This window comes from Convolutriloba macropyga, chromosome 6 (assembly GCF_964194025.1).
Source record: "Convolutriloba macropyga chromosome 6, txConMacr16.3, whole genome shotgun sequence".
In the NCBI taxonomy this organism is placed as follows: domain Eukaryota; kingdom Metazoa; phylum Xenacoelomorpha; order Acoela; family Convolutidae; genus Convolutriloba; species Convolutriloba macropyga.
This window is the reverse complement of record NC_134473.1, coordinates 40365358-40437446: the sequence shown is the minus strand read 5'-3', so window position 1 is coordinate 40437446 and position 72089 is coordinate 40365358. Positions and strand designations below refer to the sequence as shown.

Below are 72089 nucleotides of genomic sequence, written 5' to 3'. Positions count from 1 at the left end.
TAACGAGGAGACCGGTGGATTTGAGTTTTTTTAGGATGTCAGGGGTCGATTCACGTCGAATATAAAAAACTGCTTTGATACGAACTTTGAACTGGGTCAATTAGTCGATTAACTCTTGGGGAGACCTTTATGAACCGTTGGCTGGGTGCATCGAAACAAAATTTTTGATTAAGTCCGGCCACGATATCACGTCTGTCTTGCCTTTGAACTTCTCGGTCCACAAGTTCTGAGCAAGTTTGTCTAGATTCGGTTGTCGGAAGTTGAAACTGAGAGCATGGATTGTGTAGACATTGTTGGGGCTGATGGGAATGACAATTTTTTCGAACTTCCGTCGTCTAATGCCTTTTGAGAAAATTGCGTGGTGCAACGAACTGGCTGCAAGTAGTAGCATCTGATGTCAGAATTTTGTCAGTGGGCCACCACAGCAACCCACAATCAAATAATCTGAAATCATTCTATCTAATAAGTTTAATCAGTTGCGTGAAGTAGCTATAAGTTTGGTGTGAAGTAGCAATAAGTAAGGCGCGCGCGATGTTTCGGTGTTCCGAAGCTTCCATTGCAGCCCTAGTAGAAAACGGAAGTTTGTTGTCTTAAATCACCTTATAAACTATTTAAATCTCGATTGAAAATTTTTTTTACACTCTTTCTTTTTTTTACAGAAGATATCTTTATTTATCATAACTTTGTGCTAAATTTGAAATTTTTTATATTGCAGAGAGTACGGTAGTATTGGACAAAATGTAAGCAAGAATGTTTGTGGCCGTTGAATTCTGCAAGTAAATATATCGACTTCACGTTTTCTTCTAGAGTTCAATCTCTTCTTTTTGTTCGGGATCTCTTCTTAAAAATCCTGAATTCGTTTGATTGTTTGAAGAAAGCTGAGATCCAGTTCTCAATCAATATGCAGCTTCCTGAGGCTTCTCACGCAGTCGTTGTCAGTGCGCATCCTGTGAGAGAGGATATCCTTGATCACGTCGATAACGAGGAGACCGGTGGATTTGAGTTTTTTTAGGATGTCAGGGGTCGATTCACGTCGAATATAAAAAACTGCTTTGATACGAACTTTGAACTGGGTCAATTAGTCGATTAACTCTTGGGGAGACCTTTATGAACCGTTGGCTGGGTGCATCGAAACAAAACTTTGATTAAGTCCGGCCACGATATCACGTCTGTCTTGCCTTTGAACTTCTCGGTCCACAAGTTCTGAGCAAGTTTGTCTAGATTCGGTTGTCGGAAGTTGAAACTGAGAGCATGGATTGTGTAGACATTGTTGGGGCTGATGGGAATGACAATTTTTTCGAACTTCCGTCGTCTAATGCTTTTCGAGAAAATTGCGTGGTGCAACGAACTGGCTGCAAGTAGTAGCATCTGATGTCAGAATTTTGTCAGTGGGCCACCACAGCAACCCACAATCAAATAATCTGAAATCATTCTATCTAATAAGTTTAATAAGTTGCGTGAAGTAGCTATAAGTTTGGGCGTGAAGTAGCAATAAGTAAGGAACGCGCAATGCTCCGGTGTATCGAAGCTTCCATTGCAGCCATAGTAGAAAACGGAAGTTTGTTGTCTCACATCACCTATAAACTATTTAAATCTCGATCGAAAATCATTTTGTACACCCTTTTTTTTTCCTACAGAAGCTAACTTTATTTAATTACGATGCTTTGATGTTTGACTACTGGCAAAACTATATAAGTATTGAAATTTATATAATAAATAGGAGTTATCTCACCGCTCCAATTTGACTGACTACCCTATAAGTGGAGGAGTTGTTTCCAAATTGACGTTTTTTTATTAAATTTTTTTATAAACCCGAATACTTAGCACAACTTTATGTGTTTCAGTTGGAATCAGTTTGTTTGATTAACTTCTCTCAAACCAAGTTTGCAGCAAATATATTTGCCCTGTTGGTCTTTCTTTTGCGACTTTTCGCTTGACCTATTTGATGACTAAAATGTGTTAAAAGTCGATATATAATTCTTTAATTACTCGAACGTTTTCGCAATAACTTGCATCGTCAGGAATTTAAGACTTGTTAAATAAATTTTTACAGATATGCATATATACAGCAACGCGTCATGATTATCTATTTACATTTTCGAATTTTTCTTTCAGAAAATTTTCAAGTTTCGTCCTTAAAAATTGTTGAAATGTTAAAAGAACATTAAAACTTTTGATATGTGTCTTTTTCTGGATGAGCTTTGAACGGGAGATTTTCGTTTTGATCCAAAATATAACATTGCTCGCATGGCAATTCAAAATTTTTTAGGCAGGACATGCATTCTGCAATTAATTTTTCAGAATAAGTTCCCTACTTTTGTACTCGTCCCTCGTAATCAGTTGTGGCTTGCGTCTACTAATGTGTAGAGCTTCTATGATCATAAGATTTTGGCTATCCTGGCACTGATCAATGATCATATTAAAGGCCGTTAGAGACCCACAGCATTCAACTACATGTTCTCCTACCGGTAAATCGGTTTTTTTATGCTAAGACAGTCTCGTGACCAAATTTCGACACGTTTGTCCAACATAGGTGGAACTGCATCCACAACAACTAAGTTCGTAGACCACATGAGTTTTCAGATTGCTATCAAAACTAGATTTCAGGGATGGTATGCAAGTACATAGTTTTCGCAATATGAATATGGTTTTCAATTCGCACGTTTTTTTCTAATTTTTGCTTTAATTGCAGGCTGGTGGTACCTCGATACTGCAGAAAAAATAGTGTTTTAACATCTTTAGCTGGCAATTTTTGTCTCCTCAGTTGTACCTTCTCGCCTTCATTTTTCAATTGAAGTTTACTTATGATTTTCTGTTAAGCATCATTGATTAACTTGGAAGTCCAACTTTCAGGGTATTGATTTTTTAGTTAAATTTTTTCATTTTCCTTCAGAGCTTTGTCAAAGTTTTGCTATGTGCTAGTGCTTCTTAAAACGCGATGAACAGTTCCTTCTACAATAATTTTTTCATGTTGGATTGGTGCACAGCTACGGAAATTCAAGACAACCCCGTATCGGTTGGTTTCTTGTACCACTGGCAATTAATTTCTTTGCAGCTGTTTACATTGACGTTCATGTTTAAAAAGCAAAATTACCATTTTCGTCAGGTCTTTCCATTTTCAATTCCAATTTCCCGTGAAGGGTGTTGACTTTTCTGAGCAAGGTGTCAGGTTCACTATAACCGTGCAAAATATGTCGTCAACATATCCTAATAAAAGTTGTCTTTCAGTTTCTGGTTAACTATCTAATTTGTTAATCCTCTGGCAATTAGATCAGTACCACACCATGTCCTTCATTTTCGAGTAAAATTTATCATCAACAATTTGTCAATTTGCGTGGAACCAATTCTCACATTTCTAGCATTCCGCTAGACTCTTTCGAAATTAATGGAGAGAAAACTTGAGAGTTTCCACTGTGGTTGTCTTCGGAGAATTCTACGTGTGTCATATCTGGAGAAAGCAACGAACGAAGAAATTATGTCAAGATCACGAATGCCCCAACTATCCACGATCATGCTCATGCTCAAACGGATAAAATGGTACGGACACATCCAGAGAATGGAGCCAGGAAGATTAGCCCGCAGTGCCTTCGATTGGGACCCGCCCGATCAATACGTCCATGCTAGACGCGCTCCTGGGGGGCAACGGAAAACGTGGATGAGTCAAATCGAAGGAGACTGTGTACGAAACAAAGTATCGTTCACCAGATTGCAGGAGAAAGCAGCAACCGGGTCAAAGAATGCCTTCAACAATTTCGTCGTACAGCACTTCACAGAATAACCAAACAAATAACTCTTCTTGTTTTGTTTGTATTTGTTGCCAACCGTGCCTTTATTTCATATTTGGAATTAAAGTGTTGAAACAGTAGTAGTAGTAGTAGTAGTAGTAGTAGTAGTAGTAGTAGTAGTAGTAGTAGTAGTAGTAGTAGTAGTAGTAGTAGTAGTAGTAGTAGTAGTAGTAGTAGTAGTAGTAGTAGTAGTAGTAGTAGTAGTAGTAGTAGTAGTAGTAGTAGTAGTAGTAGTAGTAGTAGTAGTAGTAGTAGTAGTAGTAGTAGTAGTAGTAGTAGTAGTAGTAGTAGTAGTAGTAGTAGTAGTAGTAGTAGTAGTAGTAGTAGTAGTAGTAGTAGTAGTAGTAGTAGTAGTAGTAGTAGTAGTAGTAGTAGTAGTAGTAGTAGTAGTAGTAGTAGTAGTAGTATTAGTAGTAGTAGTAGTAGTTGTAGTAGTAGTAGTAATAGTAGTAGTAGTAGTAGTAGTAGTAGTAGTAGTAGTAGTAGTAGTAGTAGTAGTAGTTGTAGTAGTAGTAGAAGTAGTAGTAGTAGTAGTAGTAGTAGTAGTAGTAGTACATTGGGAAACTGGTGGCTGACTTAGATTTTGCTGATGATGTTGCCCTCGTGGGGGTCTCAGACAGTGAGGTGCAGGAAAACCTACATCGAATCGAGGCCCTAGCGGAAGCCGCTGGTCTGAAGATTAATGTGGCCAAAACAAAGAATATCGGCGTAAAATGCGACAGCCCAAATGTTGTTGCAGTGCCTAATATCCAACAGAACGTGGAGATACTCACTGGAACACTTAAAGGCAAACTAGGACTCCTGGCAGAGACATCTAGCCAGTCACGACTAACCATCGGCACGGAGGTGCTGCTGGGAACGAAAAAGAAAGCGGGCTGGTTCGAAACACAAGATGGCCGGAAGCTCAGATTGAAAAGCTTAGCGGAGGCTAAGCCAGCGTTGGTAGCTTCACAACAACAATCTGCAGTAGCGGATTTAGAGTCGCTAGAAAATGAGAGTGGGTCAGCGGTGGCTGATCAAGAGTCTTTAAGATGTCAGAACTGTCAGCGGCAATTCAGTACAGTTACCGGACGCAAAGTGCACCAAACAAGATTCTGCAAAGCCGGTTTGTCAAAGAATGTCGTCGACAAGTCAAAGTTCGAGCAACTAGAGGCGAGCCTCACCTGTGACAAGTGTGAAAGGAAGTTCAAAACAGTCAATGGCCGAAAAGTTCACCAATCGAGATACTGTGGCAAACCTAAAGCAGCTGCCACACGCGTGTTTTCCTGCAAAGTACAAGATGTTATCGGAAACGAGTTTGAAAACATAGAAGCGTTCAAGTATCTCGGATCATATGTCAGCCTCAAGCATGGAGACCTCCAGGAAGTCAATTGCAAACTTGCAGAAGGTAGACAACGGTTTGCTAACTTCCAAAATCTCTGGAAGAGCAAGCAGCTCAGCGTGCACCTCAAGTGCAATTTGTACAAAGCACTCGTTTTATCAGCCGTGCTGTACAGCTCAGAGACTTGTACTCTTTCGAAATTAATGGAGAGAAAACTTGAGAGTTTCCACTGTGGTTGTCTTCGGAGAATTCTACGTGTGTCATATCTGGAGAAAGCAACGAACGATGAAATTATGTCAAGATCGCGAATGCCCCAACTATCCACGATGATCATGCTCAAACGGATAAAATGGTACGGTCACATCCAGAGAATGGAACCAGGAAGATTAGCCCGCAGTGCCTTCGATTGGGACCCGCCCGATCAATACGCCCATGCCAGACGCGCTCCTGGGGGGCAACGGAAAACGTGGATGAGTCAAATCGAAGGAGACTGTGTACGAAACAAAGTATCGTTCACCAGATTGCAGGAGAAAGCAGCAACCGGGTCAAAGAATGCCTTCAACAATTTCGTCGTACAGCACTTCACAGAATAACCAAACAAATAACTCTTCTTGTTTTGTTTGTATTTGTATTTGTATTTGTATTTGTTGCCAACCGTGCCTTTATTTCATATTTGGAATTAAAGTGTTGAAACAGTAGTAGTAGTAGTAGTAGTAGTAGTAGTAGTAGTAGTAGTAGTAGTAGTAGTAGTAGTAGTAGTAATAGTAGTATTAGCAGTAGTAGTAGTAGTAGTAGTAGTAGTAGTAGTAGTAGTAGTTGTAGTAGTAGTAGTAGTAGTAGTAGTAGTAGTAGTAGTAGTAGTAGTAGTAGTAGTAGTAGTAGTAGTAGTAGTAGTAGTAGTAGTAGTAGTAGTAGTAGTAGTAGTAGTAGTAGTAGTAGTAGTAGTACAGTTAGTAGTAGTCAGCGGCAGTTAGTAGTAGTAGTAGTAGTCAGCGGCAATTCAGTACAGTTACCGGACGCAAAGTGCACCAAACAAGATTCTGCAAAGCCGGTTTGTCAAAGAATGTCGTCGACAAGTCAAAGTTCGAGCAACTAGAGGCGAGCCTCACCTGTGACAAGTGTGAAAGGAAGTTCAAAACAGTCAATGGCCGAAAAGTTCACCAATCGAGATACTGTGGCAAACCTAAAGCAGCTGCCACACGCGTGTTTTCCTGCAAAGTACAAGATGTTATCGGAAACGAGTTTGAAAACATAGAAGCGTTCAAGTATCTCGGATCATATGTCAGCCTCAAGCATGGAGACCTCCAGGAAGTCAATTGCAAACTTGCAGAAGGTAGACAACGGTTTGCTAACTTCCAAAATCTCTGGAAGAGCAAGCAGCTCAGCGTGCACCTCAAGTGCAATTTGTACAAAGCACTCGTTTTATCAGCCGTGCTGTACAGCTCAGAGACTTGTACTCTTTCGAAATTAATGGAGAGAAAACTTGAGAGTTTCCACTGTGGTTGTCTTCGGAGAATTCTACGTGTGTCATATCTGGAGAAAGCAACGAACGATGAAATTATGTCAAGATCGCGAATGCCCCAACTATCCACGATGATCATGCTCAAACGGATAAAATGGTACGGTCACATCCAGAGAATGGAACCAGGAAGATTAGCCCGCAGTGCCTTCGATTGGGACCCGCCCGATCAATACGCCCATGCCAGACGCGCTCCTGGGGGGCAACGGAAAACGTGGATGAGTCAAATCGAAGGAGACTGTGTACGAAACAAAGTATCGTTCACCAGATTGCAGGAGAAAGCAGCAACCGGGTCAAAGAATGCCTTCAACAATTTCGTCGTACAGCACTTCACAGAATAACCAAACAAATAACTCTTCTTGTTTTGTTTGTATTTGTATTTGTATTTGTATTTGTTGCCAACCGTGCCTTTATTTCATATTTGGAATTAAAGTGTTGAAACAGTAGTAGTAGTAGTAGTAGTAGTAGTAGTAGTAGTAGTAGTAGTAGTAGTAGTAGTAGTAGTAGTAATAGTAGTATTAGCAGTAGTAGTAGTAGTAGTAGTAGTAGTAGTAGTAGTAGTAGTAGTTGTAGTAGTAGTAGTAGTAGTAGTAGTAGTAGTAGTAGTAGTAGTAGTAGTAGTAGTAGTAGTAGTAGTAGTAGTAGTAGTAGTAGTAGTAGTAGTAGTAGTAGTAGTAGTAGTAGTAGTAGTAGTAGTAGTAGTACAGTTAGTAGTAGTCAGCGGCAGTTAGTAGTAGTAGTAGTAGTCAGCGGCAATTCAGTACAGTTACCGGACGCAAAGTGCACCAAACAAGATTCTGCAAAGCCGGTTTGTCAAAGAATGTCGTCGACAAGTCAAAGTTCGAGCAACTAGAGGCGAGCCTCACCTGTGACAAGTGTGAAAGGAAGTTCAAAACAGTCAATGGCCGAAAAGTTCACCAATCGAGATACTGTGGCAAACCTAAAGCAGCTGCCACACGCGTGTTTTCCTGCAAAGTACAAGATGTTATCGGAAACGAGTTTGAAAACATAGAAGCGTTCAAGTATCTCGGATCATATGTCAGCCTCAAGCATGGAGACCTCCAGGAAGTCAATTGCAAACTTGCAGAAGGTAGACAACGGTTTGCTAACTTCCAAAATCTCTGGAAGAGCAAGCAGCTCAGCGTGCACCTCAAGTGCAATTTGTACAAAGCACTCGTTTTATCAGCCGTGCTGTACAGCTCAGAGACTTGTACTCTTTCGAAATTAATGGAGAGAAAACTTGAGAGTTTCCACTGTGGTTGTCTTCGGAGAATTCTACGTGTGTCATATCTGGAGAAAGCAACGAACGATGAAATTATGTCAAGATCGCGAATGCCCCAACTATCCACGATGATCATGCTCAAACGGATAAAATGGTACGGTCACATCCAGAGAATGGAACCAGGAAGATTAGCCCGCAGTGCCTTCGATTGGGACCCGCCCGATCAATACGCCCATGCCAGACGCGCTCCTGGGGGGCAACGGAAAACGTGGATGAGTCAAATCGAAGGAGACTGTGTACGAAACAAAGTATCGTTCACCAGATTGCAGGAGAAAGCAGCAACCGGGTCAAAGAATGCCTTCAACAATTTCGTCGTACAGCACTTCACAGAATAACCAAACAAATAACTCTTCTTGTTTTGTTTGTATTTGTATTTGTATTTGTATTTGTTGCCAACCGTGCCTTTATTTCATATTTGGAATTAAAGTGTTGAAACAGTAGTAGTAGTAGTAGTAGTAGTAGTAGTAGTAGTAGTAGTAGTAGTAGTAGTAGTAGTAGTAGTAGTAGTAGTAGTAGTAGTAGTAGTAGTAGTAGTAGTAGTAGTAGTAGTAGTAGTAGTAGTAGTAGTAGTAGTAGTAGTAGTAGTGGGGGACAAAATCCAACCTCACCTCCACGTGGTGTCTCCTGGGGGTAGGTCATGTGCTGCGGCTCTCCGCTCACATGGTCGAGCTAACGAGGCACTGGTCTTCTAGTTTGTGGCGCAACTAGTCGTATCTCAGCCTTCAAACACCAAAGCAATGAGTATTTGAAGAAGTGCTTGAAGCTGTCCGCAGGTTGAAGAATGGCAAGGCAAGTGGACCCGATAACATTTCCTGTGAGATGTTGAAAGCACACAAGGGTATTGTCGAGTGGCTCTGGGACATCATAGATAAGTGTTGGTCGACGGAAGTTCTGCCCGATGACTGGAAGGTAGCAGAAATTGTCCCATTATACAAGAGTAAAGGAAAGAGGTCAGAGTGTTCGAACCACCGAGGGATCTCTCTATTGCCAGTACCAGGCAAAGTGTTCGCTTCCGTTATTCTCAATCGATGCAAAGATTCAGTGGATCGCGTCTTAAGGGAAGAGCAGTGCGGCTTCAGAAAAAGCAGAGGATGCGCCGATCAACTCTTTGCCCTGCATCAAATAATAGAGAAATCAATGGCGTTTCAATTGGATATTAGCTTTTGTTTCATAGACTTTCGAGCGGCATTCGATTCTGTCGATCGTGAGCAGATGTACCAGATAATGAAACACTATGGTCTTCCGCAGAAAGTGATAAACATCATAAGAAACAGCTATGATGGATTCAAATGTCGAGTCAAAGCCGAAGGTGAGAAAGGACGCTTATTTGATGTCAGAACGGGCGTTAGGCAGGGTGATGTGTGGTCCCCAATCCTATTCGGCCTTGTCATCAACTACATTTTGGCTAACTCGGTGCATGGAGGATTAGACATTGGGAGATTGGTGGCTGACTTAGATTTTGCTGATGATGTTGCTCTCGTGGGGGTCTCAGACAGTGAGGTGCAAGAAAACCTACATCGAATCGAGGCCCTTGCGGAAGCCGCTGGTCTGAAGATTAATGTGGCCAAAACAAAGAATATGGGCGTAAAATGCGACAGCCCAAATGTTGTTGCAGTGCCTAATATCCAACAGAACGTGGAGATACTCACTGGAACACTTAAAGGCAAACTAGGACTCCTGGCAGAGACATCTAGCCAGTCACGACTAACCATCAGCACGGAGGTGCTGCTGGGAACGAAAAAGAAAGCGGGCAGGTTCGAAACACAAGATGGCCGGAAGCTAAGATTGAAAAGCTTAGCGGTGGCTAAGCCAGCGTTGGTAGCTTCACAACAACAATCTGCGGTAGCAGATTCAGAGTCGCTAGAAAATGAGAGTCGGTCATTGGTGGCTGACCAAGAGTCTTTAAGATGTCAGAATTGTCAGCGGCAATTCAGTACAGTTACCGGACGCAGAGTGCACCAAACAAGATTCTGCAAAGCCGGTTTGTCAAAGAATGTCGTCGACAAGTCAAACTTCGAGCAACTAGAGGCGAGCCTTACCTGTGACAAGTGTGAAAGAAAGTTCAAAACAGTCAATGGCCGAAAAGTTCACCAATCGAGATACTGTGGCAAACCTAAAGCAGTTGCCACACGCGTGTTTTCCTGCAAAGTACAAGATGTTCTCGGAAACGAGTTTGAAAACATAGAAGCGTTCAAGTATCTCGGATCATATGTCAGCCTCAAGCATGGAGACCTGCAGGAAGTCAATTGCAAACTTGCAGAAGGTAGACAACGGTTTGCTAACTTCCAAAATCTCTGGAGGAGCAAGCAGCTCAGCGTGCACCTCAAGTGCAATTTGTACAAAGCACTCGTTTTATCAGCCGTGCTGTACAGCTCAAAGACTTGGACTCTTTCGAAATTAATGGAGAGAAAACTTGAGAGTTTCCACTGTGGTTGTCTTCGGAGAATTCTACGTGTGTCATATCTGGAGAAAGCAACGAACGAAGAAATTATGTCAAGATCACGAATGCCCCAACTATCCACGATGATCATGCTCAAACGGATAAAATGGTACGGACACATCCAGAGAATGGAACCAGGAAGATTAGCCCGCAGTGCCTTGGATTGGGACCCGCCCGATCAATACGTCCATGCTAGACGCGCTCCTGGGGGGCAACGGAAAACGTGGATGAGTCAAATCGAAGGAGACTGTGTACGAAACAAAGTATCGTTCACCAGATTGCAGGAGAAAGCAGCAACCGGGTCAAAGAATGCCTTCAACAATTTCGTCGTACAGCACTTCACAGAATAACCAAACAAATAACTCTTCTTGTTTTGTTTGTATTTGTTGCCAACCGTGCCTTTATTTCATATTTGGAATTAAAGTGTTGAAACAGTAGTAGTAGTAGTAGTAATAGTAGTAGTAGTAGTAGTAGTAGTAGTAGTAGTAGTAGTAGTAGTAGTAGTAGTAGTAGTAGTAGTAGTAGTAGTAGTAGTAGTAGTAGTAGTAGTAGTGGTAGTAGTAGTAGTAGTAGTAGTAGTAGTAGTAGTAGTAGTAGCAGTAGTAGTAGTAGTAGTAGTAGTATTAGTAGTAGTAGTAGTAGTAGTAGTAGTAGTAGTAGTAGTAGTAGTAGTAGTAGTTGTAGTAGTAGTAGTAGTAGTAGTAGTAGTAGTAGTAGTAGTAGTAGTAGTAGTTATTGTTGTTGTAGTAGTAGTAGTAGTAGTAGTAGTAGTAGTAGTAGTAGTAGTAAAATTAGTAATAGTATTAGTAGTAGTAGTTGTTGTTGCTGTTGTTGAGACTGCTGGGTTAAGTGCTCTTAGAGCCTTTCAGCTCACTAGTCTCGATATATGCGATTCACAGGAACTGAAGACTTATACTTATGGTGTGAGGGCCGTTCTTGAAATCTGACCCACTGTTACGTAGTGATTGAACAAATTTTAGCCAATCAGAATCGAGTATTTTTTTCAATCTTTAAAATAAGAGTTAAATACCTTGTTATATACGTAGAAATCTCCGAAAAAATTCATTTAACCCAATTTTAAGTAATTATAACCACGTTATGTATCGATCAAACTGGTTTTGGGCATAATATTTTTAAGTTATCTAGACAATTGTTGGATGAATACGCAGTGATTTGACGTCAATGACATCAGACGAAGAAAACCTGTTAAATGAACAAGAAAATCTTGCCGTCGAGTTTCCACTTGTTGCATTGAACTTGATAATGCTAATGCGTTGTTGATTTGTACGTTTTGGAGCTTATATATACTATACGTTGTAGTGTATCAATATACGCGCCATGTATTTAGGGCTAAAGACTCGCCCACATGCGCCAACTTTGCATTACAACGCACTGCGAGAGACAATGCCAAGTTTTACCCCGAAGCTGGAAAAGCCGTCCTTGAAAACTTCTACATGGACGATTACCTTGACTCAGTGGAGTCTCGTGAGAAAGCAACCAATAGATCGAAGGAAATGATACATCTTCTCCATCTCGGTGGGTTCAAGCTTACAAAGTTTGTAAGCAATGTGCCAAATTTGGCTGATCGATTTGATGGTTCTCCTCAATCTACTGAGCCCGAGGTTATTTTTTCAAGCCAAGAGGATTCATCGCACGTGCTTGGGCTAAAGTGGAATCACACTAATGACACTTTAGTTGTTAGTAGGGGTACAAGCTGCGCAATCACCAACTCCCTCACGCAACGCTTGGTCCTAAGTCTTGTCTCGAAAGTCCTTGACCCCATTGTTCTTGTCCCACCGTTTGTTGTCGGTGCTCGACTGCTCTGCAAGGACGTCTGGCTTATCACAACACAACAATGGAATGACGATTTTCCACAGGACATGGTTCAAAGGTTTTTGGTTTGGAGTGCAGACCTACCAAAGCTTGAAAACATTAAAAGTCCCCGAAGTTACTTTAGTGGACCCTTTGATAATATAGAGTTGTATATGTTCGGTGACAGTTCCCAGCATATTTTTAGTGCAGTCGCATTCTTGCGAGCTGGAATAAAAACTCCAACGGGCGAAGAAAAAACAGAGCTTGCGTTTGTTTTGGGGAAAACGCGCGTGGCACCAATGAAAATAATGACTGTCCCAAAACTTGAATTACAAGCAGCTCTACCTGACGCTTGACTGAAAAAGGAAATTTCACAAGCTCTTAGTGTAACCTTTGACCAAGTATTCACGTGGACTGACAGCACGACCATTCTCCAATGGATTAACTCTTATGAAAAGCAACCAATCTTTGTTGCAAACCGTGTTTTTGAAATTCTGGAGAATATCAGCGTTGACCAATGGAACCACGACGCAACTAAAAATAATTCAGCTGGCGCTGGCACCCGTGGAATATCCGCTGAAGCTTTGCAACTAAGCAGTTGGGTCAAAGGTCCACATTTCTTAACTATTTCGCGTTTCCCGTTCGTACCAAACGAAGACGTCATTAATAACATCAAGCTTGGCGTCAACCAAGCAGTCACTATAGAAGACACTTTTTCTCTGGCTATATCTGTCAAAAAACAGAGAACTTCCGTTCCTTCAATATTTCCGTTTATAAGTTTAGTTCTTATCCAAAGTACTTGAGCATTGCCGCATACGTTTTCCGGCTTTTGTCGAAATATGTCGGCTACCGTAACCTCGATGGTAGCATTACCGAACCTACTGAGCTTGACGAAGCCGAGCGTCATCTACACTACTTGTTGCAAAGGGTCTTTTGAAACCAAAAGAAAAGACCTTTTGACAATAAATCTGTTAAACGGAGTAGCCAAATTGCTCCACATTCACCGTTTATTAGTCCAAATAGTCTAATCCGTTCCTCGGGCCGTATCAAGCGGTTAATAGAAGTTGGGTTTAACGTAAAAGACCCAATCATCTCAGATGCACGTCATCCGTTTGTAAAACTGTTCCTTGAACACACGCACGTAAATTATTATTATCAAAGCGTTGAATACCTAAGATCAATTTAGCAGGAAAATTATACGGTACTGAAATTAAAATTATCCTTGCATTCTATCAAAGCACACTGCCTGAGATACCGAGAATCCCACACTGTAACTATGCAACCAATCATGTCTGACTTACATGAGGAGAGACTTGCTTACCAGTCTAGACTACTCTGGGCCTTTCTATGTTACTGTCCGCCGTACTACTGAGAAAAGGTGGGGCTTCCTATTCATCTGTCTCACTACTCGCGCTGTCCATGTCAAGATAGTTACAACCATAGACACCAGTTCTTGTGTTATTGGAGTTGAGCGGTTTGTGTCACGTAGGGGTACACCTGCCATGATTTGGTCCGACAATGGCACTAACTTTATTGGAGCGCAAAAAGAACTCCGAGGAGTATTGAAAATTGGAACGTTTTCAACATTGAAGCTGAGCTCGCGCACAGAGGTATAAAGTGGAGGTTCAATCAATCCAGCGCTCCAGATCAATGTGTTATCTCGGAGATGTTGGTACGCAGCTTCAAGCGCGGGTTGTATACTATTCTTCGAACGCGTCTTCGAATTACAAGCAAATCTACCTGACGCTTGTCTGAAAAAGGAAATTTCACAAGCTCTTACTGTAACCTTTGAACAAGTATTCACATGGACTGACAGCACGACCATTCTCCAATGGATTAACTCTTATGAAAAGCAACCAATCTTTGTTACAAACCGTGTTTTTGAAATTCTGGAGAATATCAGCGTTGACCAATGAAACCACGACGCAACTAAAGATAATTCAGCTGGCGCTGGCACCCGTGGAATATCCGCTGAAGCTTTGCAACTAAGCAGTTGGGTCAAAGGTCCACATTTCTTAACTATTTCGCGTTTCCCGTTCGTACCAAACGAAGACGTCATTAGTAACATCAAGCTTGGCGTCAACCAAGCAGTCACTATAGAAGACACTTTTTCTCTGGCTATATCTGTCAAAAAACAGAGAACTTCCGTTCCTTCAATATTTCCGTTTATAAGTTTAGTTCTTATCCAAAGTACTTGAGCATTGCCGCATACGTTTTCCGGCTTTTGTCGAAATATGTCGGCTACCGTAACCTCGATGGTAGCATTACCGAACCTACTGAGCTTGACGAAGCCGAGCGTCATCTACACTACTTGTTGCAAACGGTCTTTTGAAACCAGAAGAAAAGACCTTTTGACAATAAATCTGTTAAACGGAGTAGCCGAATTGCTCCACATTCACCGTTTATTAGTCCAAATAGTCTAATCCGTTCCTCGGGCCGTATCAAGCGGTTAATAGAAGTTGGGTTTAACGTAAAAGACCCAATCATCTCAGATGCACGTCATCCGTTTGTAAAACTGTTCCTTGAACACACGCACGTAAAGCATTATTATCAAAGCGTTGAATACCGAAGATCAATTTAGCAGGAAAATTATACGGTACCGAAATTAAAATTATCCTTGCATTCCATCAAAGCACACTGCCTGAGATACCGAGAATCCCACCCTTTAACTATGCAACCAATCATGTCTGACTTACATGAGGAGAGACTTGCTTACCAGTCTCCTGCCTTCACGAACACTGGCGTTGACTACTCTGGGCCTTTCTATGTTACTGTCCGCCGTACTACTGAGAAAAGGTGGGGCTTCCTATTCATCTGTCTCACTACTCGCGCTGTCCATGTCAAGATAGTTACAACCATAGACACCAGTTCTTGTGTTATTGGAGTTGAGCGGTTTGTGTCACGTAGGGGTACACCTGCCATGATTTGGTCCGACAATGGCACTAACTTTATTGGAGCGCAAAAAGAACTCCGAGGAGTATTGAAAATTGGAACGTTTTCAACATTGAAGCTGAGCTCGCGCACAGAGGTATAAAGTGGAGGTTCAATCAATCCAGCGTTCCAGATCAATGTGTTATCTCGGAGATGTTGGTACGCAGCTTCAAGCGCGGGTTGTATACTATTCTTCGAACGCGTCGCCTTACGGATGAGGTACTGCATACTGCCTTTTGTCTCGTGGAGAATGCTCTCAATTCGGGTCCTTTATCGCCCGTAAGCGCTGATCCGTAGGATTTGAACGCTATAACGCCTAACCATTTTCTTTTAGGAGAATACTCTACCGGTATTCCGTCTGTTGTCGGCAATAATGAGTTTGACCATCGCAAACGTTATGCTCGTGCGCAGTCGTACGCTAATGCGATCTGGTCCCGTTGGATCAGAGAGTACGTAACGACGCTGAACCGACGCTCTAAGTTGCAGACGCCTGCCGAGCAACACCTTAAGACCGGTGACTTTGTTTGGATAGTTGAAGAAACCAACCCTAGGGGTTACTACCCATGCGCTTGGGTTGTGGAACTCCGTTACGGCTCCGATAGCGTCGCGCGTTCCGCCGGTGTACGTACGTCGACCGGTTCACTCGTCCGCCCGCTTGTACAAATTGTACCATTTTTCCCAACATCTTCCGGGCCGGAGGATGTTACGTAGTAATTGAACGAATTTTAGCCAATCAGATTCTAGTATTATTTTCAATCTTTAAAATAAGAGTGAAATACGTTCTAATATAAGTAGTAAGTTCCGAAAAAATTCATTTAACCTAATTTTAAGTAAATATAACAACGATATGTGTCAATTAAGCTGGTTTTGGGCTTAATATTTTTAAGTTATCTAGACAATTGTTGGATGAATACGCACTGTTTTGACGTCAATGACATCAGACGAAAAAAAACCTGTTAAAGAAACAACAAAATCTTGTCGTCTAGGTTCCACTTATTGCTTTGTACACCTTAATGCTTACACGTTGTTGTGCTTTGTACGAATTCTGACGTTTTGCTATATAATTTGAATTGAAATTTTCCAACTGAAATAGATTTGTTTTTTCTTGGCTTACAGCCCCCGGCTCACAGTCCGTTTTTGCCAAAATCTGCAATGAATCGCCGACAAAATCCAACTAATCCAAGAATTGCACAAAGTTCTTTCAAATTTGAGGGAGGTTTCATATTTGCTACTGCGGATACTTCATCCGGATCAACCTCTACCCCATCATTTGATATGATATGACCTAAAAATGTGTACGTTTTTGAAAGAAACGACATTTTGAGCCTTTGATTTTTAAACCGGCTTCCTTTATACGACAAAGCACAAGCTCGAGTCGAGATAAATGTTCCTCAAACGACTTCCCAAAAATTATTATATCATCAAGATATATCAAGGCTACTTCGTATGAAAGTCCCGCCAGAATCAGTTCCATCAAATTTTGGAACGCTCCTGGCGCTGAGGTTAAACCCATTGGTTAGCTCTTCCATTTATACAAACCCACAGGAGTGATGAAAGCAGTCAAGTTTTGTGATTCCTCCTCTAGGGCCATTTGTGAATAGCCCGACGTTAGGTCAATGTTCGAAAAATAAATGTTTCCATCCAACGAATCTATTACATCATTAATTCTTGGCAACGGCCAGCTTGTTTTTTCAATTTGTTTATTTAGACCTCTGTAGTCTACTACTAGTCGGAATGTTCCATCTTTCTTTTTAACTAGTAAGGACGGTGCTGCCCAGAATGAATGAGTTGGCTCAACCAAGTTGGCTTCTTCTAGGTCTTCCACTATTTTTTTATTGCTTTCCGTTTTTCAAAGCTCATACTGCCGTAAGCCCGTCTGAATGGTTTTGCATCTTTTTCTAGTTTTATTTTATGTTTTATTTTATCACAGAAACCCAAGTCATTTGAGTTTCTGGAGAATACTTGATTGTGCCTCATGAACATTGCAACTACTTGGTCTGATTGATTTTTACTCAAATCTGTCCCCTCTAATGTTGCATGAGTCCCCATCTGGAAAGCTTCCGGATGTTTTGGCTTGTTCTTGCTTGTGAACAAACCTTTTACTTGTATGCTGTCATCTTTGCTGAAAAACTCTCCAATTTTAGTATTTTGGAATAACTTGATATCATTATCAGAGAAGTTAACAACCCTCAATTGGCTCTTTGAGTCGTTTACAGATATCAAGCAGTCAGCCACTAAAACACCAGTGCGATTTTCAAAGTCCTTGAGGCCTTCAACCAGGCCTTGACTCTTCTTTGTCACCTCAGCTTTCTCATTTTTCACAAATACGTCTATCCAGGCTTCGTGTCTTGCCGGTATTATGAGCGTTTCCAACAGAAGAGTAAATGAATTAACGTTGCTTACGATCTGAGTAATAAGCGGAATAGAGAATTTGTCTCGACCACAAAGTAATATCTTTTCGTTTAAATCCAGTATACACTTTTGATCAGTAAAGATGTCCAAACTGAGTAAAAGCGGGATATGATTTTCTTGAGTGACCAAAAACTCATGCAAAAATTTGGGTTGTTTGGGTTTCATTTGAACTAAAAGTTCAGCTTTTCCTAAGATTTTTACTGAGGTATTATTATTAGCAGCTAAGACTCTGTTATTGTATGGGTCTATTCGTTTATTGTCTCCTATGGCTTTCAGCAGTTTGAAGCTGATGAGGGATACACTACTGCCGCTATCAACCAGACCCATTTTCATTTGCCCTTGTATGAGTATTTGTATAGTGAAGCATTTTGTTGTGCTGGTTGAACAGACTTTGATAACATTTGCCGATTCTATTGTTTCCTTGGGTTTTCTGTTAGGACAGTACCGTTTTATGTGTTGGGAACTCCCGCAATGAAAACAGTTCCGACATTGTTTAATTCTATGCCCTTTTTGTCCGCATCCAGTACATGAATCCGTGAAGTTTCTATTAAAGTTTTTATCATTATTGCGGAATCCACTTTTTTCGTTTTCTAGCAAATTGGGTCTGCCCTGGTTTTGGTTGAAGTTATTCTGTCCCTGATACCCGCGTCGTGTATTAACCCAGCCTTGGCTGTTACAGCCACTTTCCCTGGAATTGCCATCAACGGTTCACGATAACTTCTGAACCAAACCATTAACCGCCTCGATTAGGGATTTTTTTGAATCATCTTGTCCAATGGCAGCAATTTGAGGCACTTGTTCCTCTTCTTCTATTCTTGTCACGGCTTCCAGTTGTAACGCTCTTTCTAGCGCTTTGTCCACAGTCATATCTTTATCTTCTAATGTTTTTCTTAGGTCTAACTCAACCTGACTGGGATGTATTCCCTCCAGAAAACCCCGGACCACTAAGTAGTCACGGATATCTTGTGACTCCTCTGTGTATGCTTGGTGAGCTAAGTGCTTTAAATCCCCCAGAAAATCCGTTAGTTTTTCGCCTGGGTGCTGAACACGGCGCGCTAGCCGTCCCCGGAAAACAATCGGTTTTTCGCTGTAGTGATTTCGAAAACCCTTAACAGTTTCATCGTAGCTATCTCTCACGTTCTGCGGTATGGTTCGATAGAACTCAATTGCTGACTTCTGTAAGCGGAGGGCAAAATAGTGCGGCCGCTCATCTATTTCCCAAGCTGTTCCGCTAGAGCTTGCAGGTTCTGTACGTTTCCATTTTTGCAGCTCCGCGCATAGCTCAAAATGTGTCAAATAGCTCTTGAAATCATTTGAACCGGTGAAAGCCTCCGGCAATAACATTTTCGATACGGAACCCGCTGCCATTTTGACTCAAATTACTAGGATACTTCCTTTAATTTGCAGTTATGTCTCAGTACTGTTATATATTTATATATAAACTTATACCCTTTTTTAAGGTCGGAGCAATTTTAAATTCTAAAGAATTTATCCGTTTTACTGAGTCAAATTTTACGTTTGAGGTAGCCGAATAAGACAATCTAATACTTACGAAACTGGAAATTGCAAATATTAATAGTTCGCTAAATCATTTGAACCGGAAACTGTAATAATTTTTGATACTTACATTTTTCGTTCAGAAATGCAAATCTTTGCCCCAGTTTCCGGTTATTACGATAAAATATTTACGAAATTAAAAAGTGCAAATCCTAATGGGTTCTTAAATCATTTCAATTGGAAACTGTAATAAGTTTTGATACTCACCTTATTTCGTTCAGGAATGCAAATCTTTGCCCCAGTTTCCGGTTTTTCCATTTAAAGAAATAATAATGACACAAATAGCACCTTTGTTGTGAACTAACCTGTTGTTTGTGGTAATTCAGTGCAGCTCTCCTCCCTTGAAAATCTGCGGATTCGCTTCTTCTAGATCTTTCACCCCAAAGAAGCAGCCCACTATCACTGACCAAAGAAAGTCCACTGACTGCTCAGACACTCAGTGACTTGCTGTGACTTCGCTTCTCTTGAAAAATTGTTCACTCCCAGCACTCACTGTATTTCTGTGTTTTATCTGCAATGTCCTATTGTGTCACTGCCGCTGAACATGCCTCTTTCAGTCGAATCTTTGAGCCGAGAAAGTGTATTTCCTTTCTCGCAGCAACGATTGCCGTGTTGACAACAATTGTGTTACCTGTTCCACACAATCACTGGCCGTGCCGATCATCGAAACACTGGATTTTTGTTCCGGGTTCTATATCTCTGTCGCCAATATAGAATCCCTTCGGATTAACTTGGATTCTAAAAGATTAACTTGTCCTCCGAATTCTTGTGAAAAATTCGAATTGGTGGAACTAAATGAATTCAGAAATTAAAAGCAAATTTCAGCTCAAAGAAGGATTAATACAATTTAACTTTTATAAAAGTGTAAAGTAGGGAAAACAGCTTCAAAAATTGCGTTAGAAGTTATTATGAATCGTGATACTCGAATTTAACCGTTTAGGCCCCGACTTTATCTATATTTGCGTTCACCAAGATAACTTGGTCCCAGAGTCCTTGCTCTGTTTGTTTTTCCCAAACACAGTGTTTGGTCCCAACGATAACGCTGAACATCATATTTATTCTCTGACACAATCTCGGTTCTAATGTTTAAACCATAAATCCTTATGACAATTGGTTACAGATACTGTCTCATAAATAATGAGCCATAAATCAGCTTGTTTAGCTGTCACTTTCAAGTGTTTTTTTGTTTGCAGCTTTTAAAATGTAATTTTCGAAAGCTTCCTCATTAAAAATTTCGTGAGCATGTTTGTAGTGTCACTACAGAGCGCAGAAAGAACTCCGAGGAGTATTGAAAATTGGAACGTTGTCAACATTGCAGCTGAGCTCGCGCACAGAGGTATAAAGTGGAGGTTCAATTAATCCAGCGCACCAGATCAATGTGGTATCTCGAAGAGGGCGCTAGGAAAATTGGCCGACAGGGCGTTTAGCCGACAAGGAAAAAAAGGAGAAATTTAGCCGACAGTGTTACCATAATTTGTAATAAAAGTCAACAATTGGTCCATAAATCAGTTATTCGGTTGTGATAGATTCGTATCAAGTCCCATGGGCGGCTGAGGCATGGCCATGGCCCGCGAGGCATGGCCAGATGCGGTTAAATACGGTCCGACGAGGAACAGACCTTCGTTACAATTGTTGATGAAAAAACTGTGGTATATTTGTCCGCTCACGAAATAGTGTTTTAAATTGGCCAATCACAGCTTTAGAATAAGTTTTATTGCTCATTTTACTTACTTTGTCGGTTAAATTTCTCATTTTTTGGTTGTCAGCTAAACGCCCTGTCGGCCAGTACGGCGGCCACCCTCGGAGAGGTTGGTACGCAGCTTCAAGCGGGTGTTGTATACTATTCTTGGCACGCGTCGCCTTACGGATGAGGTACTGCATACTGCCTTTTGTCTCGTGGAGAATGCTCTCAATTCGGGTCCTTTATCGCCCGTAAGCGCTGATCCGTAGGATTTGAACGCTATAACGCCTAACCATTTTCTTTTAGGAGAATACTCTACCGGTATTCCGTCTGTTGTCGGCAATAATGAGTTTGACCATCGCAAACGTTATGCTCGTGCGCAGTCGTACGCTAATGCGATCTGGTCCCGTTGGATCAGAGAGTACGTAACGACGCTGAACCGACGCTCTAAGTTGCAGACGCCTGCCGAGCAACACCTTAAGACCGGTGACTTTGTTTGGATAGTTGAAGAAACCAACCCTAGGGGTTACTACCCATGCGCTTGGGTTGTGGAACTCCGTTACGGCTCCGATAGCGTCGCGCGTTCCGCCGGTGTACGTACGTCGACCGGTTCACTCGTCCGCCCGCTTGTACAAATTGTACCATTTTTCCCAACATCTTCCGGGCCGGAGGATGTTACGTAGTAATTGAACGAATTTTAGCCAATCAGATTCTAGTATTATTTTCAATCTTTAAAATAAGAGTGAAATACGTTCTAATATAAGTAGTAAGTTCCGAAAAAATTCATTTAACCTAATTTTAAGTAAATATAACAACGATATGTGTCAATTAAGCTGGTTTTGGGCTTAATATTTTTAAGTTATCTAGACAATTGTTGGATGAATACGCACTGTTTTGACGTCAATGACATCAGACGAAAAAAAACCTGTTAAAGGAACAACAAAATCTTGTCGTCTAGGTTCCACTTATTGCTTTGTACACCTTAATGATTACACGTTGTTGTGCTTTGTACGAATTCTTACGTTTTGCTATATAATTTGAATTGAATCCTCGGACTACTGATTTTTTTTTTTTTGCAACAAGTAAATTAAAATTATAACCATACGGTTAAATATACCTGAAACAAAAAATAATTCAAATCATTCAAACAAAATAATATAATAAACATCAACAATCTTCTTAAAGAATCACATTTTAAAATTTTCTTTCGATTGTTTTCTTCCTAAAAATAAAAATAACTTTTAAAAGCTCCTACGTTACTATTCAAAGGAATTTTTTCATGTTTGATCGTTTTATCAGAGTTTTAAACCCACCACAACAACCACCCCTCCCCACGGTGCACCCCCACACCGGACTAAAAATTCGCTCCGACGTTGGCCGGTTATGTTATCATTTTTACTTTTCAGAAATTTTGAAAATGGATAGAATATTGCTCGGTAGGGTCAAAACGTATCTTGGCGATAGCAATAAATTGGCGACCGAGAGTTCACCGAGAGAGATTGCGCTCGTTTTGAGAGAAACGTATTCTGAATATAGTCGACTGAAAAGGAATGTGTTCAATCGGTACATTGATGCAACTTTGAAAGTTTTGAAGAAACAGGAAAGCATTACTTCAAAAATTCGAGAGCAAAGTGATAACTCCAAAAAGAGTAATGAGGCACTTACCGCGTTGTATTCGAAGCAACAACAAGGGGACGTCATCAAATCTGTGATTTCATCAAATATATCTTCAGAAAATCAACCAAACCGATTAGAGAGCGGAAGTGCTAGAAAGAAGAATTATCAATTTGTCGATAAACCTACCCTGTGTGTTCCAAAAATGAATTTCAGTTGCATCGGTGGATTAAAACCTGTGCTCCGAAAATTTTGTCAGTTTGCGTTACAGTTTTTGCATTCATCAGCGGTTACAAATATTGAACCGGCTTCAGGGTTATTAATCACTGGCCCAAGTGGTTGTGGCAAAACTTTAACTGCTGAAGCTTTCTGTGGTGAGTTTAATCTCAAAATGTTAAAGATCAGTTGTCCGGAATTGGTATCTAGTTTATCTGGTGATTCGGAAAATAAAATAAGAGAAATGTTTGAGTTTTGTAAAGAGAACTCGCCATGCGTTTTATTCCTTGACGACATCGAAAGCATATTACAAAAGCGAGAATCGGCTGGAAAACAGATGGAAGTCAGAATAATTTCACAATTTGTTCATTGTTTCGATAGCCTGATCAGTTCTTCTGAGAATTCCAAGGTTCTTGTGCTAGGAACTACAAGTTCAGCAGACAATATTGATCCAATTTTAAGAAGAGCAGGGCGATTTGATACCGAAATTGCTCTTGGAATGCCCAGCATCGATGAAAGAGTTGAAATAATGCAGACACTTTGCCAAAATATAACACTGCGCGAGAGTTTTGATTTTGAATCAATTGCTGTTCTAACGCCGGGTTACGTAGGGGCGGATCTCAAATCTTTAATTCGCGAAGCTTGTTTGGTAGCCTTTTACCGAGACTGTCAAATCGATATGACTGAAAGCTGCAGTTCATTTTATGGTCCTGAATATGATATTTTGAAAAAACGCTCAGATCTTGGCATTAAAAATGAAGAATTGAAATCGAACCGTAAAAGCTTTAGCATTATTGAAGCCGATTTTCTGAAAGCAATATCAAAAGTACAACCCTCATCTAAGAGAGAGGGTTTTATTACAGTACCAAATATTACTTGGGGAGATGTAGGTGCACTGCACAGCGTGCGAAAAGAACTTCAATTAGCAATTATCTACCCTGTCAAGCATCGTCATCTTTTCCAAGCATTTAGCTTGTCATCGCCTCCTGGTATTCTTCTTACTGGGCCACCAGGATGTGGAAAAACTATGTTAGCAAAAGCAGTGGCAAATGAAGCGGGCATTAATTTCATCTCCGTGAAAGGGCCTGAATTGCTCAATATGTATTTGGGTGAATCAGAGAGGGCAGTAAGACAAGTAAGCATTTGTTGCAATAATTCATTCTTGTCTGCAGACTGTTGTATATTCTGTGGCGGTGAAACATGCTCCTGCAATTATTAAAATGTCAAAAGTTGTCTCTACAAATGTTCTTTAAACAGAGCCAGAAGTTGAAATGCCATGAACTTCCAACGCCTTAAAAACTTTCAAAAAGTATTAGATACGTGATTCCGCTCGAGGTCTCTGAGAACGTCTGGATTGGTTGTGCGCGTGGTTCAAGATGTTACGCTGAATTATAAATTGACTTCTGCAGAAGCGCGCAACTTATCTTAAAACACATTTTGTCACACAAGCTTAAAAATGCTGAAATTTTACGGTATTCAAGTTCTGGCTATGTTTACAAGGCCCTCTGGCACGGTGACCGGACAATAGATCAAAAGGACAATAGATGAAAACCGAAAAATTAGGACAATAGATCGAAAATTAATCTATTCTCATTGGCTGAAATTAGGCGTTATTTGCGAGCTGGCATAAAATTACCGCATCTGGCCATGGCCATGCCTTAGCGGCCCGTGGGAATTGATATGGATCTATCACAAGCGAACAAAATATCACATTAGAACATGTTATTCGCAGTATAATAAATGAGCGCTGAAATCTGATCGGCCAATACGCAACTTGAATTAGTTTATTTTCGATCAGTTGTCCAAATTTTCGCTTTCGATCTGTTGTCCTATCGCCCTCTGGCATTTTAAATTTCTGGCACTGCAGACATTCGTTGTTATAAAACTTGCACGATTAACGTACGAATCTCTCAATGACTTCGAGCATAGTCACGTAACCTATCTAATCTAAGCTCAATCTCGAAGAAGAGATGTTCTTCCAAGACTGGTTTGAATAATCTCACTTTGAAACGGTTTTAAAAATGATTGAAAACCGGTCTAATTGATTTTATGTATCCAATGGTTTGACCCTGCAAAAGGTAAAATTTTCACAAAGACGTTGAGGTGGAAGTCATTAGCCTTGTAGAAACCGGTTGGCATTGATGGTCATTTGTACAAGAAGCTCCAAAACACCAATGGTGGAGTGAACGTATAACCTGTTAATTGTTTATATTACAGGTGTTCAGTCGAGCGAAAAACTCAGCTCCATGTGTCATATTTTTTGACGAGATTGACGCATTATGTCCGAAAAGAAAGGACTCAGATCACGGTTCACGAGTTGTGCAACAGTTTCTGACGGAACTGGATGGTGTTGAATCTAGAGAAGGAGTTTATATACTGGCAGCCACAAACAGACCTGATGTGATAGACTCCGCATTGTTGAGACCTGGCCGGTTTGATAAGGTAAAATGTCATTTTTTATGGCATGACACACTAAAATGAAGTTCAGAGCTTAAGGCAGAGCCAGATTGTTTATGCGGACATAATGTCCTGTATTGGCGAAGGTGGTTCAAATGAGTTTCAGATTTGGTCAAGTTTTCGGTCTTCATTAATCTTTGAATTATGATGTTGAATCTCATATTGTGTTCTCCACTTCGTCAATCACTTTTGTCTTTAATAATCTGTGATTTTTCATGTTCTTGCGTTTAGTGTCTTGGAACTCATTTGACCTTAATCACTGCCCAATACAACAGTTAAAGCTATTTCTAAATAGATATGGAACTTAAAATGAAATCAAACCGAATAGTCTAGCTTGGACCACAAGAGACAGCTTAAAAGATTTACAAGTCTGCTGATGAAAGGTGGTGGTAGCTATTGATTAATTCTCATAGAAAGGAGTATTATTAGGCACTTTTTCATTAACGCATTTTTGATACTTTGGAGAACCTCATTTTTATATTTTAAACTCTTGATGCCAGCTGAAGTCCAAAATGGCCCTCAATCACGGGGAGTTGTCTATGGATTTGGCTTGAAGTTTGTTGGCTAGCTTAAAATAGTCTAGTTAATTACTATCATACGAAGTTTGTGGCATCAATAAATTAGTCCTGATGGTCTTTTCATGCAATTTTTTGTTCTACTGACTATCGCCAGAAAGATTTTTTGTCTGGCCATTTGACTTTTCGTCCCCGAAAACAGCTAAATCCCGGTGGGCATTATGTCGCAGTTTTCTCAGCCGTACTAGTCTTCGACCTAATATGTCATTCGACTACACATTTAAACGTCGAGGAGACATAAATTCATGGTGCTAAGGGCGGTTCTTAGGCATCTAATTGAAAATGACATCCTATGTATATTATTCAGCTTACCTCTGAGAGACCGATTGTATCACGAAAAGATCAATTCTTAGTTCCTTTGTTTGTAACTGATTTTAAGTACTGTTTTATTTGCAGATACTGTCAGTACCCGTGCCTTCAGTTGAAGACCGAGCAGATATCCTGAGCGCTCTAACCAAAAACGGAACAAAACCTCAATTAAGCAGAGATTGTAATCTAGCTGAGATTGCTCAACACCATAGATGTGATAAATTCTCGGGTGCTGATCTTGCAGCTCTTGTCCGAGAGGCATCAATCTGTGCTTTAGAGGAGGTTTTGAACGAAGTAGAGTCCATGGAACATCAAGGATCCAATGGCGTACCACAAAGTGGTTCAAGAATAGAGAAAGGCAAACTTTTAGACAAGTGTTTTGTGTCCAAACGACATTTTGAGAAGGCCTTTTCACAAGTGAAGAGTTCAGTTGCCAAATCTGATTTTGCCTATTCCCAATTCTTTAGCAAGAAATGTTGATAGATATATTTTTTTGTTCTGAATAGAATGTAATTAGACATTAAAATGAGGGGAATAAAAGATTGATTCCATATTACAGTTACGAACTACAAGCTAGCTCTCCAGAAAGAAAGTAAATTCACTGCTATTTTAGCGGTGTTCGATTGTATTGTATTGTATTTGTGTTAGTTTATGCTAGCTGAAAATGCTGTGGTTTTATTGGACAGACAATTTGTGTTAAACTGACGTGGACTTACCACAATCTAAGCCGAGAAACCGAAGAGACTATTAAATACCACGACTAAATGACGTGTTGTTTCAAACAGCATAGTAATTCGTTGGTATTAGCGTGCAAAAAGGCTATATATTTGAACGCCAATTTATTGGAAAGACAAATTCGTTCATATAAAATAAATTATGATGTAAAAATCGATTTCAGTCAATAATATTTATTGCCCGTGAAGCGTGAAAAAGGCTTTCATTTTCATCATAATAATATGTGGTGATTTTATTAGCAGATAGAGTCGGCTTCCTTTCAGTTTATAAGCAATTGATCATTTATTTGAGATTTCATCTGATAATTGAAGGTCGCTGTGGTATCAATTATTTGCCTGTTATTAGCTTATGCAATACTTTTAGCAAGTTGTTTTTTATCTTTTCCCTGAAGCTTACGAGCGCAATTGTCAATTTATAGCCATTTATTTTGTACTTTATCCTTACTTTTTATTTCAGTTGGTCATGACCTGGTGCTATAGTAGAAATAGTAAACCCTTGACCTCTGTGAGAGGCTTTAGAATAGATTCGGTGCTCTCAAAATCACAATACCTGTTCCTGGGTTTATTTCTGCTATTTACGTACCTCGCCTCCCCTGTGCACTCTATAGCTGTTATCTCCGTTGATCTGGGCAATGACTTCTACAAAATTGGACTGGTCAAGCCTGGTGTTCCGATGGAGATCGTGCTAAACAGCGAGAGCAAACGGAAGACGCCGACTGTTGTCACTTTGAAGTCGGATGAGCGACTCTTCGGTGATGCTGCTCTGAACGCAGGCATCAGGAAGCCCAAGAATATGTTCACGCACTTTCTTGATCTCATAGGTGAGTTATAATGTGTGACAAAATGGTGTTGATAATATTCGAACAATTAGTTTTGTGTAGCCGCACAAAATTAATTTTGTGCGGCTACACAAAATTTTGTGAGGCCGCCCCTGCTGCTCGCTTTTTATCAACATGTGACGATTATTTGAACCCAACATGTGATCCAATTGCATCCCGCACGCTCGATCGCCCTTGAGACCCCCCTCCCCAGCCTGATCACATCAACCCACCGCTCTCAATTGACCCCCTCCCTCACAATGCTCCACAATTTTTCTGTCGGATTTGAGGTTGGATTTTTGTAAGACAAAAAATAATTAATTTTAATGGAGGGGTTTTGCCTTCAAGTGTTTTGAAAGAAATAAGGAAGCTCGGTAATGTGCGTTCGCACATAAATTTCCGACCATGCTCATCCACATTTCTTAATTGTCTACCCAATGAACATCCAGAAAACATTCAAAAATTCACATATTGTTCAGCAAACCACTAAATGAGTAAATCAATGCCGCATAAGATGGCCGATGAGACCTGACGTTAACGAGAACACAAGACAAGACAAATTCAGATTTCAAATAACAGCAAATATTGAATACACCCAAAAGTCGATGTCTATACTTAAAAGAAATCAATAACGAAATCAAAATGGCGTCAGATAAGACGCCAACAATAGAAATTAAGCGGTACTGCAAACAAGGTCTTGAAACCTGGAATTAGTGAAACTGTAACATTTGGACAAAAACAGCACAAAGGGCAAAGTTCGAAAATAAGTTTCCTGTTTTGAAAACCATTAATTTCTTAAATGTTAAAACAATTAGTTATCAACTGAAATTATTTTAAAAATCCTTTATTCTTGAAGTATAATTGTGATAGCGATTGAGACCTCTTCATATATGACTCTTGAGAAAGCAATTGAGGCATATCATTACAAAAAAGGGTCCTACGACCAGAAATTGAACGAAAAAGTCAATAAAAAATACAATCTTTGACCAAGAAAACGGCGTCGTGGCCGTTAAAACCCCAAGCAATTCACGGAGAACATTAAATAGGTTCAATTACGCATTCCTAATTGTTCAACGCAAACGAACTTTCCCATTAAAGGGATATTGTGGCAAGGAAAGAAAAACCACCTTCAAAAATAGGCACATGCAGAAATTGCATATTTTAAAAGAAAATTCCAAAAAGTCTTCAATTAGACGCCTCCAATTATTATTATAGACTTCCAGCTTGCTAAAGAGGATGCGGTTTGTCTTTACAGATACTTGCTAAATTTTGACTGAAGTAAGATTAAAGAATTCAAAGGTCGAAAATTCATTGATTTTTGACAATTTTTTTGAAAATCGTAAAAACAAGCCAAAAACAAAAACGGATCATCTTGCAACGCCTTAGGAAACCAATTGGGATTGTTGTTTGTGATACTAAGTAATAAGGGTACAAAAAACAAATACGGACAGAACTCAAATTTTCAGTAACCAAAACATGTAACCGTGAGAAAATCGTTGCATGGTTCAGGAAAAAGTTAATAAGATCTGCCAGAAATGCTACTAAATCACATGAGAACAATATGAAGAAAAAAGAGTGGTTGCAAAAATCTTTTGGCGAAATTGTTTTATGTGAAATTCATTTAAACCTTTAGCTAAAAACTGAGTTCATTACATTGGTTCAATCATACATCTACAGGAAGGCATTGTGATCCTTCATTATTCGGAGTATGTTGGGCAACTATGAAAAGGACACTAAATACTGGCAAAAATTGAAAAAAATATATAAGTTTTGCGAGAGAACAATGTCGCAGCCGTCCAAGAAAGAAAAATCAAAAACTAAGTGTTCCATTCTGCCTTCTTTAGACGCCAATTGGACCTTTTAATAATATGATTTGTCATGTAAACAAGAAAAGAACCTAAAATTGCACAAACATATAAAAATCAACATTCTTGAGAACTGGTAGTACGAACGCCAAGACACCATTAGTTAAAGAAAACTAACATAGAATTTGATTTGTGCACATAAAAAAAGAGGATTGTCTTTGCTGAGACACAGCTACATGTTGACTAAAGTAAGATAAAAAAGATGCGTTTTACGTGTACCAATTAAAGTCAGGAGACTGCAAAAAACAATATCAGGCAAAATACAAGAATTCAATTTGCTTACTAAAATAATTTGCAAAGCAATAAGAACATTGAGCTCATACTGATAACCTAATCTATAATATGTTCATTTGAGCTCATTTTCTTTTAAATGGGATTTTCATTGGTTAAACCTTAATGTGAAATGATTCTCGCCGGTAATTAACACGAAAAGAAAATCACGAAAATATTTTGAAAAACATCAAATATCAATACATCAAAAATATATTATGCTTTTTGGATACAGATCAAATAAATTAGCGAAAAGCGGTCAGTTTTCAGTTCAAGAATTCTCTTATGCGAAGCCGCAGCGAAAGTAAACCTCATTGTTTAGAAACATTGTGTCAGCAGTGTTCAGTTTTCAATTTTGGCCAATTTTAAATAAAAGCGGGCTAAAAAGGCAATTTTGAGTCATTTTTGTTAGTCAAATTCAAAAATTTAGTAAAGAAGTTACCCAAATGAATTGAGGGAAATAGTTAGCATCCCCTTTTAAGCCAGCATCTATCTGTAAAATCAATAACACTGTTGGTGACAATTTTAACAAATTTTAGCAAAATTTGCTAAGATTTGTTCAAAAATTATGGAATGTTTGAAAACAATGGAGGTCCGTCTACTACTCACAAAGCTAAAACTCGAAAAATCCCTAGAAAAAAATTGCTTTGAATAAATCTTTTTAATTAAATTTTAACGCTTGACGGGCGTTTTAATTATACCACTCACGACATAAGGATGAATATCTCGATCGACCAAAATTGACTAAACAAAAACCCGTATGAATATATAGTCCCCTCACACTAAAGTGAGGTAGGAACAACAATCGCGAAGACAGTTGAAAAGGAACGGAAAGGCTATAATTAATAGCTTTTCCAAATGTTTGCCCATCCTTGTTATGCTAATTTCTATATATTTTCAAAACGTTCCCATGAGTACAAATTTATTTTTCAAAATGTGTTGATTTAAATTTAGGACCAGAATTAATCATTGAAATTGATTAAAATATGAAATTAGCTGATAGAGACCAACGTAATTGAAAAACTTCAAGCCAATGTAAGAAGGAGAATTTGAGGGAAAATGTTCGAATTGTGAAAATAATTTTTTTTAGTTTTGTTAAGAAGATTAAAAACATTGTATCGTTTGGTATAAGTTTTGAAAATTCATATAAGCTCACTTTAAGTGATTTCAACGGCCAATCGTCCTTCAGAATTGTAATTTATGATTGCAGTTATAAATCAGAATCAAGTAAACAAACAAAAATTTTTAAAACTGGAATTTCTACAAAAAATTTTGTGATTTTTTAAACAAAAATCAAAGAGCCGAACAGTTGGTAAATGCAATTTGCTGCGTAAATTGAAATCCAACCAAAGTTTTGCTTAATAATGCCTCAGCAGACTAAAACTGAATAATGAGTCCGCTATTCAGTAATGAGTTTTCAAGACTTACAAACACCATCGAGAACATGCGAAGCCATTTAAAGAAAAAAAATGAAATCGTACAAGAACAGAAACAATTAATCGACGAACAGAAACATTAATCGACGGTTCCCGAATTTTATTAACAAAAACACTAACCATCTTATAATTTCAGACAGCACATCCAAAAAAATACGGTAATCTGATATTTTCTATAGCTGCGAAGCTATTAGCTAAGCGGAGCTATATTGTGGTGCTCTTGGTTCTTTTTGCTTTGTCGTCTGACGCTCTTTTTCGTTTTACATTTGTTCACTCAGCAAAGCTGAAAAAGTCAAATTTTCTGAATGAGTTCTCCCTCGCCCAAACGGAGTCTGCGCGCGTAACGTCATTTCTCACTCTCTAGCAAAAGTTTTTTGCGTGATGGGATTTTGATCACAAGTGATTTACCTCACTCAATAAACTGACTTTTGCACTTTAAAACTTAATTTTAATTTTAGGTCATTTTTAGCTTAAGTTTAAGGCCAAATGAACTCATATGTTCAGTAAAGAACATCCCTAGTAAGAGGCTTCTGTGGCGTGAATTTTAACAAGCTCTAATAATTTATCGCTGAATGTTGTTTACCTAGCTTTTTGAGCGGCGTCAATTTTTTTTCAGTTTAGCTCTGTCTCTGTTTCTATCTCTATTATACGGCACGCAGGTCTATTCTCTCGCTGGTCTATTCCGGCAATCTGCCGGCTGTATTTTTGAAACTGGGATTCATTCTTATCCCTCATCAAAAATTATTAATTTGGGACAAAAAGTCGAACAGTGTTCTTCAGGAGCAAAGTGCCAATTACTCTTTTTTCATGCCGGTCATAATTGTTTTGATAAGGGTATTTCGGGGGTGGCCGCAGCATCTCCATTAGGTGAAATTGTTGCAATAGCAATTAAAAAGTTGAAATCTCACCGAGTTCTAATTTTTGAAATTCCACAAGTTAAAGATGGCCATTATGGGCGTGAATGAAATAATATTGAAATTGGGGAGTTCAATAAGCAACTGGGAATTATTGCTTTGGAGTAAAATGGAACATTTAAATGGACAAAAGTAGGGGTTTTCAAATGCAACATCACAACATCGGAAATATCTTATAATGGTGTTCACTTAAATTTGGCTGGAGTACGAAAAATTTTCGTAACTATTATCAACAGCATAATATTACTGTATCACAAAACAACATTTTACTGAGACAAATTCTGCGTTTTTAATCAATCCTTTGGTTTTGTGACTTATCGTTTTTGTCAGCAAAAAATGAGCTTTTCCAAACTAATGGTTTTGTGCTCTTTTACTTAGCACTTCAAATGAAAAATTCATATATTTGGTTACTTCCACAACCAAAATCTTGATGATCATTATGATGTGAAAATTAGGATCCGCTTTTTTGTTTTTTGAAGGTTTGCAAAATTGTTTTTTTACACTTCATGCGCTTGCTCATAAATGGTGATATTCATCTAAATCCGGGTCCCTTTTCTGTTATTCGTGAAAATGACATGCTGATAGATATAGTTACAAAGGATTGCAAAAATCTAAACATCCACTTCTTCAATGCACGCAGTTAAAAAACAAATTGACTTTTTCACTGAATATTTGACAAATTAAACTCAAAACACAATTGTGATCCTTACTGAAACTTGGTTGCATGAAAAAGATTATTATCCAGAGCATTTTCGAGTCGGAAACAAATTTTATTTAAAATCAAGGTCATCGAAGACAGGAGTAAGTAAGGGTGGGGGTGTTGCCATCTGGTTTCTTGGGGACAAATCTTCAAAAAATTGAAATGTTCTTAATGTACTTAATGAAAGCTTTTTGGGTAGTCTTTATGGGTAGAAATATCTGGGCTATCGATTAACAAAATCCTAATTAATGATTTGTATTGTCCAGATAAAAACTTGAAACTTTTTCATTGACAAATTAACATCAGAAACTTCCTCGGCGTACTCAATCACTGACTAAGCTCTGCTTATTGGCCGTTACAATCTCAATTATTTCATCTAACGAGAATCCACTTTTATTGGATGAATTTGCGAGTAAAACTGGGCATACTTTATCAGACACAAAAAAACAAACACGAGCCACCAGCCAAGGCGCAAAACCTTTGAGCGTGGGTTTTACAGAAAAAATCAAATTCAAAGGGTTCAGATTTTCCCCATCAGTTGAAATGGATCGCTTGATTGTTTTGAACACTCCAATTTTCTCGTTGAACCTGAAAGTAGGAAGCAAAGTTTTATCAGCAGAAACAAAAAAAAGTTCGATGCAAATAAATTTTGATCTTTCAAATCAGGACTGGAGTATAATTTATATGAATGTGAAGATAGAAATAGCTTGTACAATGTTTTCTTAAGCGTTTTCAGTACTAGTCTAGAATTGCACGCCCCACTTATAAAAAGTTTTCAACCTGAAAGAAAATTTGCTGAAAAATCTTGGCTAACAAAAGAGCTGAGAGACGAAATCACAGAAAAACACATCTGGAAAAAGAACGCATCTGAGCAAGCGCATTCCAGTTTCAAATACCAGAGAACTTTGGCTTGAAAACGGACCAAAACGAGTTTTGCAAACAATTTTTCTATGATTACCAACAAGTAAAGAATATAGAGTTTCATCAAGAAAAAATTGCAAAGAAAGGTGGTGTCTCATTATAGACAAAATAGTCGATTGTGAAAGAGTAAAAATTGAACTTGATATTGCAAAATGTCTAAATAAAAGTTTTCAGAAATTAGGCTTATGCAATGGACAAAATGTGAGCGCTCAAATATGTTTCGCATAGAAGTTTGGAAAAGTTTTGCTTCAGAACAGTCAAACTAAAGGAACTCTATGATGCCATTGAATCACTCGACAACTATAGGTCCCTAGGTCCAGGCTTTTTTAATGCTTGAGCAATCAAGGCAGCAAAGTTTGCAATCGGAGCGCATTTGCAGTTTGTTTTTAACACATGCATCAGTCAAAATTTTCCAGAAAATTTGAAAGTTGCTTTCATTAGACCGGTCTACAAAAAGAAGATCAAAAATTTTGTGAGAACTATAGGCCCATCTCAATTACTGCAATGTTTGCAAAACTCTTTGAGCGTATACTTCTCAATCAGTTTAACGAATTTATACAAAAAAAAATTGAACGGTGCACAGTTGGATTTCCAAAACACAAGTCTTCTACAGATGCTGTTTTACTCTTGATCGAAGCACTACAAGAAGACTATGATAACTTAAAAATTTCAGTTGCTGTTTTTATTGACCTAGCTAAAGCCTTTAATTCTATATCGCACGAAATTTTTCTCAAAAAGGAGCGTACAGTTTTTAAGACGTGTTCTGAGGTAGGGTTACCTTGGGAGGTTACTCTACTTCTGTCTTATGGTGTCTCAAGATTATAGTATAATCTTAAGGCTTACCTGACTAACTAAAGTTCTAGATCTCTAGTCTGTTACTCTTCTATCTGAGCTTCAGTAGACAGTGAACCGGCCGAAATGCTAAAGTCTAACGTATATCTCAATACTAAAACAAGAGCGGAGTAGAGAGAGATATATACTTTATTATTATATCAGGTCTAACTGGTACCGACTAAAGGGGTAGCGTGTTGTGTTACCAACGGGTAAACAGTTAAACATAAAAAGAAAAGGTATTTCCATAATTTCAACCAATCAGGGTTGAGTATTTTAGTTTATATTCACCAACATAAGTAAAATCTCTAAATCCTTTTGTTGGAAGTCAACACTGACTCCATCTTTCCGGGTTTTAGAGTTTTTTGAAAGTCTTCTGTACTATGAGTCAATTTCTCTTTATATCTCTCTGAAGGTTTTTTCCTTCTTTTTTGAGTGTGTTGCTTGATGATCGGTTTCGTCAAAGAGTAGAGTCAACAGACATAGGTTATCCACAAAGCAAAGAACGAACATTAACAACCACAAAAGTATCTATTCCAGTACCACGTCCAGTGGGTGAAGATCCTTTTGGGCAGCTCCAGTGTTGATGTGTTGTGGCGCTCCTGATGTCCGGTGACTTACCTGACTTACCTGGTTAATATTGTTAGTTGTTAAAGTGTTTAATAAGTGTTCTGTGTTACTACATATAATACGTAGTATCCCTTCCGGTCGGAAGAGTTTTTCAAAATTGTAATCATGTAATTCGACGAAGGAATCGAGGGTAGTTATTGTATTTGTTAATCGAAGTTTCTGTTTACAATCATGGAAATGATTAGTGACATGTGACTTTTTTGGCCATATTATATTATGTTACTGAAGATGAACATGTATTATGTCTCTTGATGTCTCCTGAAATCAGTAGTTATTCTGATGCTTTTAGTTTTGACGAATTGTTTTGTCATACTTCTACTGTTGTGGAGTTACTTTTGTTCAATTTTAGTTTTTGCGTTTGTCGTATCTGTAAATTTTTTGAAGGTTACAGATCTCGCTTACTTTCTTTATAATGGGTATATGCAAAAATGTCCCATTTGCTGATTCTCATTAACGGTTGTTTCATCATTGTATCGTATCCGGCGAATCTTTTAAACAATGATGAAACAACCGTTAATGAGAATCAGCAAATGGGACATTTTTGCATATACCCATTATAAAGAAAGTAAGCGAGATCTGTAACCTTCAAAAAATTTACAGATACGACAAACGCAAAAACTAACATTGTATAACATATTGTATACAAGGTATTTAACCAACACTTACCAATACTTTCCAGACGACTATAACAAATGGTAAAACAAACAAAATATTAAGATTGTTCACAATTCGAAATTTTCACATTTCAACTTTTCATATTTCAAAATGATGATTTAAGACATACTATGCAATTACATGTAATACACCAGTAACAACTAACATCTATATTTGTAACAAATCCTCTGAATCCTTTTCCTTCAAAAGGAAAAAAAGGTATTATTTGAAAGACTGTATCGTATCCGGCGAATCTTTTAAACAGTCTTTCAAATAATACCTTTTTTTCCTTTTGAAGGAAAAGGATTCAGAGGATTTGTTACAAATATAGATGTTAGTTGTTACTGGTGTATTACATGTAATTGCATAGTATGTCTTAAATCATCATTTTGAAATATGAAAAGTTGAAATGTGAAAATTTCGAATTGTGAACAATCTTAATATTTTGTTTGTTTTACCATTTGTTATAGTCGTCTGGAAAGTATTGGTAAGTGTTGGTTAAATACCTTGTATACAATATGTTATGTTCTGTTTTGGAAGATTCTACATGTATTGCATGTTAAATCGAATAGTTATTTTAACCGTATTGTCATGTTGTGACTCATATTGTTAGTTATTGACTTTGCATATAATCTATGTTAGTAATGAATTGTGCATGTTTATGAGTACGCAATATTATAGTGTGTTGTTATACACTGTGTTACTCATTCCACTTATTACTAATACTTTGTTCTATTTTTGTTTTCTTTTTATTTACAAAATTGCATATATCTAACTATGGAGAACTTTGCATATATACATGTATACAAGTAACTAAGAATAGGGGTTGAAAGATAAAGTAAAAGAAAAAAAAATTTTTATGTTTTTTAGATTTTATTACACATTAAGTGTCGTAATAGTTTAAATGGGGTTCAATCACATTTAAGGGTTGTTTGCAAAATGGGTATGGTTACTAACATTTATAAAATATTTATTGCACGTGAAATATGCAGAGGAACATCTATAGTCAGATGTATAGCAATAAGTATTCATGACGGTGTTACAATGAAATTGTTCTGAATATTACAAAATTTGTTATTACATTGAAGATTGTTACAGAGCAGAATTTGTTATAGTCTCTCTGTTTGTTTAGGGTGATCTGTTCGATCCCTATATTGTTGATATTCTTTGATGAAGTGATCATCCTTTGAAAGAAAATGTGCCACGAGATCAGTTATTTCATCTAGTGACACTTCTGTTATTGATGCTTTTACCGAGTTGCGTATTTCTTTCTCGATATCTGAAGTCTTGCGTTCATTGTTAAAGTGTATTCTGTTCAGGACAGCTCTGTTTGTTACGCTACCTTCCAAATGGTAAGTGTGATATTCTTCACACGGTTCTAAAGCTTCTATAGGCACGATGAGCGGTCGTTCGGGCGCTTCCTTAGGTTGGAAGATATAATAGTTTTTTACGGGGTCGAAATTACGGAGTGTTCCAATTGTGTATTCCCATTTGAGTTTGTATCCGTAATTAAGAAAATAGGGTGACGTTAGTTGATCGTTTATGTGTATATAACTCTTTGTAGTGTTCTTGTTCTTGTCGCGTAAAAACGTATAGTATATTAAATTGTGAACTAGCTTTGTTTCATGTACTCTGTAATTATTGTTCTGGACATCCTTTGGTGTCGGATGTAGGAAGTTGAAGCTTAGTTGAAAAATCTGTTGGTCAAAGACGCTGTAAGCGGAAAGGTCATGTGATGCCTTTGCTACGAGATTATCAAATGTACATGTTATAGGGATTCTAAATTCATAATCGTAGTCGTATAAAAAACGTTCTGTGAGACTGTAAAACTGTTTCAAAATTGGATACGCTGTCTGATGGTATTTATCGCGTCCCATATTTTTGGTACTACGTTTAACTGTATTCGTGTTCTCAGAAGGTAATGGTGGGAAAAATTCAGAAACACGGTCTTTCAGGTTGAGTAGCGGTGCCATTACAAAGTTATAGTCCCGTGAATCGAATGGAATTTCAAACCAATTTCGATAACTTAACAATGGGTTATAGTTACTGTTATGTGGATTATTCAATGTTCGGGGATCTTTGTCCTAAAACCATATTGTTTCCATGACTGTTGCTGTAGGGGTTTGTTCGTTAGTAGATTGGTGGAAAAATGATTTCCTACTGTTGCTTCGGGGCGTTACGGCGTACGGGAAGCGTAGATTGTTCGGTCTTATATGTGACGGATATCTATGTGATATGCGTTGTTGAACGTGATATTGTGGTAACTCGTGTTCGTTATCGCTAGGTGGAGGTGGTCGTACTGGAGGTGGGTAGTTAGGTAAAGGTGGCGAGTGGTATACTGTATTTGACGTGTTATCGTTACGTGGTCTGTTATTCGGGTAACTATGTATGTTAGTACTAGTTCCTTGTTCTGTTACATTTGTTCTATTAGAAAAGGAGTCTTGATTACGTTTGTTTTCTGTTTGCTTTCTCCTAGCAACTTGTTCTTTTATAACCTGTGCAATCTCTTTGGGTGCGGGTTGGTTCAATGCTGTTTGTGTGTGTTGATCGGAAGTGGCGCATTCCACTTCGACTCTCATAGTTGTTATCCTGTCGTGTGGGTTGTCGAAACGGTCGTCTGTTTGCGTGCTACAATCAGAGGCGTTATCTCGAATTGTTCCTAGACTTGAACGTCCTGATCCGGAACTTAGTTCTCCTTCCTCAACGTCGCAGCTGAGGGGCGAATCTGCTCGGTATGGGTTCTCGGGTTCATAGTCCATTTTGTGTGCCATTTCGTCTTTTGTTTGCTGAAACCTAATTCAATTTGTTACATATTCATAACTTTGTACTAGTTACAATTGATTGTTACAGGTATATACATGAAACTTTGTTCATTCAGTTTTTTACAAACACACTTGTTATTAGTGTTACCTTTGTTATTATCTATTATCTGTTACACAGTTATTATTCATTTGTCGGTATTATGTTTTATGAAGGCAATGTTCATTCATATTCGTACAGGGATATAATGGTTAGTACCATTGTGTTGCTTTTTATGTATGTAATAGGTTTACATGTATTTTTACAGGTATCTTTGGAATATGCTAGGTGTGTTAAGTATTAATGTAATAAAATACAAAAAATTATGTTTAGTTAGTGGATAGTATTTGACTTTAGAAAAGTAAGAGAATGTCTATTAGTAATAAAAAAAATGTCTTTGGAGTAGTATAAAACATGTTAGTTGTTCGCGATTGAATGCAGATTTACACTTCATATGTATCTGCGGAATGAGTGTCGAAATATGTGACTTCATTCGTATGTGGTTGGTCATCATTTTTCAGAATGTCTAAGCTATGACTGCGGTTATGCATTTTATTAGCTGCTAATTTAACTGATTGAAATCTATAGGTGGAGGGTTTTGTATTTCTATGAGTTTTACTGATGGTATGAGGTTTTGTTGGTTTGTTGATGTAGATGAGGGTTGCGGAATTTCATACGGTGTTGTTTTACTAATACTTAAAGGAGGTTCATATGAACTTCCCTGAAATGTTGATGATTGTATGTTAGGCGCCCTAGGGATGGGTGTGATATGTGCAGTAAGTGATGTTGTTTGAGGTGTATCAAAAGATACATTATTTCCTAAACATTGATATGCAGGTGGTGGAGTGATTAGTCGTGGTGGTAGTATAGGTAGTTTGTTTTCAGTTATCGTTTCTAATGGTTCAATCTTTAATGGTTCTTTTTTGTATTTTCGTTCTGGCAATGGTGGTTTTTGTTTCTTCGGTGGTGAAAATATTGTTCGTAATTGTAGTCCCTTATCTGTTCTGCGAATGGTTGTATTATAGTGTTTATAATTAGTGTCAATATAAACTTGTGATGGTTTGTCGTTGTCATTGTGATCTGTTATATGTGTTATATCTGAGGAGTGTCGGCGAAAAATGTCTTTTCTTGGTTTATTATGTTTGGTATAGTGTGAATAGTTCTCGTCACTATCGTGACTAGTTTCTTCTTCTTGAATTTGTGCTACTAGTTGTGTTAGTGTCTGTGAGAAGATACCAAATATTCCTGTTAAGAGTATTTTTAATACTAGCTTGTTTGCCGATCGCTTTATGAATTGGAAAAGCGTTGTAGAATTTTATTATAAGATTTGTTAAAAATAGTATCATGCTAATCATGGCGTATATGATTGCCATTTTTTCTAAGATGTACCATGGCCAACCAAAGATTGATAATATTTGTTCTTTTAGCCATGCTCCGTCAAAAATTTCTTTCCAGTTATCACTAGGTTGGTCGATTTGGAAGTTATATCCATTAATATTTAGGTCTTTTAACCATTTTAGTGATTGTTCATAATTTTTGTATGTTTGGAGTAATCCGAGTTGTTCAAGTTCTAGTAATTTTTGTGCGTTTGCTGATGTAGCTTCCTGTAATGGTTTTTAGCGGTCTCGCATGTATTCGTGTAATAAATCTCGTTTTCGTTCTTGTATTAATTGTTCTCTACTGTATATTCCACTTTCTATCAAACTTGCTTTACTAAACATGTTGTCTTGTACTATTTCTTCAGGTGAAATAGTGTTTAGTATTGTTTCAACTTTTACTGGGTATGGTGTAACTCTGTATCTCCCTGTTCCTTCTGTGTCAATTGATATTAACTGATCAAAGTTACTATGTGAACATGGGACTTTCTTCGCCCATAAGTATGTTTGTCGTGTTAATTGGTGTACGTATTGTACTCTGTTTTTGTATAGAATTGGTATTTTGTCATAACATTCGCGTGTTTGCGGTACATATAGAGGTGAAGATTTTTTCGCGCATTTGTACATTTTCATCACATTTACTCCTTCTTATTTAACAAATATTGATCGGTCTCCAGTGAGGATTTATTCTAATAGTGGAGTGTTCTTTTGTACTTGTGTTAATGTTAATTGTCTAAGGTTTCTAGTGTGTTTGCAAATTTGTGAATAGAATTCAATAGCTTGACTTATTCGTGAGTAAATGTTACTCATATAAAGATCCATTTTCATGTTCAAATGTGTGTTTTCGTTTACAAAATCATAGTAGTATTGTTTGTTATCTTCGTCTTCATATCGTGTACGTTCTGATATTATTTGTTCTGGTTTTATTCGTAAAAATTTTTCGTCGTCAAATTTATCTTTCTTTCTTGTAACTTTTTGTCCGGTATGCATATCGAATCCGTATTCGTAGATGATGTATATATCATCATATTCTGTTTTGTGTAATGGTTGGAGTGAGCCACACTCGCGTTCGACGAGTGGGAATACTTCGAATCTAGTTGCGATCTTGTCTGTTTTGTTTAATTTTTTTTGTGTTATGTCTGGTTGCTGGACTGTTGTCCATTCAGCGTTTGTTTCTATCCAATATCTATCTTGATATTTTACCATGAATGCATCAAATCTGATTAGTTCAAATAGTTGACAATGGGTTTGTGGTTCCCATACTATTGTTGCTTTTGTTAATGGTGTTGGGAGGCATTCCCCTTTACGGAGATCGCAGGGTAGTTTTGTTCCCATATATGATATTTCTTCGTTATCAAGGTTTAGTATTAGTGATGCTTCACGTATTTCTAGTGTCCAATCTAATATATCAATTCTGTTTTGTTTTCGTGGTCCTTTCATGCAATTGGATTGTGCATTTTTTATTGCGCTCGGTATCCACATGGGATTTGTGTAGTCATAAACTATTCGTCCGTATGTCGGTGCTAATGGGGTATTCATATCGAATTGTATTCGACCTTGCATTTCTTCGATCTTTTTCTGAAGTGGTGGATTTGCGATGTAGTTGAATGATATATTATATCTTGTTGGTTTGTATCTTGTGTTTTTGAGTAGGTTTATTCTAGCGAGTTCGTTTCGAACTTCGTCCGCATCTTATATTTTTGTTCTTTGTGCATCTGATACGTAATAACTTGGTCTGTTTGCTCTAATGTAGTCAGTGTGTTGTGAACACCATTCTACTCGTTCTTTAATTGTTCCTGCAACTGCGTATGCTTTGATTTCTACTGCTTGTGCTTTTGATAATAATTGTACTTCTGTTCTTGTCATATCTAGATCTAATGGTTTGAATTTGCATGTACTAATTTTGTTTAGTTCGTAGTATTTGACATTTGTGATTTCTTCTGCATCACAATCATAGTGTTCTATGAATATATCTTGTGGTCCGGTTGCGGAGCCGTTAATATTCTGTCCAGTTAATTCTACAAAGTCTATTTGTGTTTGTCTTTTTTGTCTTTTATTGTTCATATTGAACTTATCCAGTATACTATCTGTTAATCGTTCTCTATAGAAATTCCAATTTCGTGTCCATTTGTCGATAGCTATTTCCCACATAGCTTCGTAATCCGAATAGTTTTTTGTGTTATTTGAGTCTTCTACTTTAGTATTATTGATAAATCTTGGAGAAGTGTTGGTATGATTGTGTTGGAATACATAATGTTGGAGGTTATCATATTTTTGTGGATTAAATGTGTGGTAATTATTAATAGTATTGTAATTTTTTGTGTTGTTTTTATTTTTAAAGTGTTGGATTTGTAATTCCATTTTTTCGTTGATACGATCTTTAATGCGTTGTCTAGCTTCATTTTTTAGTCTTTTTTCCATTTGTATTTTTGTTTCTACTTTCATATATATGTATATTATTATTAATGATAATATGAGTATAATAGCTTTCAGTTGAAGCGACATGTGTATGATAGACCGGTGTGTGGATTGTAGAATGTTGCAAACCCTAAGGTTTGTTTTGTATATCTGTCAAATTTGTATATAAATTCAATGCAGATGAAAGGTGCTGGGATTGTAGTTGTGACTATAGATGGTGTTGTAGCGTGAAAGGGATGATTAAAAAAAGTGTTGTATTATATCGTTGTGTTAAATTTAAGTTCAAGAGATGGTGTCGCTAGAACGTTAAGTGCTGCGTTGCGTTGGCGATGTGTTAGATTTAAAGTATTTGTAAGTCTATTCCTTGACCAATTGGTAAGTGTATCACCAAGGTCGGTAGGTCCGTATAACGGTGGGGGTGGATTCCAAGTTTTGTGATCTAGTGGGAAGAGATATGTGTGCTCATTTGCTCTACTTTGAGTTGGGGGGTTACAATTAAGTGTGGGGGTTGATCGAACTCGTCCTGGATGGTTTGAGGGTAATCTAATGTCGGGTATGAATGATGATGGGGATAATGCTGTATTTCTTGGAGGTTGTAAGGTGTTTGGGATTTCAACTCTTGGTACGCTTACTGATGTGTTTGATGATGATGTTGTTTGATTTGTTCTTACTGGTGTTGTATTTGTACTTGTGGATTGTGGTGATGTTGCTGACCAAAGTGAACTATTAGGTGAATGTAATGGTTGTACTCGAAAGTGTTCTTGAACAAAGTTAAAGTCTTTTCTCTGTGAAAATGTCGGTGGTAAAAATGGATTTGCTCTTAGTTCGGATGGTGTTGGTGTATGATCAGTATTGACACTTGAGTGTTCACTTGGTGAACTGAGACTAAAATTGTGTAGTGGAAGTGTTCCTGTTCTACTTGGTGGTTCTGAGTGTCCTGTTTCTAAAGGTCTTATTATATTAGATTCTATATCTGTTGAGCCATATGATACTAATGTTGAGTCTTGTGTAGGGAATGACAATGACGATCGACGTCGTGCTCTTAAAAGTTCTCTTCTTTCCGGTCGTTCCCTTCGTACAGAATACGGGTTTTCGTTATATGGATTTAGTGTGTCATCTATTTCTGGTGAAATTGGAATATTTGTTAGATCTGACTTCGTTATGGTGTGGTCTTTCTGGGTGATTGTTACTTTGATTATTACTTGATGACGCAATTTTTGCGGGCTATTTGTTATGCTCCTGAGCCAGGTCCGTGGGTTGGGATATTAATGAATGGTGGTTGCAAAATAATGAGTGGTGTTAACTCTTGTCCTGGTGTATGAGTTTGTGCTCCTAGGTTTGATATCCAAATTTCGTTATGGTCTAATCTGAGATTTAATTGATATATTATAACGTTACCGTATAATTGAGAGTTTTCTGGAAATCCTATTTGTAGATAGAAATTTTGTGAGTGTAGGGTGTAGTAGATGGATTCTTCAATATCAGGAATAGGATCAATTTTTATGGATATAGAAAATATTCTATTAGATTTAAACACATTCGTATGAAAAAGTAAATTATAATTGCGATCTTAATAAATTTAAATATTTCTAGTTCTATAATATCTATATTAGATTTGCAGATATGGAATATATCAGAGTGTATTTCATGCATGGGGTGTTATTATTGTACTGGTGGGCTTGCATAGACAACTGTACGGTTTCGAATGATTTCAGTTATGGTTACTATAGCTAGATACGTTGAAATTACTACAATACACGGTACAAGAAAAATAGTTAAGAAAAATATTACTTTGGATAATAGTAAGTAGGTTGCTATTAATGCTTCTGTGAAATCAATTTTTGAAACTAATTTTGTTTTATGTGTTTGTGTATGTCAGTGTGAGTGTTAGTGTAAATTTGATACAATGCTTCACTGAAAAGTGACAGTTATTTACTGTTGTAACTGACACTTAGCGGTGTCGCATTATCAAATTTTGTGAGAGTTAAAATGATACGTGATATATGACTATGACAATGAGTGGTATCATTACTGTTGTTACTTCTTTGCTCTGTCGTCAATAAGGTTTATAGCTTCCTTTTTTAAAACTACGAGAAAATTTGTGTGTAACTCGTTTAAGTTTGCACACTCTTGAGTGTTAATCTGTTGTTTCAGTACTTCAAATTCTGTGATTGTTTCCGTACACGGTGCTGTGTATTTAAGTAAATCAAAATGTTTTTCTCCCCAAAAGAGTTTTATCTCTTGTTTTGTTTTTGTTATTCCTTCTATGATAAAGAGATAATTTTGCGGTGATACTTTGCAATTTGTTAGTTGAACGCTATCGTCGTCAAAATGTATATGACTGCCAGATGGGTAGTCAAGTTCAATAAAATTGTCTATTTGGACTGATATTCTTATGATAAGTTGATTTTTACTAAATGAATTCAAAAATTCTAAAACTGACAATATAGGTGGTGTTTCATTATGATGGTGACTATAATGATGTATGAGTCTTTCTGAAATGAAATTAAGGTAATTCAGTTTTACCTGTTTTGTCGAGTTGTTTTCGGTAGAAAGATGATAAAGATGTGAGAGAAATTTTTGAAGACAGTTGATACAAATTTATTCCGAATGATTTCAGAAATACTGAGAATTAGATTTTTGGAAGATGCGATTGAAGTTTTTTATTCTGTTTGAGAATGAGGCAAGAAATAGTTTATGATTCAAGAGATTATCTCTACAATTGAGAGTCGACAATAAAATTTTGTTGAATTTGAAAGAATTTTAAGATGTTGTGTTGAATTTGGAACGGAGTTTTAGTTAGTTTTAACTTTTCTTATCAGCTTAGCTGAAAATGAGAAAATTTGTGAGAAATTGAGAAAATGAGAAAATTTTTCTGGTTCGAGAGAGGTTGTGATTTGTACAAGACAAAATCGGTGATTTTTACCCAAATGTTTGGGGCTCTCTACAATGTTGGTGACATTTACATATCTTCCGTTTTTCTTTTTTGGTTCTTGAAGTTGCCAATTTTACTAATTTTCTGGTCGTAATTAGTGTTTTGGATTGTTATCTTTTGATGTATAAGTGTCCTTTGTAGATATTCTTTGGCTTTCTTGTTACGATATTCTTCTTGTAATTGGTATGTTTGAGAGTAATTGGTATGTTTGATTGGTTACTGACGTTATTGGTTACTGACGTTATTGGTTACTGACGTTATCGTTTTGCTGTGTGGTAAGATACCAATTAGGAAGTTAACAATACCAATTAGGTAAGTTATTCTAAAAGTTGTAATTTGTTCCAAGTAGGTTTTTTATTGATGGTGTTCAATGATAGTGTTCAGTGAAGATGGTGGCTCCATCTGCTTGATTTTGTAAATCCTTTGAAAGTTTAGTGCTAATGAGCTAGAGGTTCGTTAAATGGTGCAGAAATGGTGCAAATGGTGCAAATTGTTAATTAGTCTTTTTGTTAGCAACGTCATGCGCTGATGTTTGTTGTTGTGTTGAAATGTCTACTTCAACACTTTATTGATCGTGTTAGATCTATTTTGTTAATCACCATTTGGTTATGTTGGAAAATGTTAATTGAGTTGACATTTGTAGTTTGTTAATAATTGCGTCTGCCTGGGAGCCGTTTGTCTCGGTACTTTGTTGTTCAAGTCTCTTCATCTTACTGATGAAAATGGTTATTTTAATCCTTTTTCTGTTTAAATGATTTGTTCGTTTACTAATGAGATATTTTGTTGTTAATGAGGACTATGACGTCCGTCTTTTTAACGTCCGTTTTTGCTTATGGCGTAGGTTTGGGTTATGACGTCTTATTTGTTAAAATGTCATTGTGAAATGTTTAATTAGCCGAAGGTCATTTGACCAATTAATAATGAGATTTGAACTAAATTATATTTTTATATATTTCAGGTAATGAATCATCTCACCCTGGATTGTTACTGTCTGGGTTGTTATATGTAGGTTATAACACATGTATTGTTACAACGAATGGATTGTTACTCTATTCTTACTGGATTGTTACACATAGTTACATCACCATTTGGTTATTATTTTGGCGTGCGTATGTGTGAAATAGTTCTTGTAGGCTAAAGATGTTGTCAACAGTGTTATGTGTTGTTGGCTTTGTTCTGGATTATTATTGCGTTACTCGTTTAAAAAGAGGAAGTTATTCCAATTTGTAAAGAGGAAGTAATTCTTTTCCTGTATGGTTATGTTGTTTGTGTTGAACTCATTATTTTTTATTTCGTATTCGTTTTAGTGTTTTCCTGTTTTGTAATAGTAGTAATTGTGCTTTACCTGTTTAGTGTTATTTTTATTTTTCCCTTTTTTGTATTATCTATTATTTTGTAACAAGCTATTATTTTGTTATTTGTTATTAATGTTGACTTCTACAAAATGTCTATTCCATTCCGTGAGTCCTCAATCGTAGAGGATATTGTTATTTGATAATAATTTGTTATTTGAAATTTGTTTATTGTTTTTTACTTCAATTAACTTCAAAGTCGTCTATTCCAGTTCCAAGCCTGTGAACATCGAAATACCGTTTGTGTTTTGTTTCATTGTGTTTTGATATTTTGTTTACATGAAATTACCGTGACTAATCATTAGCGTTTGGTTCAGGGGCTAGTATCATAACCAGTTTGTGTTATAGTAGTTTGTTACTTGCTTTATATTGTTTTATTTGTTATTGGATTTATGTGGTGGCGGCCTGTGTTGGAGATGGATGTGTCCGGAGGTGAATGGAAGGTGATAGTGACCGTGAGAGGAGATTGTGACTTGAGGTATGTGAAGAAGATGTATGAAGAAGATATGTATGACGAAGGAAGAAGATGTTGATGATGAAGATAGTATTCACCGTTTTGCTAAAATAGTAATCACCGTTTTGTTAAAATCATTTATTTTATTATTTGTGGTCATTGAAGGTGTTAATACATGTGTATTTGGGAATTTAGGATCTCATATATTTGAAAAGTTATATGGTGTGATCGATCTGGTGAACGACATTCTAAGGTTTGTTATAATCTATGTTTTTAACGGTTGGGGGTTGAGTTAGGTGTATCTGATATTAACACTTTCTAAATTGATTGATGTGTTTTGTACTTTTTGTGTATTATCAGTATTATTGTTTTAATATAGATGTTCTTTTTGAATGACCTTAATTTCGGTGGTATACACACGGGTTCGGGTTAGGGAAGTGTGTTATAGTAGAAATACTGAATGAGGAAATAGAGTAGAAATACTGAATGTATACCGGGTCCATGTTTGGGTACATGTTAGTCTATTACAGAGCTGGAAAATACATAGTGTCTGTTAGCAGAATATTATTCTGTATGAAAATAGGTAGGCATAAATATAATTCGTGAATAGTATAGATTGTATGTAGTATGTATATATATTGATATGTAATGTAATAACGTATAATGTTGGGATAATAGCTTTAGCTTGTGTAGTAATAGGGTTAGCTTGTGTAATAATAATTGTTAATATAAATATCATAGTTTCATTTAAGGAGTTATATGTTTATTAATATTGTATTTATTTATTATTAATATTATTATTATTATTTTACATTTGTGCTATTGTAGTGTGACCTTCCTTTTCTGAAGGTTATATTGATGTGTATGTTTTGTATCCGAGGTGCGGACATCTTTTTGAATAAGAGTTGATGTTTCTGGTTGTTTCAGTGTTGGTATTTCTTTTGTTAAGAGATAATTTCGTAGTTCCAATTTAATGTGCTTCTCTTTTGGATAATATGGTACGATGTGATTTCTGTGTATTGCTATTTGTTTTTTATTGTTGTCTTTTAAGATGTATGTTGTTGCAGTTGGTTTATCAACAATCAAATATGGTCCTGTTTTTAAGGGTAGTAGTTTTTTTCGATACTCCTTCAATCTGTTGTTGGTTGGTGACTAAAACAAAGGTATTTTTCTCAAGTGGTTTTGCTGTTCGAAATCGAGTGTTCATTTCATCTGTTAGTTTCTTTCTGTTTTGTAGAATTTTTGTTATTTTTTGATATGTGTCATTGTAGTGTTTTTCTTTGTCGAGGAAGCATTTTGCGAATGTTCCTTTTTGTAATTTTGCGATTTTAGGGTGGCTGAAATGGTTTTCTAAGTGTGTATGTGTAGGTTGTGTGTTACATGCACTTTTATCTGATGGGTTGCAATTACCCATTTCGTCCGTTGTTGTTCCGAGTTTAATTTTCGTTGGTTTCCTTGGTTTCTGACTGAAAACAACTTCATAAGGTGACATACCTAGTCGTGTTTGATATTGTGTGTTGTGCGCGTATGGGAAGAATTTTGCTTTTCGTGACCAATTATTGTACTTTTCATTCAGTAATGTTCTTATGAATTGTCCAATTATTTTATTTGTTCCTTCCACTACTCCGTTTGTCCAAGGTGCATATGTTGTACTAGGTTTAAACTTTATTTCGAAGTAATTACATAAATGTGTTAATTCCATATTAATGTATTCAGATCCATTGTCTGATCGGATTTCTTCGGGCAGTCCGAATTTCATGAACCAATGTTCAAATAAGGCTGTAAATGCGTAGTGTGCATTGTTTTTTGGTGCACACATTATGGTAACATAATGTGAAAAGGCGTCAACTATTACAAAGATGTAATTATTTCCTTCTGATGTCGGGTAAATTGGTCCTTTTGTATCTATCATTATCATATCGTTAAAGTAAGTTTTTGTTGGCGCTAATTGTTCTTGTTTACTTTTCAATCTTGTGTTAGCAAAAACTTTGTTGTATGCAATCTGCAATTAGTATTTTTATCCAAGTTGTAAGGTTTGGAAAATAGTATTTTTCCGTTATGTTTCGTTTTGTTTTTTCGAGTCCTGTGTGACCTACTAGGTCTATGCAATAGTTTTCGTAAAATGTGCATAGTAATAGTGTTAGTGGTAGACAGATTCTTTGTATTGATTTTTTATGAACATTTATTACGATTTTGATTAGTTCAGATTTTTCGTCAGTAATGATCGATTTGTATTTTCTGAAATACGCGAATAGTCCTTTATTTCCACGTATGTCCATTGTTACTGAATGTGGTTTACTGTTATGTTTTTTCCACATCTTCACTTTGTGAAATGCGGGGTCTAATATTTGAGTTTCTTTGATTAGTTTTTCTGTAAGTTTTGTTTTTTCGTCGTAGAAAATATCTGATATTTTTGTATTTTCATAGTTTTGTTTTTCTTGGGTTCTTATTTTATTTATTAATCTAAGGTAATCATCGTCATGGTGGATTGTGTATGGTCTTTTTTGATTTCTCTCAATAATGAGGTCATCTTTCTCTATCGTTGGAGATTGCCAATTCTTTATTTTCGGTTTGTATTTTGGTATCAAATTTGATTTTGTTTCTTTGTGATATTTTTCGTATGATATCGGGTGATATTCGTTTTTGTCGATGTTAATTTCGAAGTAATTATTGTGAATGTTAGCTAGTATGGGGTAGTGTGTTCGATCTGTATTTTCGTCGTTTGTATTATTGCATATGCTATATTTGCATTCCAGGTTATTTGCGAATGGTGTCTTTGCAAAAAAGAATTTTATGTTTTCTGGGATTTCTACTGTTATGTCACGTGTTTTAGTAAAATGTTCTTCGTCTATTGTTCTGCTGAGGAGGTCAGGAAGGGCTAGGTTTTTTCCGTCTGTCCAAATGATATGTATGTTTGGAAATTTCATTAAGATGAGTTGAAATCTGTGAACTCTATGGTTTGGTTTGTTCTTTTGAGTAAATAGGTAGATAATCGGTTTACGGTCTGTAAATAATACTATTGGGTGATTTGATACTGTTAAGAGGAATTCGTACTCGGTTAGTGTGAAAATGATTGCAGAGCCTTCTCTGATCAATGTAGATAGTCGCATTTCTATAGGTGTGAACAATCTGGAATTTGCTGATATTAATTTCATTTTCTTTTCAGTTGGATGTTGTAGCAATGCTGCTCCAATGCCTGTATTCGATGCATCTGTTATGATATAAAATGGTTTTGTGGTGTCTGGCATCGTTAGTTCTAACTTGTATGTTTTTGTTTGTTTCATTTGTTCAAAAATTTTTTGATGTTCTTGTGTCCATTTGAAATCAGTTTCTTTGTGTAAAAGGTTGTAAAATGGTTGTAATATTGGTTGCATGCCATATACGTATTTTGTAAGAAAATTAATTGTTCCTAAGTATCTTTGTAGTGCTTTCATACTTTTCGGGGGTTCTAGTTTTTGAAAACCGTCAATTCTTGATGTCAGTGGTTTCACTTTTTTATCCTCAATGATATGTCCAAGAAATTTGACTTTTTTCAACATAAAGTATCTTTTATCAGGCGCTGCTTTGAGGTTCTCTTTTAAGAGTACTTTAGGATATTCAATGAGTGTTTCGTACATTTGGTCGTATGAATTTGTTTGGATGAATATATCGTCAACGTATGTTATTACTGTTCCTTTACGAATTAATGGATAAAGAAAGTGTGTTAGTATTGATGCAAATGCTGCGGGTCCGATTGATATTCCGTAAAATAAACGTTGAAAGCAGTATTGTTCATTGCCAATTGTAAAATGAGTGTATCTCATTGATTCTTCGTCTAGTGGTATTTGATTGTATGCGCTATTTAGATCAGCTGTTGTGAATTTTGTTCCATTTATGCGTTTTAGTGCGACATCAACAGGTTCGATTGGCCAATTACACTTTGATTCATCGATCATACTATTTAAATATCGTGCATCTAGTACTATTTTTAATGATTCTCCCTTTCGTAATATAATTACTGGATTTGTAAATGTATTTCCTGTAGATAGTTGTTCTTTGTTCACTGGTGCAATTATATCGTATTTTTTTAGTACGTCCAGTAGTTTCTGGATTCGTTCTCTTAAGTGTATTGGTACTTTGCTTATTCTTTGTTTTTTGAAAATTGCATCTTTCTTTATAGGTAGATTCAGTTTTCACGTTTTGGGTTAAATGTGAGTGTTGAAAATCGAACATTTGAATAAATTCTTTTTCTGATTCTGTATATTTATTAATGTTAAATTTGCATTTGAAATTTGGTTTTCTTTCGAATGTTGCTACTTGTTCAATTGTTTCGTTGTCCTGTATGTTTAGTATTTCCTTGATATCATTTTCGTTTTCAGATGTTAAGTGATATAATGCTGTAAATAAGTCTAGAGAATTAGTCTGATACATTTCTTCGTATTGTTTTATGAATGTAATGTTTTTATAGATAAAACCAATTAAGCCTTCGTTAATTGTTATTTTGTGTTGATTATTATTGACTAAGAATATGTCCATGAAGTGTTCTGTTTCTGTTGTAAGGTCTTTTATATCCGTAAATGATAGATTGTGATACTTGTTAATTGGTTCGAAATAGTGGTTTGAACTATAAATTATTTTTCCGTTTGAATTTTTCATTTGTTTGAAAATGGGTATCGGAAATGTTATGCATTTGTGTTGTTCTTTTTTAAGGTAGATTGATTCTTTGTTATAAATCGGGTATAGTCTAGAGTAATAGGGGTATCCTTTTGTACTGTTCATGAAGAATGTAATGTCATTATCTAGAATTGTATTAGTGTTTATCGTTAATTTGTTCGTATTTACATTTATTGTTTCTATATATTCCTTGAAGAATGGAGGTCCAAGCATGTTGTGATTACAATGAGTAACATAAAAAGGAATGTTAAAGTTGTGTTTTATTTTATTTCTGTTGTTTGATATTCTATCCGGTGTTAGATTTAATGTTATTGTTCCAAATGTTTCTATGGTATTTGCTGCTGTTAGTGTTTTGTTTGCTCGTTCGAGATGTATCTCAGGGTTGTTGTATTTTATTTCATTTCAAGTGTCTTCATTTAAAAGGTTTAATGTTGCTCGAGAGTCCAGTAGAAAATCAATTTCTAATATTGGTTTTTGCTTCGTAAAGTCTTGTTCAAATTTGTTACACTGATACATTGGTAGTATCCATGTTGGGTTACTTTCTAGTGCATTCACTATAGTATTGCATGTGTTTTCGTTTGCATTATAAAATTTGTCAAGTAATTCTTGATCTTCATTTGATGATTCGGATGTGTATTCGTATTCATCAATGCCAGGTGGATCTTCAATTGGTCTATCTGTTTCTATATTATTTATTCTACCTTTATTGTGATTATTATTAGATCTGTTTCCATCTGTTCTTCCGTCTTTTGATTGATGTCTGTTGTTTTGTTCTCGGTGTGACGAATTTCTTCTATCGGTTCTATTGTTATTGTTTGAATATTGTCTGTTATTGCTATTTGATCTTTGTCTGTATCTGTCAGTTCTATTTGAATCTCTGCTGTCGAATCTTTGTTTGTTATAATTATTATTATTATTATTATTATTATTACTAGTATTATTATTATTATTATTATTATTATTATTATTATTATTATTATTATTATTATTATTATTATTATTATTATTAATATTATTATTATTATTATTATTATTATTATTATTTCTGTTATATGGTGATTGGTGTCTTGATTGACTACGGTTTGTATATCTTGAGTTTGATCTACTATTGTTATATCTATTGTAACTATTGTTTCTGTTATAGCTGTTTGTTCTACTTCTATTGAAATTGTTTGTTATAACTTGTGTTTCTACTGTTATAGTTGTTATTCGAATCGTTGTTTCTATGGTAATTTGACGTATTATTGTAGTTATTTCTTGATTGTGATCTATATGGTGTTCTGCTTCTTGAACTGTTGTATACTGGTGATGTTGATGGTTGTTGTCTTCCATTGACATTGTTGGAGTCGATTCTTCTATTCGGTAAATTTTGGTTATTTCTCATATGACCATAAAATGTTTTTTCTTTGGGTCTTGGTATGCTTTCTCGTCTTGGTCTTATAAAACATCGGCCTTTTGTGTGACCGTGTGAACTACAGTAACTGCAAAATAGTGAAAATTTTGGTCTTCCTTTAAAATTTTTTCTATCATGTGTTGTTTATTCCGTTTAGAACGTTACTAATCGTTCCTTCAAATTGTTCCAAGTCGTTTTGATTTAGGTCGTTTATATTATTACAATCTATGTTTATTTGTTTTAAGTTATCATTAATGTTATTGGTAGTTTGGTTCATTTCGTATAAACGTTTGTGATTGTTTGTTATTGTTCTTGTTAAATCCATTTGGTCTTTTGTCAACTAGTGCTATAAATGGCATTTCTGGTTCTCTTGGTGTTTGTTTATGGTTTGCATGTTTTTTCAATGCTGCTGTTTTTAGTTCGTTGTCCAAACATCTTATGAATGTTTGATTCATTACACTATTTCTATAATCTTCTGTATATAGTGAATATGCTGTTTTGACTAGTGTTTCTATTCTTAGAGCAAGTGATCGTAATGATTCGTTTGTATGTTTTTGTAACTGTTGTATTACTATTTTTGCTTGTTGTTTTGATTTTTCTGAGTCGAACATATCTGAGAATTCTTTACAAAATATCTCGCAATCCAATTTGGTTTCACTCGGTAGAGTTGAATACCATTTTTGAGCTGGACCTTGTAGTGTGTGTAATATTAAGGCTGCTCTTTTTACTTTCCATTGGTGGTGTCCTGGTTTGTTTACTGGTTCTATACCACTGCTAAATATCATTGCTGCTACTATACTGTTTAGATATTCTTCGACAGTATATGCTGGATCTGTGCCGTCAAATGGTCCTATTGTCGTTGGTACTGAACCACTGCTTATGTTTTGTTCGATTTGTGGTTCTTCGTTTATACTCATTGATGTCAATTGTTTATAGAATGGTAATGGGGGTTCTGTTACTGTTGTTTCTCTTTCTTCTGTTGTATTTGAATGTGTTGTACTTGGTGTTGATCGTCGTGTTCTAATTTCATGCCTGTTGTTTTGGATATTATTGTTTTCTACATTTCTGTTTTCTGTTCGTGTATTATATTGTATATTGATATCATTTATTGTTCTTTCGAATCTGTTAAACATTGATTGTAATGCTTCGTCTTGTTTTCTTTCCATGTTTTCGTTTATTTGTCTGAATTTGTTTTCTATATTGTCTATTAATTTATTTGTATGATTTGTTACTTTTTCAGTAATTTCGTCTTTTAAATCATTTTAGTTGTACATTTGTTGTTCCCAATGCAATTTGTGATTATCATTGTTTTCGTTTAGTGAGCCTATATATGTATTATTATTATTTCTAATATATTCCTGGTTCATCGTTTGTTGAGTTTTCTTTCTAACTCTCTGATTTACTGTTGGTGGTATCCAGTTCCCAAATTTTATTTCTTTTTCATCTGAGTCGGAAATATATATGTCGTCTACAACGTTTTGTTGATTTCCGAACAATTTTGACGTTAGTGGTTTGTCAGGTTTTATTGTAGATTTTTGTTTTGATTGCAGACTCGTGTTTACTTGAACGTCTTTTGGTGTTGACGTATTTGTTAGTGATTTTGATAGGCTAAATGATGAGGAACCTATCTGTCCTTGATCCGTTATTTGTACATAATCTTCTATTCCTTGTATGTAATTTATACTATCCGAACATACTTTTAGTGTACTTTCGAAGTGTGGTGAATAGTACTCACCGTCCCAGATGTGTCTAAGTTCTTCATTCAGATTTTCAATTTCTGCGGGGAATGTTTCTCCAAACTCTATTCGTTTTTCGTTAATGTGTTCAAAGTTATCTAACCAGAATAAGAATGTAAATTCTGAAATGATTTGAATAATATCAAACGTGGCTGTTTTTAATTCTGTTTTTAGTTCCCTAATTTTTGTTAACCAATTATTGTAATTTATTATGTCTTTTCTGAGTCTATCGTTTACTGACTGTATTTGTTTTTGTTGTTCGTCCAAGTATCCGATTGTGTTTCGGGGTAATTCGTATGATGTATTTGGTATTGCTGTTATTTTTGATCTGTCTTGTTTTTCTTCATGTCTTTTTAGGAATGTTCTAAACATATCTGATAGTTTTGTTTCATTTTGAAAATTATAAAACGTTTTCTTGTTTTTTGTTTCATCTGTTAATGTGAATATATAATGTTTGTTAAGTTGGTCTCTACCCAGTAGTATTACTGGTAGATAATGTGCTAGATGGTTTCTATGACTGCTGATTGGTTCTATGTGTTTTGTTTCTTTGAAGAACTTATTCTTCAAATTTATTAGTATTCTTTGTATTGTCTCGCGGTTTTCTAGCGGACAATCATCAGAGATTATAAATGGTATTAAGTAATTGTTAGCATTTGTTTGTTGTAGGTAACTACTGGCCATTGTTACTAATGTTTTGTTATATCTAGAGATTGTTTTGTTTAATTGTTACTTTTTCCGTTATGGAGAATAAAAGATGAAAACTTGTTATTTCAATATAGTCCGGCACTGGTCGCAACAGATAAGACGTGTTCTGAAGTAGGGTTACCTTGGGAGGTTACTCTACTTCTGTCTTCTGGTGTCTCAAGAATATAGTATGATCTTAAGGCTTACCTGACTAACTAAAGTTCTAGATCTCTAGTCTGTTACTCTTCTATCTGAGCTTCAGTAGACAGTGCACCGGCCGAAATGCTAAAGTCTAACGTATATCTCAATACCAAAACAAGAGCGGAGTAGAGAGAGAGAAATATACTTTATTATTATATCAGGTCTGACTGGTACCGACTAAAGGGGTAGCGTGTTGTGTTACCAACGGGTAAACAGTTAAACATAAAAAGGAAAGGTATTTCCATAATTTCATCCAATCAGGGTTGAGTATTTTAGTTTATATTCACCAACATAAGTAAAGTCTCTAAATCCTTTTGTGAGAAGTCAACACTGACTCCATTTTTCAAAGTGCAGTTGGTGTGTTTGCTTCATTTCTTAAAAACAGACGGCAGTGTGTTAAGATAATTGATGCTTACTTAGAATGGTTGGAAACAAATCATGGTGTTCTACAGAGAACGGTTTTAGGGCCGCTAGTTTTTCTTTACATTGATTATTTTCGAGAAAAGGTACTAGGAAACTTCGACATAATTCAATTTGCTGATGACGCAAGTTTCCATTTTTAGCAGAAACTATGTCGCCGAACTGGAAAAATGTGTTTCTGAAATACTTGAGAAAACAGAAAATTATCTAAAGCAAAATAAATTAACCATGAATACCGGTAAAACTGAACTTCTTTGCGTCTCGAAAGAAAATGAAAATTTCAATCCAATATTTTTTCCGGGAAAAGAAATAAGCCAAACGTCAAGGCAGATACTTGGGTATAATAATTGATTCTAAATTGAACTTTCATATACAACTCAACGAAGTCGTATCAGATATGGCCACAGCGATTAGGTCCATATACCTTATACGTTATCAGTTACCTCTGAAAGCACGATTGTTGCTATTCAAATCCCTTCTCTAGTCCTTTCTCATTTAACTTTCTGTGCCTTTTTTTCAGAACTTGAATTTCTCTTCAATGCAGCGAATCAATCGACAAATCAATTGGGGAATTAAAGTTTGCTATATGAGAAAAAGTTTGAGAGATCTCTTTATAAAATCTGACATCTTGACTGCAGAACTTCTAATAAGCCAGATGAGTGTTTAAAAACGTAGAATGATATTTCATTTTTGAAATCAAACGGCACTGAGTTTTTTTTCTAAGTAGTAATATCTTAGTAAGAAAAAACAACAGAACTGAACAGCTAATTCTGCTAAAGTTGAGCAGTCGATCATTACAGAAAAGAGGAATCCAAAAATGGAATAAACTTCCGCGTGAAGTCCGGATTATCACATCACGCTTACAGTTTAAACGCATGTTAAAACAGCATCTGTTCCAACAATTCAAACTTGTACCGTTGGAAATGAACGTTGGTGGCTTCAAAAGTTATTTTCCCCTTAAAAAACGGAACCACTAATTTTGATTATTAACATTGTACTAATTTTGTATATAACACTTTTAACTTAAAATTTTTAACCCCTGGGTTATGTTTTCAATTTACATGTTTAAAAAATTAATTCTGCAGCTGGAGACAATTGTTTTGCAGAAAAAGTTAAGAGAAAACTGCCGACATAAGACGCAAATTTGCTGCAAAGCGATACAAATTAGGTAAAATGTAAAACTAAAGAGTGGCTCCTATAGATTTTTGTAGATTGTTGATTCAACTAAAAAGTTTCTGAGAAACTAATATGATTGCATCAAGCAGCTCTATAGGGATACATTGTTGAAAATGGACATTTTTTTAAGCGAAATGTTGATTTCATAAGCAAAGACATAAGCAAAAACATCAGAGCAAATCATTAAAAGATGGATCAGGTTTTTAGATAACAAACCCTTCATGATTGATTAAAGGAAAGCAAATTCAACAAAGTATATTCTTGAATATACTAAATCATTCAATTGGACGAAATCGTCACAAAAACTGGGCGAATTTAGTGCGGTCGGAAAGACTCAGATCGTTTTTATTCATTTTTCATTTTTTTTAAATTCAGAGATGGAATCTATTCATCAAGAACTTCATGTGGTATAATTTAATCTGTGCAAAATGCGAAAGAAAGTATTGTGAATTTCACTGCAAAAAATTTGTGCTGACATTTATATTCCGCCATTTCTTTTGCAATTGTAATTGTATCAATTGCAATTGTAACAATTAAGTCTGTTCAACGTAAACTGGCAGCCTCGCATATTACGTATCGCTAAAATTACGTCTACGTTTCGGCAGCATTTAAAGCCTTTCTAATATCAACTGTCCATCATCGCGACCCTTTTTTGTCATTTAAGGAAAGCCAATTGACCATGCAGCAGTTGAGAGCTACAAGTCAAGGTTTCCGCATCACAACTTAGTGGCAACCGAAAGAGAAACAGTTCAGTTCAAGATAAATGACGAGACATTCTATACAGTGGAGGAACTCCTGGCAATGCTGTTAAACAATTCGAGGAATTTGGCCTCTGATTTTGCACAGGAGGTTGTCCAGAATGTTATTGTGACTGTGCCCGCATATTTCAACCAGGCTGAGAGAAGGGCGGTCAAGAATGCTGTCGAAATTAGGTGAGTAAATGTTTGTAAGTCAGCTAATAAAAGGCAAATAGATCCCAGCAAATATACGCTTTGGTACCAAAAAGCTTAGTACGGCACAGTTTGTACCCTTTAACTGTTATTGTTGCTCCGGCAGTTTCATGGGTGATGGTATATTAGGCGAAAACTTGGTTCGGCAAACGCAATTTTCATAGGCATTAGGCAAAAATCCTGTAGTTTGAGCGAATATCAATTAAAACAATTCAAAATCCACTCATGTTTTAATAGTCGTCAAGTGTGTTCTTAAGAGTCGTCTTTACATGCAAAGCAATTTTTAGAATTACATGAAAATTGTATCATTTTTTTTCAACGTGTTGCATCTCTTACTCTTCTCAGTGTCATCACGGCCAATGATTTGATTTTTTTTAAAAAAAAAACCTGAATGAATAGTCAATGTTTAAAATTACTTATCAATAGCTTTATCACTGTAAATAGTTTAAACTACCTGTTGAAAAAACGCAAGGGAAACTGAACGAGTAGGAGTTACAACAGATCGTAAAAAATGCTCAAAACTGGAAAACTCTGGTCAATATTTGATTGTTTTTGTAAGCTTTATTTGAATGAAGAATTATGGTCACTTACTAAATTATATGACAAGCGGATATTACAGTATCTCCTTTAGATGTTTTAATTGTTATTCGCATAATTTCCCTAAAACTTTAGTGTTCTTTTATATTTTCAGACAAGCCAAAGGCTCCACTTGGTTCACTTTGAAATTTGGACAACTTACGAAGAGAAATTGAAAATTGCATTTTCAAAAATTTTTCTTACAAAATGGTACTCTTCTGCATAAATTCAAGATTGTCGGAAATTGCTTTAAAAAATTGTCTTAGAATGGTCAGAAAATAGGCCTGATCTGAATCCAATTTTTTTTTAAAATGGGCAATTTCATAGCAACAATTACAACAGACAATTCTGTGGGACAAAAGATGGAAATGTGACTCAACTTGTTGTGAAAACAATCCAAACCGTGTACTAGACGTTTGGAAGGCTGAATGGGAAGTGATTCGTTACTAGAGTACTGATTTGAGCTCAAAATGTCTTAATAGCCGCCGTCAGCCTCTTAGTGGCTATTATTTAGGCGCTTTCCTTTTTTAATTGCCGCCGTTATTCTTTCAACAGCGATTATTTAGGCGCGCTCCTATTTTTAAGTTGCTTTACCTTTTGATCAAGTTTTTCATTTTACAAAATTCTTGTATCTCACAATTGACTTCTGACTTGCCTCACTCAATGTTTCAACTAAATGGATTTCAAATTCTTTCCCGCATTGAATTAATTGAATTACCCAATGTAATAAATACTGTCAAAGTCAAAAGAGCAAAATCAAAGGAAACGGTATAAATATATAAAGCCCGGTCATTAAGTCATAGTGCAGTAGGTTATCGGAGTTCAGTAGAGCGATTGTTAGCTGGTATTAATATTATGCTTAATGGCCTTCTGCTTAGAAGCTGAATTAAGAGTAACTTCAGAAGCGAACCGAATATGCATAATTTGCACATCAAATAAGAACAATTTGACACTTAGAAAAAATCTGAAAATTTATATCTGTTAATTTCTTTTTCAATCCCAATGTGCGTCAAGCGCGGCAACGGTGGCTATTTTCCGTCAATATGCCAGCTATGTTTTGATCTTTGTGGCATTTTTTAATGGTATACGTAGCTTTTTGCTACCTAGTCTATATCAGGATATATATGAGAGGATTCCTTACGTACGCTTTTGGAATCGTATCATTTCTCTGCTGAACCTCTTTGTACTCTGTTATAATTTTGGTGAGGTACTTTCTCTACTCAAGTTTTCGCTATATAGGAAAGTTTCTAAATTTTATCTTCAGTACTTCATAAGCTCGACAACACCGTGTTATAGATTTTGAAAACTATGTATTTCTTTGTTTCAGTGGTCTGAAACTGTTACAGCTTATCTCTGATAATGCTGCTGTTGCACTCAATTACGGAATATTCAGACGAGACGAATTCAAAGAGGCACCTACTTACATTCTGTTTTTCGACATGGGTGCTAGCGCTACGAAAGCGTCAGTTGTCGAATATAAAACGGACAAAATAGTCGAAAATGGCAAAGCGGAAATTCATCCTCACTTGTTCATTAGGGGCTTTGGATATGATCGAAGTTTGGGAGGGTCTGAATTTGATTTCAGGCTGAGGAAGTATTTGGCCGAACAGTTCACTAAACAGAAAAAGACATCAGGTCCTATTCAGGAATCGCCCAAAGCGATGGCTAAATTGCTGAAAGAAGCAAACCGCGTTAAACAAGTCCTTAGTGCTAATACTGAACATTACGCTCAAGTTGAAGGATTACATGAAGAGCAAGATTTCAAATGTTTAGTCACACGTGCATTGATGGACGAATTGTGTGCGGATTTATACGAGCGAGTGAAAGCGCCAATTGAGCAGGCTTTGCAGGGAGCGGACATGACTTTAGAAAATATCGAGTCATTCATTGTTTTTGGAGGTAGTTTCCGAGTTCCGAGAGTTCAGGATAAATTGCTGGAGTTTTTGGACGGCAAGAAAGAAATATCAAAGAATATTAACGCGGATGAAGCGGCGGCGCTTGGAGCCGTTTACCAAGCTGCTTTCTTAAGTTCGGCTTTCAGGGTTAAACGATTCGTGGTTAAAGATGCTTCAGTTTTTCCAGTTGACGTCTCGTTTGACCGCGTGTACACGGACGAACAAGATGGCGAGACAAAAACGAAAATTGTTGATCGCACTATTTTCAACAAAATGAACGCGTTTCCTATCAAAAAAGCAATGACATTTAACAGAATGCGAGATGATTTTTCGTTCACAATGAAATACTCGAATTTGGGCTTTTTGACTAAAGATGAATTGACGAAGCTGGGCAAAATTCAGCTGTCAACTGTAGCTGTTAGCGGTGTTCGAGACGCTTACGACAAGTTGATGAAAGAAGAAAATGTCACTGAGAAGGGTGTAAAAGCACACTTCAAGCTCGATGATAGCGGGATGATTGAAATTGTTGGAGTCGAAAGTCATTTTGAAAAGCGAGTTATGGAGGAAACTGAAGTGAAAGTTGAAAAGAGCACCATAGAAAAGTTATCCGAATCTATTTCAAGTTTCTTTGGAGGAAAAAATGAGGATGAAGCAAAGAAAGATGAAAGCTCAGAAACTGCTGCTGAGAATTCAGCCGAGGAAGCGCCTAAAACTGCCGAAAAAGAAAAGGCGGAAAATTCGGAAACGGCCAAGCCGGAAACTGCTGAAACTTCTGATAAAAATACTTCTGATATCAACGGGACGGCATCTAATGATACCCAAAATGCAACCGCTGAAGTTGTCGAGAAGACGTTAGAAGAAAAGGTTGTCCCTGTGAAAGAAACATTGAAATTTACTGTTGATATCAAAGATTCAGTTTCCATGACCGACACTGACATTAAAAAATCTAAAGATAAACTTATTGAACTGACGTTGAGAGATTTGGAGAAACTAGAAACAGCCAAAGCTCTTAACGATCTGGAATCCTTCATAATTGGCCAACAAGAGAAATTTGAAACAAACGAAAATACAGTCAAAGTTACATCTGAATCTGAGCGATCTGAACTTAGTGCGAAGTTGTCGGCGGCTTCGGAATGGCTTTATGATGACGGATATGGTCTAAGTTCTGTTGAATATAAAGCAAAACTTTCTGAATTAAAGGCCGAATTCAAACCAGTGTTTGCAAGACTGCGTGAAATGTCCGATCGACCCAAAGCGATCCAAGCATTGTTGGAAGTGATCAACCGGACTGAGACTTTCTTAAACGTGTCCGGCCATTTGCCAGAAGAAATGCAAGTATTCACTCCTGTTGAGATCGAGACATTAAATAATTCTCTCATTGAGACAAAGCAATTCTTGGCCGATAGTGAAAAGCAAATTTCTGAGTCAAATCCTCACGAAATGCCACCAGTTTTGGTATCGGATTTTAAAATGAAGTTTTCAAGCTTAGAGCGAGATGTAATGTACTTAATCAACAAAATGAGACTGGCCAAGCCCAAACCAAAACCTGCAAAAGTTCCCGAGAAAAAGAAAACTAATACTTCTGAGCAGCCGGATGTAGAAACTGATATGGAGTATGAACAGCCACCAGAAGATAAAGCTGGCGAGAAATCAGAGACCACCGGAGAAGAAAAGCCAGAAACCCTGGAGTTGCCAGGAGCTGACGGTGAGCCAAAAAGTCCCGAAGCTACTGGACAAGCTGATGAGAGCAGCACACCCAGAAGCGATCTGTAAATTGTATCGAGTTCTCAAAGGCTAATATGTTTTTGTTGTAGCTAAATATGTTTTACGCCAACCGAATTTTAAAATGATAGCAACTAAGAAATGACACGATGCCACAGTTCTAACTCTCAATACCTTGTATATGATAATGCTCATACCGAAAGCCGTCTGGAGATAGTTGAGCGCTGCATTGGTTTGCATCTATTCTCCCCTCCGTTTTTTTGATGACACCCACTTTTATAAATTACTATGTAAAAAGTAGCACGTGTGCCTAGTGGTGTAAAAGCTATGTGCCCACTAAGTTGGGAGGGGGCAGAAGAATAGATCGATCCATTTGCTCTCGTAGAAAATGTTCGACAATGCTGACTCCGAACAACCCCCTGTTGATTCCTGTTTTGTGAATGTGTTTGTTTATCAGTACTTTGTGGTAATAATTAAAAAAAGTTGTGATGTGATTTGGTAGCAATTGCTGTTAACTCATATTAGAGCACTTCTGTGCTGTGATGACAAGTTGAACTCATTTAAAAGGCAAATAATTTTTTGGATCAATAAGTTGCCAAATTTTGTCAAGTCTTCGTATTTTTCGAATCCATATCCACTCACTATTGTGTGTTTAAATAAAGGTTGTATTTATATATTGACTGACGGGATTATATATAATTTTATGGTTAATTTTGTTCGCTGTTAATTTATATTTCCATCTCATCGTTTTGAAATTTTTCTGAATACTTAGTAAATTCTGAATTGTGCAAGGTGATTAAAGGCTTGCCTTCAAAATTGTAGGGAATTTAAACCAAAGAGTTAGTAAGGGGGCTTGGTAATGTGCGTTTGCGTATAGTGTTCCGACCCTGCTCAACCACATACTGTTCAACAATAATAGGCGTTTGACTAAAAAATAGCTTAAAACTATTAATAAATGAAAATATCCTGTGGAATTAGAGGGCGATGAATTAGTAACAAAGCCGAATAACATCAGAAAAAAACTAGATAGCAGATGGGACCTTTCCTTAATGGGCAACCTGTCGGCATCAAGAAGTAATAAGTTCAAAATCCATTCAATTTTTTAAACCAAAAAGTTTCAAAAGTCAACAAACCATTGGCTTTTAATTTTGAAACATTTCATAGAGTCACATATAACTCTCTGGGCAGCCACTGGAACCCTTCATTGGTGAGACTAAGTCACAAGATTATAAAATAAAAATAAATACAGACAATACTCAAAATATTTACAAATAGTTTACGAAATATTGAGGCCATCAAGATCATTAGCTATTAACCGAAAGTATTATATATGTTCACTTGGATCTCATATGAAGATCAATTGGACCTGTAATTAAAGGCACTATGTTAAAAAAACAAAAAGAACCACTTTGTTAAGTATCAAAAATCAAAACGTTTTATGAAAGCACAGTGCCCAAGTGATAAAAGCATCTGTTAAAACAAAACAAATAGAGTTTAACCTGTTCCCGTTCACAAGAAAGTGTACGTTACCTGTCATTGATGAGACTTAGCTACGAGTTAATAAGAGTGAAGAAATAGGAATAATTCTTACGACTCTGAGAAAATTTACAAGCAAAAATCAAACGTTTAATGAAAGTGAACGTTTTTGAAGCCACTGATAATATCAGCTATTCACTCAAAACTTATATAGCTTTGATTGGGTTTCTTTTCGATGGCAATTTGACCAATCAGTGTTGTCAAAATGTGGCAAGGGTTCAAAAAAGCCAATTTAAAAATATCGAAAACTCAAATAAACTTGTAGTGTCAAAGCAATTAAAACTATAAGCAATCGATTGGAAGTCTTAGATACGTCAAGTTTCACCTCAGTAGCAATGAGACCTTTCATAATTAGATTAAGCCTGACTACTACAACAAGAGAAACAAATACAGGCAAAAACTAAAAGTTCAATAAAATCGCGGGAGAAGTGTCGAAGCTATTGAGACCGTAAGCTTTGCACTCAATATTTATGTATGTTCAGTTCGGTTCTTTCCGACCGCAAAGACGTCTTTCATTTTTGTTTTATCCCGACACGACTTCAAAAAGAACTACATATAGGAACCGATTTGCACAAATCACTAAGTTTTCATCTAATTTTGTAGTTTGAGAGTCATAAAACCTTTAGTTAAAATAGGAAATAGAGTTTGATTTTCGTTCCATTATGAAGAAGAAGGGCCCCGGCAATTGGACTTTTGTTTAATGAGACTAAGTTGTAAGATTACAAAAAAAGGCAACATATGCAGGCAAAATACAAAAATTCGAAGTGCAGGGAAAGTAGTGTCGAAGCCATAAAAATAAGTTTTACTCTGATGAAATTTATATGTTCATTGGGCCTTCTTTGAACGTAAATTGGATTGGTTATTAGAATCTTGATATGCAAATTGACGTGTCTTTATTTGGTAAAGATGAAGAAAAGATGTTGAAATAATGTAAAGCCATTCGGTTGACCAATACAAGTCGAATATCTTCAATTGTAAAAATCCACTGAGACCGAAACTAGTTTTTCTAACGCTAGTAATACATAATTTGAAACCTCTAGATGATATAAAATATCTTCAAATTGACGCTACTCGACAAAAATGACGCCGAAAAAAATCACATCAATGTTCGCAATAAAGAAAACCTCTATAACTCCTTGAAAGAAACGAAACTCGTGATTTAACCCGTTCTGCGCTTGAAGGTCTTTCAAATAATACCATTCTTAACTCGACGATGAATATAGGGATTAGCCAATAATGACTGAACAAAAAACAGTTGATCATGTAGTTCATCGCTCTGGGGTTGGGAAGTTAATTCTGTCAAGGAACAGGTGGGGGTGTAACAATAATCATGTCAAGGTAGCCCGGGAGGGTCGAACGTAAACAAAATTGTAAAAGAAAATTCTGCTTGCAAGCCTTTTTTTGTTGGAGGATTTTGCACGTGTGCGGGATGATCAGTTTGGCAGACAAATATTTATTCATTTTATTTTTTAAAAGGAATTTTAAAAATCGATTCGTCAAGTATGAACTTTGTTGACGAAATTGGAGAGCTCGTGAAATTTTGAACAACGGTAATTGTTGAAAAGCTGCTTGATTGTTTTTAGTTTTGAAGGAAAAATTGAGGTTAATTCATTAAGAAAAATTTATTGGAAGATTATTTTAAAACAGAATTTTCTGACAGAATTTAGTGAGTTTATTAAGGCTTTGTTTTCAAGCAATTAGAGTCATGACGAATAAAAAGAAGTCGCAAGCTTAGGAAATCCTTATGTTTCCAAATTTTTATTTAAGATTAATTTTACAAACATCTCCGAACTAAACTGAGATCAGACATTTTTTGCTCATGAATAGTCAGTAAATTTTATATGCGGTAGAAGAAATTTTGGTGTTTTTTTAGTCTTCATGAGAAAACCTCACAAGTTTTACTTCGCTCTTTTTGGTCACAAATCTGACGCAAATTTGTATACATGTACGCTGAGTAATTGTTTGTTTTTCAACATTAATGTTTTTATTGACCTCGTTCAAACAATTTGTGATCAATTTTAAGACCAAAAGTCATACTTTGAAATAATAATGTAAAGGAAGAAATGACGAGTTTTCTGTAAAGGTTATCTCCAGACCGCTCAGAAATCAGAAAGATAGCAATTTTCCATGTCCCGGGAGAATTAAAACCCGGCCATTGTATAAAAAAGAGCCTGCAGTTGAAGCTGTTGGTTTGCCAGAATTCAGGAACCGAACAATGAAATTTGATTTCTCGCCATTTGATGTTCATCTTGTAACCTTTGTCGTACTATAATCCCAGAGTCTTGAAATATGAAAGTGTTATTATTGTACTCGCAGAAATTTTAACTTTCTTTAAACATTGTAATGAAAGGTTTTGTCTTTGGTAAATTGCTTCGACAAAAATTTGATTAACATGATAATGTTTGGTTATCGAAAATTATCTTTAATCGAGTAAAGAATACTGTGGAAGACAGTAGAGATTCTGATGAACATAAAAAGTTCACGAATGAAAAAAAAGCGTGAATAACATTCAAGTTATTTTTCTAGCGCTAAATTTTTTATACAGGATTCTTTTTTTAAATTGACAGATTGTCTTTCTGACAAGCTCCCGTTAAAAGAATTATTGCGCTGCTGGTACGAGATAGAAAATGTGAATGACTGAAACCCTTTTGAAACTGACATGGCTGTTTCAAAATGCTCCAAACATAATAACTGCAATCATTTTAAAATTGTTTCAAGTGTTCAAATTCATTTGCCTTTGAAAAAGATTGTTGAAATTATAAGAAACTCAGATTTTTAGATGCTGCTACACAAAGGGTACTATGAAAATAAGATAAAATCCAAATCTTCAAGAATACTTCAAATTCTCTCTGGTAAACACGGTATTACAGACTATGTTTAAATGTATAACAAAAGTTTGTATAATTTGGTATTTTTGGTTGATCGAGCTGATGCTAAAATGTTCCCAATTGCCAGTAGCTTAAAAGAAAGTATACTTCTGCTCTTAGGAAACATCATAAAGAGCTTATAAAAAATTCACTCTAATGGGAAACAAAATGGACCTAAAATTTTAATTGAGCTGAAAAGTTAAACAATTCAATAAAAATTAAGTAGTTTACAGAGCTTATATAGTGTAATAAAATTTGAATGTAAAGTTCTGCCTTACCCTCCGTTATTCTTCGTTTTCGTTGTAGTAACCAAGACTGTGTCATTCCCAAGTGTAAATAAGGCAATCAATGATGGGTGTTGAAAAAATTGGGTGTTAAGTGTTAGAGCCTCCTGTTCTTGGAAGCGGGCGAAGATGACCTCATTGTATCGAAGGAAATGGAAACAGTTTAATCTTCCGGCTGTTTTGCTGAAAATTTTCTATTGTTGAAAAATTTCAAATTATATGGCACACATTTTGCTTCTGAAAATTTATACCGCACGTACTCATTTCTGTCTGCTGATATTGCTTTAAAGAATTTAGCTATCAGATCTTCGTTAGGTACTGCTCCCTCGCTACTGAAATTCAGGTATATTTGCGCTCATGCTGAAAATAAATGCTGGTTTTAAGCCAATGGTGCTTGAATAATGAAGTGATGTCTGATTATAACTGGGCGAATTAATGTGGCGTGTTTCTTGGCAGATTTTTTGGACGTAGTTGATGGGGCTGAACGTAGGCTAATGACAGTTTTCTGTATCCGTTATCAGTGAAGTATTGCTTTTTAGACAGAATGTTGAAGGGAGCCAATAAGCGAACTTTAAAAGTTGTGAGCAATGCCAGGACAGGTGTTGCCACAAGTCTCAACAAAGAAGCCTCTGATTTAATTGACTTCTCTGGGCTCTACAAGCATTTAAAGAAGCCAAAATTCGTTCATCCCAGACACTGGTTGCCAGGAGCAGCACCGGCTGGTCATGTGGCTAAGCCCACATCTAGCATTCTGCGACCGGCTGTCACAATGGGATTATCCAGTAAGTGAACAGCTCTCAACTGTAACCTTTTCATATATCGTCACTCTAATATTGACTCGTTCAGGGTATTTAATGTACAAAACTGCCGGAACAGAACTGCTTTGAATGCTCTCCAGCAGTATTAACTAGAAAGTTTCGGAGCATCAAATTAGGTATGTTTCAACATCCCGTCTGCAAAATAATGAACTTAATCTGAATTTGCCTCTTAAGTAAAGTGGTGAATGCGATTGCGCTGTTGTTGCAGAATATTCGGTGAGATACGCACACAATGACATGATAGCACCTGACTTTTCTGCATACCGCTCTTCGGCTACTGCGGAGTCCACTTCCACCGACAGAGGCGAGGGCAGGAAGACAGCCCAGGCAGCAGTGTCGGGTGCCTACCTCATGGGACTAGCCATGATTGGGAAGAGTATCGTGCATCCTATTATACAACAGTGGTCTGCTGCTGCCGATGTATTGGCACTGGCACAAATTGAAGTTAGTTGAGACATCTGGAACTTTTTTCTAATAGCCGCGAAGTTATGATCGCTAGAATCGTGGTTTTTTACAAAACTAAGTTTAGTTATTGTGGTCTTTGTTTTCACGGCACGGAAAGTAGTTATGAGCTACGGCGATCTTCTGTTTTTAAAACTCGATGAGGGTTTATGGTCGACTTTATTGTTCCCACATTTTTTGGGAAATAATGGGCGAAGTTTTATGCTAGCACCAATTTAGCCTAATTTTTTATCAAGTTTTGGTCAAAAGTCAATCACTTACGACAACCAACGCTTTCTTTGAGGGTATCTTTGAAAAAGGAGTACTTTATCGTTCTTTCAATGTCTCCAAATTTTCAGCCAATTTCTAGACAGTTTTACGAATTTTTAACCCGTCCCTCACCTGTGTTAACCTAACTTTTGATCCAACGTTCAGTTTGTCTTCAATCTTTGCTTAGGCCTTGATAAGTAGTGGATAAAACAAGGGAATCAACCACCAGTAAAATTTGTTTCTTTCTTCTAACGCTAATCGCGCATGTCGAATCGAGCCAAATTTTACTGTTTGTTGAATCCCTTGTTTTATCCACTACTATATATTAGCTCTATATTCACTTCTTTTATATTTTAAATCTATCATTTCTTGTCTCACTTAGTGCAAGCCACTAGTACAGAGTTAAGCTGGTAATTAACCATTATCAGACGGATCCGCGAAGCGGTTTCACCGATAGTTTGGGTTCTATCCCCACCGACTCCGGTGGACGTCCCCAGATACTAGTATAAAACTAATCAGTGAAACTGCTTCGCAGATGAGACCGTGTAAAAAGCACGTAAAACCAACTTGCGAAAAAACTTGAACAAAAATTGAAAGAAATATTAAAATAATAAAAATTTTCATATATTCCCCAATCAATATTTAATCAATTTAAAAATAAAACTTTCTGTCTCACTTGGTGTAGTGGATAAATCATCGAGTCTAGCTAAGTTGCTTTAGCAAACGGAAGGTTTGGGGTTCCTTCCTCACTGACTCCAGTGAACGTCCCCCGACTCTGATGAAATACTATGAATCTAAGTGAGATAAAAAAAAACCAAATTCACAGTTCTTAAAAAGGATGATCAGTGAAACTGCTTCGCAGATCCCTGCTGTGAGACTGTATATGGGACACACTCTGATGGGTATACAGTCAAAAACACTGAGATCGGTGGAAACACAGTGATTAGTGTTTTTCTATGTCTTCTTGAATATTATACTTATAAACATGCTCTCTGAATTGATTTCTAGTGTGACCATATCTATATCTGAAGATAAATACATAGTCTACATTTCCTATTTCTAAATCTATATAATGATATATGTTTATAAACATTACACATACTACATGTTAGATATTGATCAGGATCAGAATAATGATATCCCAAATGTTCTATATAATCTTTCACTTTAACCATATTTTTACAAACATAACAAGAATCTTCTAATTCTTTACAATTATTACAACATTCTTTCCAAGGTTTATTTATACACTTTTTGCATTTCATTTTCATTTTTCGAAATATTATTTTTTGATTATTTCCCTAAAAAATACATCATATCTCAATCAACTAATACTAGTGTCATAAACTTCTGCGATGTCTGTAATCTATCCTTTGAATCAAAGAAGGCTTTATACAGACACCAATCTTATGATCTCAAACATAAGGAACTATTGGAGAAAATGTTTTGAGTCTCAAGAAGAGGAAATCTCGGAGAGGGTGTATAATTTGGATGAAGTTTATTATATTATTAAAACTAAACCAGCCACCAAACCTAAAACTGAAGAGGATATCTACACCAGAATTAAATCGGCGAAGCCGTTTCACGGATAGGAATGTAAAGAATGTCATGAAGAATTTAGAAGTAAAGTAGCTCTAACTACTCATTCATATAGTCACAATCGCATGTATCTAGAAAACACAGAAGACTTCGATATAAACTCAAGTCAGAACATGAGAGAATTTTATATTACTGATAAAGGTGGGAATTACATTGAAGATATAAATGAAGCAACTAATTACTCTTTAGAAGAAATTAAAAACTGTTACCAGTTTCGTAAAGTTAAGAGTTTTAAATATAAGATCACGGCTGAATGTGATTATAAGAAGAGAACCAAAAAAGAAGTTAAAACTACTAAAATATTTTTCAATACTGATTATATTAATAATAATGCAATATATGAATATGGTGACTTCAATCGGTGGCTAGATTTGGAAAAGGAAATATATGAAGGTTATGGTTATGATTTTGAGTTTCTTGGAATAAGAAGTATTCAGTTAAACATTGAACCAACTAAAGCGTCTATTGGTAGTTATATAGATTTACCTCCAGATCTCAAAAACTCTAAATCGATATTAAATGTACGTAGTTATAAATACAATTGCTTACAACTAACTATAACTGCTTGGCTACATCCCGCCCCATACCATGCAACTCGAGAAAGTAAATATGTAGATAAACTAATTGAACCAAGACAACAACATGAAGATGATTTTGCTTATATAATAAGAATACAGAAATTGTATAATATTAATATTTGTGTATACACACCTTGTGGTAATGGTAAGATAGAATTGTTTAAACAAGTGGATGATTTTAATAAAGATAGAAAAGATGTAAGAATACTAGTTTGGAGTAATGGTCAAATAGAACACTGTGCCCTAATAAAAAATATAGAAACCTTGTTAGAACGACCAAATATAAACAACATTAAATATTATCATTGTGATAGGTGTACCTATTGGTTTAACTCACAAATTAAATATGATAAACACGAATGCAGCACCTCATTCAAACCAGAGATTGTTTGCCCTAAGAAAAAACATGTTACTTTTATAAATGAACACAAACGTCAGAATTTAAAAAATATTATAACTGCCGATATAGAATGTTGCATTGTTGATCCACGAAGCGGTTTCACCGATGTCTCAACTAACGATTTAAAATATGTAATAGCTGAACATATTCCAATAGCTTTGGGTTACACCTGGCAAGGTAACTTCAAGCACTACTTCGGTCTAGGCTGCATCAAAAGATTTGCTAGAGATCTGTTAGAAATAGAAACTGAGAATAATTTCAAACATAATGAAAAGATGATATTCACAGAAGAAGATAAGTTATATCATGAAACTAATAACACTTGTCATATCTGCAGCAAAACATGTATTAGTAAAGTAAGAGATCATTGTCATGAAACTGGTAAATATAGAGGACCAGCATGTAAAATATGTAATCTAAGATACAAACAACAAAACTTCATTCCAGTAATATTCCATAATGGCTCTGGCTATGACTTCAACCTACTATACAGTGAACTCTTTAAACAGAATAATGATAAAAGAAAAGTAGATAATATACCACTAGCTGCTGGTAAATCTAAGATGTTTAGCATTGGTTGTCTCAAGTTCTTAGACAGTTATAACTTCTTAGCTATGCCTCTAGATCAAATGGCAAAGATATACGGATGTAAAACTAAAACATTATATCCATATGAATACTTTGGTTTAGAGTTATTGAGAACCACGACCAAGTCGTATAGTAGCAAAGCTACCTACCAAGAAGTTATAGGTAATCTAATAATAGAAGACTTTAAATCCTCTCTACATAATAAATTACCAACACAAGAAGAAGTAGATAACTTTAGTAATGAAAACAGTAATAAAACTGGTAAAGATCTAACTATAGAGTAT

At 36.3% G+C, this 72089-nt stretch overlaps 3 protein-coding genes across 3 annotated transcripts in view; all 3 read left to right on the top strand.

Moving 5' to 3' along the window:
* Positions 1-22149: 22149 nt before the first annotated feature.
* LOC142341684 (nuclear valosin-containing protein-like) lies at positions 22150-26464 on the top strand. The gene is made up of 3 exons (XM_075392831.1): positions 22150-23705; positions 24788-25012; positions 25999-26464. The coding sequence occupies exons 1-3, from the start codon at positions 22158-22160 to the stop codon at positions 26389-26391; spliced, it is 2166 nt and encodes a 721-aa protein (XP_075248946.1). The 5' UTR covers positions 22150-22157; the 3' UTR covers positions 26392-26464.
* Positions 26465-26588: 124 nt separating this feature from the next.
* On the top strand, positions 26589-63168 carry LOC142341682 (hypoxia up-regulated protein 1-like). The gene is made up of 3 exons (XM_075392830.1): positions 26589-27466; positions 57946-58213; positions 60135-63168. Exons 1-3 carry the CDS (start codon positions 27109-27111, stop codon positions 62473-62475), a joined length of 2967 nt encoding a protein of 988 aa, XP_075248945.1. The 5' UTR covers positions 26589-27108; the 3' UTR covers positions 62476-63168.
* A 4452-nt stretch (positions 63169-67620) lies between these two features.
* LOC142340982 (cytochrome b-c1 complex subunit Rieske, mitochondrial-like) overlaps positions 67621-72089 on the top strand; it is a 22866-nt gene continuing 18397 nt past the window's right edge. The window contains exons 1-2 of the mRNA XM_075391786.1: positions 67621-67893; positions 68138-68373. Coding sequence (XP_075247901.1) covers positions 67656-67893; positions 68138-68373 — 474 coding nt within the window. The 5' untranslated portion in view covers positions 67621-67655. The remainder of the gene's footprint in view (positions 67894-68137; positions 68374-72089) is intronic.

Coding starts and splice junctions, on each gene's coding strand:
- LOC142341684 (XM_075392831.1), top strand. CDS start 22,158: ATGGATAGAATATTGCTCGGTAGGGTCAAAACGTATCTTGGCGATAGC. Junction 23,706..24,787: donor CAGAGAGGGCAGTAAGACAA/GTAAGCATTTGT, acceptor TTTATATTACAG/GTGTTCAGTCGAGCGAAAAA. Junction 25,013..25,998: donor GACCTGGCCGGTTTGATAAG/GTAAAATGTCAT, acceptor TTTTATTTGCAG/ATACTGTCAGTACCCGTGCC.
- LOC142341682 (XM_075392830.1), top strand. CDS start 27,109: ATGACCTGGTGCTATAGTAGAAATAGTAAACCCTTGACCTCTGTGAGA. Junction 27,467..57,945: donor GCACTTTCTTGATCTCATAG/GTGAGTTATAAT, acceptor TTGTCATTTAAG/GAAAGCCAATTGACCATGCA. Junction 58,214..60,134: donor AAGAATGCTGTCGAAATTAG/GTGAGTAAATGT, acceptor TCTTTGTTTCAG/TGGTCTGAAACTGTTACAGC.